This window comes from Poromitra crassiceps, assembly GCF_964638095.1.
Source record: "Poromitra crassiceps genome assembly, chromosome: 23".
NCBI classification, from domain to species: domain Eukaryota; kingdom Metazoa; phylum Chordata; class Actinopteri; order Beryciformes; family Melamphaidae; genus Poromitra; species Poromitra crassiceps.
The window spans coordinates 21,733,613-21,802,794 of NC_139639.1; the positions used below are offsets into that span (position 1 = coordinate 21,733,613).

Here is a 69,182-nt window from a genome sequence, read left to right on the forward strand (position 1 = left end):
CACCGGAGCAAAAGTTCATGCAAATAGATGGAGAAAAAAGTTGACTTAATTTATAGAAGACGAAAACACCAATAATTGCAAAATTAAAATAACCAAATAATAGAAAACATATTTTCTTTTCCCATCAATTTCATGACTATTGGTTGAAATATTTACTATAATTTCCACATCTCTGCTGGCCTCTGTCGATATTTGAGCATTGGAAATGTAAAAAAAGAAAAAAAGATATGTGCAGGTGTATATATTACTGTAGCTACATGAAGGCGCCAGCCTGCACCGTTAACCACTGGGGAGTAATGCAAGAAGAAACTGTATGGATTCAATTTAATCTGTGGTCGAATAATGTTTTTTTTTTTAGGAGTGGCCAAAATAAATTGGGTTAATAAAGAAAATATTAACATTGCACCATCCTCGGATATATGTTTTTACATACAATGCGTCTCCTCTATTTAGTAGACTTGAGAGTTTGGTTGGTCTGTCTTTAAAACGCGTTAGCAGCAACAGGAATGCATTGGACCAGTGCTGAAAGGACAGCTCCCTTGAATGCACCGTCGCTGATTGAATCAACAAAGCAAAGCGTGAAGGGTGGGGGCGGGGAGGTCTGAGTGAGAGCTTAGCCTATCTACTGTACAACTTATTGAAATAGGGCTTGAATTTAGGTTCAGCCTCCAGTTGCAGTATTTTGTTGCTTACAGCGCTTTTGGAAAGAAAGAGATGGTCGTGAAGTAATGACAAGTTCATCCATCATAAAGTCAGCAGAGGTTGAGACACAGAGCAGTGTCCGCCATCTCAACATCTCGCTGCGCAGCAGTAGTTAAAATCGGGATTCGATTGGAGAATTGCCAGCAATCCCATGGTAAATCTCGGTCTTTTCCAGAGTCTCTCTCTCTCTTTCTCGCTCTCTCTCTCTCTTTCTCTTCATTTCGCCTTCTCCGTCTTCCCTTCCTTTTCCTTCATTCCCGTTCTCATCCCGTCCTTGTCTTCGCTTCGTGCCATCGTTTCTCCTGCAATCCTCGAACATGCACAGCCGACAAGTGCTTCAAATCGGTGATCGAAATTAAAAAAGTCTGCAAGGCATCGTCCCTGCTTAGACGCCAGGTGACGACTTGTCTGTCATCCCCTTCAGGACCTCGTCTATTCGGTCGTCCTCGATCACCACTGTGGAGAGAAAAGGGAAGGTCATGTTTACTCACATTGTCATCAGAGTTAGGCTACACGTTTTCAAATACCCCTTTGGAAAGATCATTATAATATTGATATAATATTCCTAGGGGGACTTATGCTGTGCCCTGTGGTAGGCTACTCAGTGAGTTTTTCGCACACGATGTCCTCTATCTCCTATGATATCACTATAATATTCCTATAATAGGATATTCATATTTTGACTGATTTGTAGGCCTGTCCGTACACGTTAGGGGAATACAGCGCACAACAAAGAGCAAAATGTGTGGGGCAAAATGTGATTCTAGTGCAATTCAAATACATAGGCTATAGACTAAATAAATAAACCCCACCATTGCAAAGCCTTGGCATAGACGCACACATTACCGAATGGTGCCGAGCCAGGCGTATCGAGGCTGCGTTTATTAGGCATAAGCATAACCCCATTGTTTTATGGGGGGGGGGGGGGTATCCTTTCAGAAAGATCGTGCATGACTGTAAACAACGTTACTGTCGTCGATGCACAATACAAAATGAGCTCTTTGGAGCTCAAGAAAACCTTGGGATAAACAGCAAACAATAATCCTGTCACTGTGATAGTCAGATTTTAGGAGCATATTACAGCCAAACTACAAGTCCATAGTGATACCACAGGAAACCTATTACTGAGGTGAGCTCCACTAAAACACTAAGTCCCTGAATATTATGGGAATGCTCTGGTGATTTTTCATTGAGGAAATTATTGTATAGCAACACAGTGAAAGGCATTTTCTGTCATACATGGATTAAGTATGGCCATGGTGACAATCATGTTTCACTCTCCTTTCATTTACCTCGCTTGGCTCTGCCGATCTGTCCAAGCTTTGGGGGTCTTTTTGCCTGCGACGCAGCGAAGAAGGCGCTTGTGTCCTGCAGTCCGCAGCTAAAGGACATCTGACTGACCTCGCTGTCCGCCCCGTAGCCGTTCATTTTCCCCTCGCTGTATGGCAACACCTCGGACATTGTGGCACGGCGGAGAAGGATCACCAGCGATTTTTTGGGGGGAAAAAGACAAAAGTGGCTATATGACCGATATAGCCCTAGATCCCTTTATGTGGTGGTTGCAGTGGTCGGGTTTCTCCTGCCCGGGTCCTGTGGTGTCAGTCGGGGAATAGATGTGGATGCGGGGTCAGCCTCGGAGGTCCGGGTGGTGCTGTGGTCGCTCTGTGGTCTCTGGATGTGGTGCAGCTGCAGCGAGCAGGCAGAGTGAGAGAGATGTGATCGCCTGTGTTGCTGGCTGATGTCTGGTGAGGGAAGTGGGAGATCCCGGGATCATAAAGGAAACCCAGGCGGAACGGTGAAGTCATCCATCCGGGTTTGAAGCGTGCGTGTGTACGTGCGCGCGCGCCTGTGTGTGTGTGTGTGTGGGGGGGGGGGGGGGGGGGGGGGGGGACTCCGTGTGCAAGAGGAGTGAGGGTGACATCAACAGGCGAGAGATGTAATTGCTGAGAAATCCGACATATAGCAGATTCGAAGCTTATACTTTACTTTAGTTTAGACCACCATCCCTGACAAAAAGGAGCTCAATCTTCATAATCGGTGCTATTTCTTTTATTCAAAATGAAACCTTTATTTAAATTAATAGAACACATCAAGTTACAGTTTAATCGTGAGAAAGGTGCCCAACAGAACAACAAATCAAAAAGTCAACACAACCAGGAGAAAAGTCACCCTAATACAGCCCGCAATTTACAGGGTAAGTACAATAACAACATCTGAATTTACACGGTAAGTACAGGGTAACATCTCAACTTACAGTAACCTACAGAGTAACAAAATCTCAATTTACAGGGTAACAAAATCTCAATTTACAGGGTAAGTACGTAGGCTATACGTAACAAAATCTGAATTTATGGAATAAGGAACTAATAAATGGGGACTTATAGCCTAAAGAACTTAGAGGTACAGTACTAGCGGGTACATATTCTGTTATTATACCATAGCTGTTTGTACCGGGTAGCTATTCTGTTGTTACAGTATGACTATGAGGAATAATAATTTACATTTCATTTCAATTTAGAATAACTCATACTGTAGTTATTCCGTAACTATCGGGTATTATACAGGGCAACTACAGGGGCACGGGCGGTATTCTAAAGCAATGTTAATTCCCTCCTACTTACATGTAATTAGTCTACAGGGTAACTACAGTACAGGGTTGTATTCTAAAGCAATGTTAATGCCCTCGTACTTACAACAACCCTCCGCCTCCCCCATGGCTGTCCTCCCCTGGAGCCCCAGCATCGCTCCTGCAGCCCGGCTTGCACAACAACAACCTACAAAGTCTGTTTCATTGACCATTAACTTTTTTTGGTCGTAAGTTTTGCGGGCTAGTCCCCAGAGTTAGCCTGGAGGCTTTGTGTTTGTTTGTTAACTCTGTTCAAACACTCCAAACCCTGAGGCTTCCTGGTGGTTCACCTGGTAGAGTGCGTACCACTAAGGCTCAGTCCTTCGCGTGGCCTACCCGGGTTCGAATCCGACCTGTGGTCCTTTGCCACATGTCATAATTCTCCTAAATTCCTCACCTGCGCCCCTGTAATTACATGTCAGTAGGAGGTCATTAACATTGCTTTAGAATACAGCCGGCGCTGTGGCCTCTCCAGGTCATCTATCTTCAGGCGTAGTGTAGCGACTTCAGATTTTAGCCAGCTGATGTCGTTTTCATTATTCACCGTCTTGTCTGAATATGTGTTCAAGTCAGGTCCGTCCAACGGGTCTCTTTGTTTCACCATGTCCCCCCTTACCGAGTCTATTTTGCATTCAAATCACTCGTGCTTGAGTGTATCCATGCCCGGATCTTGCTCTCACTGCTTGCGATGGCAGCCATCACTCCGGAAGTCTTTGTGCTCCTCCTCATCTGAGCCGTCTCAGCACGAGGCTTCCTGGTCTTTGCTGTTTTTGCCGCGCTTACTTTTCCCAATTTCTTTGTCTAAACGGTCGAGATAAGAATGCAAAGTTGGGTTGTTTATTGGTTCGACTAGGCTAGTTCATGGTAGAGCTGGCCAAATACATGGTGTCAGTGGTCAGAATGTGGGTCGGACAGGTGAAGTTGCTATCAGAAAACATTAATATTCCTACAAAGCCACAGCATTTATTGTCGACTGTTGTAACATCATAGGGTATGAAAACATACAGTTGTAGGCCCCTGGGACACCCATACCTAATGCGTTATGTGAGAGCCAGAGAAGAAGTTTAGTCAATTTCAGCACCATGGACAGGGCCGGCAGAACTCATACACTTTTGGGTGGAAATGTCTTATTCCAAAGCTTGTCCTTGCTGTTGGAGGCTACCTTATGTATCTGCATAGTAGATGGACTCTCATAGGCAATATGAGGTAATGATAAACTGAAAATAGGTCGGACTGGTCCAAAACCATTTTGACTCTTATTAGCCGACCGGCTTTTCACCACAACAAACGTGTCATAAACCTATCATTGTGTAAGAAGCAATGTCTCTTTGCTTGCCACTCTGCTGGGCAGCCAGACGGCATAGCTGGCTGGGGAAAGTGAACAGCTGACGGCCGTGGGATCAGTAGTGTTAGATATCTCCTCCGGGATGAGGCGGGCCAAGCCACAGCGAGCCCCTGCCTGTTGGCTGGCTTTGAGCGCTGGCTGCCTGCAGAAATGTGACCCATATAACCCCCTTTAAAACATGTTACTGCGTCCCGAGAGCATTCCTGTTAACGACCAGTTTACGGAGGGACGGCTGCACCAACAAGCACGCAGCCAACATCTTTAGAGGCAGAAAGCAACCCAAAACGACTATTTCCAGACATGGCAAAAAGCCCATCCAACCTCAAGGGGCTGTAGGACAGCTCAGACGAGGATGCTGTTATGCTGTGGGCTACTACTAACAATTTAATCTCCAAACCAAGAGTGGACTTAAATAACTGAAGCTTAACATGGAAAAGTTATTATTTTTGAATTGATGACTCTTGTCATTGCATGTTGCTGGTATTTCGTTTCATTTCCTTTTGTCCATTTCATTTCATGCATGTATTGACTGCATGGGTCCAAACTGACCATATGACTTTCTGCATCATTATATAGGCTACAATGTATTGGAGCTCATAAATATACATTTTTCACAGCAGCAATTTTGTGTCTAAAAGGCAGGATAAACAGGTGCAACCAAAACATTAATGAGGGTTTCTAACTTCCAATCCACTTATGTGTTCCAGTGCTGGGGCCCTCGTTAATGTTGTGGTTGCACCTGTGTTTACCCTTTTAGAGAGAAAATGGCTGCTGTGAAAAAGGCCCATTAGATTGCAGTTTGGCTCAGTGGTAGGCACTGTTGCCTCACAGAATGTAGGTCCCAGGTTCAATCAAACCCCACTCCGTCCCATGTCCTTTCTGTGTGGAGTGCATATTCTCCCCGTGTTCATGTGGGTTTCCTCCAGGTGCTCATAGCTCTGGTTTCCTCCCACCATCAAAGACATGTATGTTAGGGTTAATACTCCTGTCAGTGCCCCTGACCAAGGCACTGGCAATCAAACTGGAGTTGGTCCCTGGGCGCTGCACTGCAGCTGCCCAATGCTCCTAGTTCTAGGAAGGTTCCTAGTAGCGGATGGGTCAAATGCAGAGGAGGACTTTCCCTACGGGCACACTACAAGATAACATAACATAAATCTGCTATATCCTAATTTCCTAGGGATGAATCACAAAGCCTCCTCCTGTCCAATAAACCATGGTGTCAACAAGACAAGCGGTTGATGCATGCAGCATGCAGGGTTCAGGTTGATGCATGCAGCATGCAGGGTTCAGGTTGATGCATGCAGGGTTCAGGTTGATGCATGCAGCATGCAGGGTTCAGGTTGATGCATGCAGCATGCAGGGTTCATGTTGATGCATGCAGGGTTCAGGTTGATGCATGCAGCATGCAGGGTTCAGGTTGATGCATGCAGCATGCAGGGTTCAGGTTGATGCATGCAGCATGCAGGGTTCAGGTTGATGCATGCAGCATGCAGGGTTCAGGTTGATGCATGCAGGGTTCAGGTTGATGCATGCAGCATGCAGGGTTCAGGTTGATGCATGCAGCATGCAGGGTTCATGTTGATGCATGCAGCATGCAGGGTTCATGTTGATGCATGCAGCATGCAGGGTTCAGGTTGATGCATGCAGCATGCAGGGTTCAGGTTGATGCATGCAGGGTTCAGGTTGATGCATGCAGCATGCAGGGTTCAGGTTGATGCATGCAGGGTTCAGGTTGATGCATGCAGGGTTCAGGTTGATGCATGCAGCATGCAGGGTTCAGGTTGATGCATGCAGGGTTCAGGTTGATGCATGCAGCATGCAGGGTTCAGGTTGATGCATGCAGGGTTCAGGTTGATGCATGCAGCATGCAGGGTTCAGGTTGATGCATGCAGGGTTCAGGTTGATGCATGCAGGGTTCAGGTTGATGCATGCAGGGTTCAGGTTGATGCATGCAGGGTTCAGGTTGATGCATGCAGCATGCAGGGTTCATGTTGATGCATGCAGGGTTCAGGTTGATGCATGCAGGGTTCAGGTTGATGCATGCAGCATGCAGGGTTCAGGTTGATGCATGCAGGGTTCAGGTTGATGCATGCAGGGTTCAGGTTGATGCATGCAGGGTTCAGGTTGATGCATGCAGGGTTCAGGTTGATGCATGCAGCATGCAGGGTTCATGTTGATGCATGCAGGGTTCAGGTTGATGCATGCAGGGTTCAGGTTGATGCATGCAGCATGCAGGGTTCAGGTTGATGCATGCAGCATGCAGGGTTCAGGTTGATGCATGCAGGGTTCAGGTTGATGCATGCAGGGTTCAGGTTGATGCATGCAGGGTTCAGGTTGATGCATGCAGGGTTCAGGTTGATGCATGCAGGGTTCAGGTTGATGCATGCAGGGTTCAGGTTGATGCATGCAGCATGCAGGGTTCATGTTGATGCATGCAGGGTTCAGGTTGATGCATGCAGGGTTCAGGTTGATGCATGCAGGGTTCAGGTTGATGCATGCAGCATGCAGGGTTCATGTTGATGCATGCAGGGTTCAGGTTGATGCATGCAGGGTTCAGGTTGATGCATGCAGGGTTCATGTTGATGCATGCAGGGTTCAGGTTGATGCATGCAGGGTTCAGGTTGATGCATGCAGCATGCAGGGTTCATGTTGATGCATGCAGGGTTCATGTTGATGCATGCAGCATGCAGGGTTCATGTTGATGCATGCAGGGTTCAGGTTGATGCATGCAGGGTTCATGTTGATGCATGCAGCATGCAGGGTTCATGTTGATGCATGCAGGGTTCAGGTTGATGCATGCAGGGTTCAGGTTGATGCATGCAGGGTTCATGTTGATGCATGCAGGGTTCAGGTTGATGCATGCAGGGTTCAGGTTGATGCATGCAGGGTTCAGGTTGATGCATGCAGCATGCAGGGTTCAGGTTGATGCATGCAGGGTTCAGGTTGATGCATGCAGGGTTCAGGTTGATGCATGCAGGGTTCAGGTTGATGCATGCAGGGTTCAGGTTGATGCATGCAGGGTTCAGGTTGATGCATGCAGGGTTCAGGTTGATGCATGCAGGGTTCAGGTTGATGCATGCAGCATGCAGGGTTCATGTTGATGCATGCAGCATGCAGGGTTCAGGTTGATGCATGCAGGGTTCAGGTTGATGCATGCAGCATGCAGGGTTCAGGTTGATGCATGCAGCATGCAGGGTTCAGGTTGATGCATGCAGCATGCAGGGTTCAGGTTGATGCATGCAGGGTTCAGGTTGATGCATGCAGCATGCAGGGTTCAGGTTGATGCATGCAGCATGCAGGGTTCAGGTTGATGCATGCAGCATGCAGGGTTCAGGTTGATGCATGCAGGGTTCAGGTTGATGCATGCAGCATGCAGGGTTCAGGTTGATGCATGCAGGGTTCAGGTTGATGCATGCAGCATGCAGGGTTCAGGTTGATGCATGCAGCATGCAGGGTTCAGGTTGATGCATGCAGCATGCAGGGTTCAGGTTGATGCATGCAGCATGCATGGTTCAGGCAAGGCAAGAGTTAGAGGCCACTGGGGAAAAATGTGACCTGCTGCCCCGCACGGTAACAGGTGTGGCTTCATGCTCCTATAGGCTCCCCAGGAAAAGTAATGTCCTGTTGTTGCCAGCCAGCACAACTATTTAAGGCAGAGAGAGACATCCATGTGTTACAAGAACCAATGGGAAACATTTTTTTCCCAGTGATGCATTACCTCACCGTGTGGGTCACAGCAGACGTAAAATCCCATCCGCCCTCATCAATCCTACAGAATATTTAATCCATGCTCAAGTGCAGTGACTCCTAATGTCTGCCTGTGTTTCAATTGATCTCTCTGAGTCCCCTTTCACTCCAAACTCTGTGGGCTCTCTCTCCCTCCCTCTCTCTCTACCTCACTCTCCCTCCCTCTCTCTCTACCTCACTCTCTGCCTCTCTCTCTCCCCATGTCCCCTTCTCTCCCTCCCTCCCTCTCTCTCTACCTCACTCTCTGTCTCTCTCTCTGCCCCTGTCCCCTCCCTCTCTCTACCTCACTCTCTCTCTCTGCCCCTGTCCCCTTCCCCCCTCTCTCTCTCTCTACCCCACTCTCTGTCTCTCTCTCTCCCCCTGTCCCCTTCTCTCCCTCTCTCTACCTCACTCTCTGTCTCTCTCTCTGCCCCTGTCCCCTCCCTCTCTCTACCTCACTCTCTCCCTCTCCCCCTGTCCCCTTCCCCCCTCTCTCTCTCTCTACCTCACTCTCTGTCTCTCTCTGCCCTTGTCCCCTTCTCTCCCTCCTCTCTCTACCTCCCTCTCCCCCTGTCCCCTTCTCTCCCTCCCTCTCTCTACCTCACTCTCTGTCTCTCTCTCTATCTCTCTCTCCCTCTCCCCCGGTCCCCTTCTCTCCCTCCCTCTCTCTACCTCCCTCTCTGTCTCTCTCTCTCCCCATGTCCCCTCTCTACCTCAATCTCTGTCTCTCTCTCTCTCCCTGTCCCCTTCTCTCCCTCTCTCTGCCTCTCTCCTCAGCAGTTCTTAATGACCAGGCTCAATCAATCAGCCCAATCCTCTCTGACAAGGGCACCCATCCTCAAGGAAAAAATGTGTGTGCGTGTGTGTGTGTGTGTGTGTGTGTGTGTGTGTGTGTGTGTGTGTGTGTGTGTGTGTGTGTGTGTGTGTGTGTGTGTGTGTGTGTGTGTGTGTGTGTGTGTGTGTCTGTGTGTGCTCTTGAAGTACTGCCTCCAATTACAAATGAATCACACTGCTGAGTCACTCACCCCTCCCCCATATATCCTGCTGGGCTACCACACACACACACACACACACACACACACACACACACACACACACACACACACACACACACACACACACACACACACACACACACACACACACACACACACACACACACACACACACACACAACTTAAGGAACACTAGCTGTGGAAAAACTCCAATAACAAGCCTGGAGCTAAGAGCCTAGAATCAATTCTTAGTATTTGTTTGTGTGTGTGTGTGTGTGTGTGTGTGTGTGTGTGTGTGTGTGTGTGTGTGTGTGTGTGTTTGCACGCGTGTATGTGCATACACGTGTATGCGTGCACATGTGTGTGTGTGTGTGTGTGTGTGTGTGTGCACGTGTGCATGCGTGCGTGTATATGTTTCAGGGAAACTAAAAGTGTAAGTGAGAGGACAAAGGAGACAGAAATATAATCCAGATACTTTAGAATCATTTGTGTGTAATTAGAGGAGAGACACACACCATCTGCAGACACGGCCCAATGATGAAAGCACTGTGTGTATCTCTGTCCTCATCATGATGATGAATGCTGTTTGTTTGCCTGCATAAACATCCTCCTACAGTATTGGGCTGTGGGAAGGCTGGCAGCCCTCCTGCCCTTGGATCAGCGAGCACACAGCTGAGAGAGAAATGCTCACCGCTGTAGGCTGCTGCAGACTCTGTCTCTCCACAGCTGCCTGGCCTGCCTCGCTAAAGGTGCGATCCAAGCTGGAGGCTATATTTTGTCTCGTCCCATATTGGTGAAATCCACACAGGGTTTTAAATCAAAAATATGTCTCACTTTATGTTCTTTAGGTTCTCCTTTAAAGTCTCTGCGTCTCTTTATTGGCTCTATTCTGAAGACAGATGTGAGGCATATTTCCTGGGGTCTGATTTCACCTGTCAGTTTATTTGTGATGAGTGCAGAAGCAGCCAAGACAAAAACAACAACAATGGAATGGAGTGTACTGCAATACGCTGTCTGATACAATTTGAACGATTCACCAAACCTCCACTAGATTGCTTCCAAAACACTAAGTGGGATTTATGGGTTGATGGAGGTCTATAAATACATTGCAATCTGCTGCAAATTGAAGGTCCTGAGAGAGAGAGAAAAATCCTTATATCCTTATATATATATATATATATATATATATATATATATATATATATATATATAGTCCCCAGTCCCCACGGGGACAATAAAGGATAACTTAACTCCTCCTTGGGGAGGGGGCGCTTGGTTTGTTGATGTGAGGAGAAGCTCTGCAGTCAGCCGCACTACTGTTAGAAAGTAGGTCACAGATCACACATTTCACTGCATGCCCAAGGCAGATGGGCGACAGCGGTAATTGGCATCAGGGACTAGCAGGCTGTGATGGCTCTCCCTCTCTCTCTCTCTCTGTGGAGATACCACACCTCCACCTTTTCCTCCTGCATGTCTGTCTCAGTGTCTGCCCACGCCTGTTAAAAATGCACCACCCACCCCCATCACCAACACACAAGGTCATGTCAGGATTCCAGAGGTTTCGAAACATCGCTGCAGAAGTGAAACTGTGCCAGTTGCACTTCTCAATTCATACAGGCAGCATTGTCGCTCTGTCAAGGCAGACTGTAAGCTAATGTGCAGTAGAAACACAGGTGAAACATTCCCAGCAACTCAATAACAACCAAAACACAAAAACAAGCGCACCAAAAACAACATTAAACAGTTGCCCTATCAGAATTATATAGATGATTTGAACATTATGTAGTACAAAATATCCACTTATTTTTGTGGATTTACAACAATAATGGCCACTGTGAATAAATACTTTTAATAATGAAATTGACAATAATTGCTATAATCAAGCTAACACTGCATAAACTCTCTGTATTTTAAAATGGCACCCCTCCAAAGTGAGGTTTCACCTAAGTTGCTACCAGTATCTGAAACCTCAATAGACTTTAATTTCTACTACAAGCCCTTGAAGTATTCCAGTATTCGTTGTTTGGACATGAGTCACGTGACACATAGGTTCCTCATCCATGAAGCATAGCCAACTAAAGAAGAATCATATGGTCCAAACTGTTTGTCAGCCATCAGAATGGATTAAATAGGATGTCACAGCGGGTGTTAATTGCATGTGACTTGGAATCAGTCCACTGGAGTTGGTGTCTTCCCTTCCTGTGAGACAGATCCATGTATTTTCACAAGCTGAAGTGAAGAGACACCTAGTGGCAGAGAAGCACTAGCCAATTTAATAAAATCTGATATTTTGAAGGAAATGCTTTTAAGCTTTGATCTTAGCTATTTTCTCAATGGAAAATAGTGTTAATGAACAAATCCTACAGACAATGAGGGGGGGGGGGGGGTTAGAACTAGCCTACTCATTTATATTTCAGAGATAATTCTGACATAATTTCCAACATGGTCCCTGATGTTTTACTGTGTTCTCTTGTGTTCTCAACCTCGATGATTTTTTTTAATGTACTGTATGTATTCCTGCTGGGCAGTTGTATACATATCTTTTTATAAATTATCAATTCAACTCAATCAATCAATAACTATATATATATATATATATATATATATATATATATATATATATATATAATTCTGACATGGACCATGCATACATTGTATATTTAATTAGAGATTCATTTTCAGAGCTTTCACTACTCCTTCTCATTGATGAGATGAGAATAACCCCGCCCCTTTTGCTGTGATGTCTTTCTGTACTCTCTTATTCAATTTTATAATGAAATGACCATCGGACAGCGAAATCAAATGCCAGCGTTTTTCCATGCCGAGAGCTTTGTCAGTTGGTACAGTAATAGTCTGTTCCACGAAAGCTCCAGCTGCTGTTCCACTGAGAGTGAGCTCACGAAAGAATTTGTCAAAGTGAACCCTTACAACCGCTGAGGAAGATTTATGGGATCCTATGCCCCCCCCCCCCCCCCCCCCCCTTCCCCACCTGCTCTCCTCCCTCACCCCGTCTCGGGGCCTGCGCCTCACCCCTCACCCCTCACCTCGCCCCCTCCTCCGCCTCCCCCAGTCCCACACACAGGCTCATTAGTTTCTCCCTTTCCACTGCTGAAAAGAATGTGGAGGTGGCTTTTCATCTCGCTGCAGCCCTCCCCGTCTTCTCGCCGCTTGTTAGAGGTGACAGGAATAGTAAGCTTGCTGACTCACTACACAAAAGTCTTCTCAGAGACCAGGTGCAGTCAACGAGCATCTCGCACCCCGTGGAACAACATCGATTCATCTCAGCTCGAGAGTCTTGTGAAACTCGTCGGTGTAGAGCTACTTGCCCACTGTTTGACAGGAGCAGAAGCCATTTGATGAAACAGCTGTTGTTCAGATGTCTGAGGATCGTGCAGAGGCACAGAAAAGAACCAAATCGTGACTCTCAAACAAGATCTTAGCATATACTGTGCATCTGAACATATACTACTGTAGGCTACATAATGCTGGATCTCCATCCTCAGATTGTAATAAAGTTTTCTTATGTCAAGTGACACAGGAATTATTATAGGTATGTTGTGTATCCTCCAATCAAGTGAAGTATGAAGTGAGGTACACTGCACAGAGTTTAGGGAGCAACGCTTTATTGACCTGATTGCTTCAATAAACCAACATTTTTCACATTGTCACCGGTCCTTTATTACAGGCTGGTGCATCTTAATACTCAAATTAATCAATGTAACAGTATTATCTTCTGGCACCAAACGCATCTAATTTCAGTGACTTCCGTGGCTCAAACATTTTCATAGTGCTGTGATTGGGAATGCGTCTCTCCACTAGATTCATTCATGTTGAAGCTGGGTTGGAATAAAAGCTTAGCTCCTTATGACCAGAATCAAGCAGCCAAGTTATATGCAATCACTCCATAGCACCAGCAGTCATACGTTACCGAATTAAGGCACAGAACAAACATGTAGGAAAATAAACATCTATCCACATTCAATATATTTACACACTTTTACCAAGTACTCAATTTTCCCGGTAATTAAACATTTGACAATTTGAGCTAAAACTGAAACATAGGCCTACATGTGTAGTGATCAAAAAGTTATACACAATATCCTAATGTTTCACATTGCATTTACAGATATGTTCATGATAAGAGTGCTAAAAAAAACACACTTATAATAAGTATAGTATTAAATTAGATCACCAAAGAGAGATGGGTTTGTCCTTTCTAAAGTGTAAGTGCAGCAGGTGGGTCAAGTTCCACTGAGGTCATATGGTCACTGTGGTAGCAACAGTTTTACAAAAGCTGTCTCAGGCCTGGTAGAGAGGCACCACTCTCCTGATGGTCTGTCTACACATGGGACAGGAGGGCTGTGGAAGGGCCTGGTAGCAGCTAAAGCAGCAGCACACATGCCCGCAGTCCAGCAGAACACAGCCACGCGGTTGGCTGAGGCATATCACACAGGCACTCTCTATGGGAACCTCAGCGCCTTGTTGAGAGGCCTCAGTGCCGGTGGACCCGGCTCCGGCATCCAGTCTCTCGAACTCCCTCCTCAGCCGCTCCTGCTCCCAGCGCAGCCTCAGTTTGCGGTAGTAGCGTCTACCGACCCAGAGGAGGACCGCGGCCCCCGCCAGAGCAAAGACAGAGGCCAACACCTGCCACACAACCACCTGGTTCTCCTGCTCCATTTGCAGGGTCTCAAAGTCCGATGTACTCAAGAAATACTCGGACCCGTCAGTAGGGGGACGCAGCTTCAGGGTGCGGTCCGTGTCCAGGATCAACTCGCCTACACCTGTGAGCGTCGCACCCACCTGGAGAGAGAGGAGAGTAGGTAGGTAACATATCATTAGGATCAGCTCATCTACATATGTTAATACTAGCAGCTTGCTCTGGTGGTTAGCAAAAAGACATAATTGAAAGATATGTTGTTTCAACTTATTATGAATGGATCACATTATCTGACCAGTTAATCCAACAACTGACCTTGAGCATTTCCTCAGTCTCCAGTTGCCCTTTAGGCTTCTCCCCACTGAGGTACTGTCCTATCATGTCAGTGAAGCCGTAAGTGGCCTGGTGGAACTTCTCATGGATGATCTCCATTTCCAGCCCAGAGGCCTCCAGAGGACACAGGACCCTGACCGTGGCCTCATCTGATCCCACCAGATAGAAGGGCACTGCATTCACTCTCTGGTGCAAGACTCGCTCGCTGTCCGTCCTGCAACAGTTGGGGAGGGAGATTATATGGGTATTTTCTTTCTTTATTTTACCTATATATAATATGTTGCTACCAAAAAATATATATAAAATATCTGATTAGACTATACTGACTATACTGTGCAGTTAAGCTTTTTAATTTATTCCAACTGAACAAATCCATAGTATCTCATTTTGTGATGAACATTTCCGAAACATGTATATTCATCCATATTGTAATTGCACTTTTCAAGGAAAATATGTATTTGATCAATATCGTGCAAAACTATCAACACATCCCCAGGGCTAGATCATGGCTGATGGAAAAGGTGCCTATGTAATTAACCTTGTGTTCCCTTCGCTATAGGGGGTCCTATTTATTTGTACTTGAGCAATTCTCCTAATTTGTATATAGTTCTCTTAATCTTTATGTCTTTTATTGCTTTTTTGTTGCCTTTTATTGCCTAACTTTCATCTAACTCTTACTATTGATTTGTATTGCTCTTTTACGTTGTATGTTTATGTATGTCATGTTTTTATAAGACCAGGGACCATGCTGGAAATAAGTGTCCGCACTTTCACATGTTTTACTCCCTTGGATTCTGTGTCTTTATATCCATAATAAATCTACGGTAATCAAGTAGGCAGGAAGCAGCCAAAGCAGTTTCTCAAGACACGCAGTGACAACAGACAGGAGGTGTCGCTGCATAATCCAACAAGGCATCTGTTGAATGATGTATTATTCCATTGTATAGTATACTATTATTGTAGTATACAGTAGTAGTATACTTGTCCATAGTATACATAGTATGTGTCTTGGTGTAATTGTATTAGTTCTCACCAAGTGCGAGCAAAGCCGTTCCATACCAGCTTGTGTTCTCTCAACATGAGTTTCTGCACCACTCCGACATTTCCGTCCTGGAACTGACTCCTCAGAGGTTCCCCCACCGGCTGCACTGCCCCTATACACACATATAGAGTACATACGAGACAGAGAGAGAGAAGTGAACACATTTTTCAAGGAGAAGACAGAATGAACTGCTGTCTGGATCATAAACAGCAGAAAAACCCATTACCTTCAATGACAACATACTGCAGACACTTCCCTGGAGTAACATTCAAAATGTCTGTGAGTTTTCCATCTAAGGACAAGTGTGGAGCATCCTGATAACACAAGAAACAAGAAACGTATAGTATAATTGGCAGGTGTCTGGTTTGACGAAAGGACTATCATCCAGGGTTGACATGCTCTCTGAACATGGTCCAGAGCAAGAGATATATACATCAGTCATTAGCAGAGTGCAGTCATCTTCAAGAGGATTATGAATGTACAGTACACATAGTCAAGTCAAGTCAAGTCAAGTTTATTTGTATAGCACATTTCATACACATAATATAAAGTTATGTTCTGGATAAATATGTAGATAACCAACTAACATTCAGTTTCTCCACAGTCTTCCGCTGCTTCCTGTAGACATAGTAGAAGATGCCAGAGATGGCAAAGCTGGCACCAAGACACAGCGCCTCAACAGGCCTCACAGGAAATTCATCCATTCCCTCTGGGTCTCCTGTCACTTCCTTCAGAGGAGACCTGCACAGCTAGGAAGCCAAACATGACGAAACTCATCAGTGATGTCACTTGAGCGCCCCACGGCCGCCTTATTAAAGTGTCCTTTATTACATCACTGATGACATCACAATTGCCCGAGTGAGATAACTACTGATCACATCACAATTCACTGATTTATGACATCACTGATGATGTCACAAATCACACACCACCCACCCACTTAGGCAATTTTAATTATGATGATGATGATGATAGGCCCTTTTCACACAAACCGTTTTGAGGTGGTAAAGCAGGAAGTAAAGGAGATGTATGTAAAGCAATAACAAGAGGGCCCTGGCACTGGAACACCTAAATGGAATGGGACCATCATTAATGGTATTGTTTACATCTGCTTTACTTCTTGCTTTACCACCTCAAAACGGTTGCTGTGAATTTGTGAAAAGGGTCTATAGAGAAAACTCTTAATTTGCAGCTGTGCTGTACTATGGCTACTTGGCTAGCTCAATGCTAACTTTCTAGGCCAGCAGGAGAACGTAATATGCCATGACCTACGTTCATATTACACGTTTTGGATCTATACAGCTTATCGCCAGCTACTAGAATTTGCAAATCTCAACTGCTTATCGAAATTGTCCTAAACGATTAGTCATAGATTTGAACTATTTACCTGGCTGGCTACAAAAAGTCTCTCGAGTTGACCCCCGGAACAATGTGTCCAATATTTTGTTCACGTGATGTGGGCGAATGAAGCCAAACAGTGTTTCTGCATCACGTGACAGGGTAGCGCTGTTTGACAGCGTGTTTGCGGCCTCTCGTCCACGTCGCTACACCGAGATGGCAGGAGGTGTAAAGAAGAAGTCTCCTGGTTCACCGTCCCGACTGTGGGGGAGACTGCACACACTATGGCAGGACAAGCATTTAGTCCTGTTCAAGGCGGAGTATACACTGTTGGTCGTTTCTGTTCTGTGGTTCCTGGAAATCGGGATAAATATATGGGCCATCCACAAAGTAGCATGTAAGTAGCTGCATGGCTAGTTAGCATGCTAAGTTGTTATGTGTTTCTGAACGTAGTGTAACGCTAAGTAGCTAGCATTAGCGGATCGTCTTCTGCCACCTGTCAAAGTGAATTTACTGCCCCGCATGTCCATCCGCTGACGTCTCCCATGCGCCTTGCGACAGTGTTAAAACGACATTTGTAATTTGCTAGACTTAAAGCTTTGTGTTGGATATTACGTTTATTGGCAACATTGTTGTAACGTTAGTATAAACTTTCAAAACAGGAAAACATGTGTTGCCTATTTAGCTAAACGCAGTGTTACTATTATAGGGAATAGTGTCAGTCATCTCGTTGTTAATATGCCTCAATGTTTTTGTTTGTTGTTTTACGTTGCATGCCATTTTCATGACGCATCAAATGAAAAGGTGATCAATACTGGCAATATGATCAGTATGATCTGACTTAAAGTTACCCCATCACGCATGATCACAAGTATATCTCCTATCCTGCAGACACAGAGATAGACTGGAAAGCCTACATGGATGAAGTAGAGGGAGTCATCAACGGCACCTACGACTACACCCAGCTCAAAGGAGACACAGGCCCCTTGGTGTGAGTTTCAAAGACCCGCTGTAGTGCTGAACTTTTCTGTCAAGCCACACAGTATCCAACCTGGAGTGCCTGCAGGCTGATCTAACTGGCACCTTGTTGTTTCAGCTACCCGGCTGGCTTCGTGTATGTCTTCACTGCTCTGTACTACATCACCAGCCATGGGGTGAACATCCGCCTGGGTCAGTACATCTTTGCTGTCTTCTACCTCATCACACTGCTGCTGGTCTTCAGGATATACCACCGCACTAAAAAGGTCAGTCCACTGCGGTTGCATGTGACCAAAGCCTCATTCGTCATGCAACATTGTGTATATTATTTATTGTGGTACAACACTGACCTCCAGTGTTGTTTCCACTGCGCTGTGATCTCAAGAGCCAAATTCAGGCCAGTCAGTTAGGGTGAGATAATTAATTATTCTATCTGGATCATGCATCATCACAATATATATAATATATGCTACAGTATGGTTGCCATTGGTTCATTTGCCAACTTAAATTATCAAGCCAAGCCACTATAGAGAATACAGTGATGTTAGCATCAATGTATTCTCTATCAAAGAGAGTATGGCAGCTGATCAACTAGCCAGAGAGTTATCATATTCAAATGAATAATAATCCTAAACTGTAGGTCAGGGCACAAAATTAGCATGAGATTTGCTTCACACACCAGCCAAAAACAAACCAATATCAGAGTGGCTATTGAATGGCTGGTCAAATTTGAACATCCATTAGCCATTTGGCTAGTTAGTTAGTTAGTTACAAGGTTTTTGGCAGGGGGTCTGTGATGTCATATCAACAATTCATAATGTAACCTTTTCAACAGATCCTGAGATATGCCTTTTGGGCAATTTCTCAAATTCTAACCTTACACATAGTCATTCTATCAAGCTTACAGAAATCCTCCTGGTCATTGCCAAAAAAATGTATTGCAATGAAATGGAAGTCAGATCTCCCAGTGCCAATTGGAATGTGGCTTTCAGAAGTGAAAAGTTGCTTACCTTTGGAAAAGATTACCTACTCATTAAGGAATAAGATCAATCTTTTCTATAAGATCTGGCAGCCCTTTCTTAACTATATGGATGACCTTCCATCTCATTTGATTGAATGACTATGATTTGAATGATCTCTCTACTCGCTCCACTCTAGCACTATGAAGATGATACTATACCTCATATCTCTTAATGTATTTATATCTATTTTTGTTTTTGTTTTTTATTTGTTTCTAGTTTGTCTTGTATTGTGAAAATTTGTTATATGGTTGTGTATGTCTTATATTTTGGAAAATAAAAATAAAAAGTATTGTCTAAAAAAAAAAGAGAGTATGGCAGCTGATCAACTAGCCAGAGAGTTATCATATTCAAATGAATAATAATCCTAAACTGTAGGTCAGGGCACAAAATTAGCATGAGATTTGCTTCACACACCAGCCAAAAACAAACCAATATCAGAGTGGCTATTGAATGGCTGGTCAAATTTGAACATCCATTAGCCATTTGGCCAGTGGACAAAAAAGTAGAGATACACTGTGTGAGATAGCTGTAGCCAGAGGGCCTTTGATGAAGTAGGAGGCGGAGTCAGGTTGCAAGTTGCAGGTCCCACAGGTGGACATTTATTTACAGTGCTCACAAAAAATGACCAAAAAATAAAGAAAAATACTTTAAATTTACAGAACAGAGGATAACTCAACTCATAGCAAATCAAAATAACAAGTGCACAGCACAGGCATCTGCACTGTTGGACCTTCCTCCTGAGCTACCTCAGCTCAACTGGTATACAGCCATCAATTACACGGACACATCTCCTGGCACACACCAACCTCACTACAGGGGTGAGACATGATACTAATAGGTTTAGATTGAACCATAATGCTACTAGGATAGAAACCAACTTTCCTACAGTACTTGAAGGCATCTTGATACACAGGCTACAGTAGCTAGCAGCGATCCCTGAAAAGACGACAACGTTACAATATCAACAGAGAACAACCCCCCCTCCATAATGGATTATGCCCCGACACATTGATGACGTCACTGAGCATATATCTATATAGGGCGGCCCCCTCCCATGCAGTAGTTTCCCGCGACAGGTAAGTGAGCGTCTGAACAAAATAAATGTTAACATACAATTCTAATGCACTGTAACCAAACAAACAATAAAGGTAAATGACATTGCAACACTGTTTGACTGTTGTGGTTATTGTGTGAAACGGAGGATATGTGATTGAAGTGTTAACTGAAGATATAAAGGTTGGAAATATCACCAAATGTAATACTGAACACAAACAGAAGATGAACTTAAAAAAATATGTAGATATACTAATGGGCTAAAAATGTGATTACAGAAATAAGGTATGTTTAAAGAAATATGTTTACTAGTGACAAATGCAGTGCAGCCATGCCCACTTTGTCACACACTGATCCACTTTTTTCAGTTCCAATCAGATTCCGATACCTGAATTTGGATATCTGCCGATACTGAATCCGATACCAGAGCTCTTGGCAACTCTCCTAAGGAGGTGTAGCGTCCACCTTTAAACATAGTACCTGGCTCCTACTGTGACAACATTTAGTATTTGGTTTGGTAATCAATTATCTTATATAGCATTAGTTACCTGCTGCTTCATAATATTCCACAATAATAAATCCAGCTATTAATAAAGGTTATTACTAGATATTTCCAAAACAATTGATCCACTCAAACCTATTAAAATAGAATTTCAACAAACCGACAATTAAGACACACCCCTGTCGCTTTCCCACTTTGGTAAAGTGGGAAAACCCCAAAATATTTATATAAGACTAAAATATATCCAAAACTAAGGACATATTGTTGAGTTGGCTAACTGCTAACATTAATAGTTCACTACTACTGCTTACTAGCACTGTTTTGTTACAGTGGGTTTATGGTCCAGCGCAAGCTATGAATGGAATCTGGATCGGTACGTGGATCGGCAACGTCAGTCCGATATCCGATGTGAATTACGTCAGTATCGGCACCCGATACCAATATTCCATCAATACAAAAAAGTTAATTTTGCACCTTGCTGTACTGTATGTCATTGACACACAAATGCTCTGTGGGACTGCGTCAAATCTGTACTCATTTGCTTGTCTGTTTCCAGGTTCCTCCCTATGTGTTCTTCTTTGTGTGCTGTGCCTCCTACCGGATCCACTCCATCTTCGTGCTGCGTCTGTTCAACGATCCAGTGGCCATGATGCTCCTGTTTGGGGCTGTCAATCTCTTCCTGGATCGGCACTGGACCCTGGGCTGTGGCCTTTATAGGCAAGGGTGGACACTTTGATGGCTTATTGTGGGCCTAATATTGGGCAGGCTGCCATGTGTGACATGGTGAAATTACAACTCTGTCTCCCTCTCTTTCTGACAGTTTAGCAGTGTCTGTGAAAATGAATGTGCTTCTTTTCGCCCCCGGCCTCCTCTTCCTCCTCCTGTCTGAGTTTGGTTTGGTCAGGACTATCCCCAAACTTTCTCTGTGTGCAGGCATACAGGTAAACAAACATTCCTCATGACCGTGCGGTTATATTCAATATGAGTCAGATTTTTCTTTTTGTAAAGCAGTTAATATTGTTCATCTTAGCCAAGCCTCATCTCAATCTCTTCCTATCACAGCTATTGCTGGGTCTCCCTTTCCTGATGGAGAATCCCATTGGTTATATGAGCCAGGCCTTTGATCTGGGCCGTCAGTTCATTTTCAAGTGGACGGTGAACTGGCGCTTCCTGCCGGAGTGGCTCTTCCTGAGTCGCTACTTCCACCTGCTCCTGCTGGCCGCCCACCTGCTCACCCTGCTGCTCTTTGCACTTCGCCGTTGGAAGAGGTGAGACAGACACTGGCTGTGCCAAGGTCAGCGTTGGCTTTGTAGGCAGAGATGAGCTGCAGTCAATATTACCATGTTTTGTTTGTTCCAGTACGCCACAGGCATTGGCTCAGTCAGCAGTAGTTGATCCTATGGACTCCAGTGGAGGTTTGCCAGATATGCAAATTTTATCTGGTAAACAATATGTGAGGCTTGTATGAGAAGACATTCTCTCACTAATTGTGAATTTCTTTGGGAGTAAAACAGGAAGTCGGAATGGTGGCAACAGACCAGTGACACCTCAAATCACTGATAGCAATATTTCATAAATATGACTTCCTACCCTCAAGGGAGGTGTTAACAACATACAGTATACTGCCATGCACTCATTGTAGTCATGAAGTTGAAATTCCACACTTTTATAGTTTTGTTTTGTTTTCTGAAAAATAATGGTCTACCTTCTCTCTTATTAGGCCAGGAGAGGGCATTCTTGATCTGCTGAAGGAGCCTAGCAAAAGGAAAGTTCCTGCCCAGAAAATTACTGTTGATCATATCCTTCTATTCCTCTTGACTTACCTGTCTGTAGAATATTGTTCCTTAATATACACTGTATACTACGTATATACACAGAACTGTAGCCTCAAATGACAAAATAGTATACATCACTTTGAACAGTTACAGCCACTTGTATGTTTGTTTGTTTGTTTGTTTTGGGGGGGGGGGGGGGGGGGCTTTTTTGCCTTTATTCAGATAGGCAAGTAGGCAAACAGGAAAGGTGGGGGGAGGGAGAGAGGGAATGACACTCACCAAAGGACCTCAGGTCGGATTCAAACCCACGTAAGCCGCGCAAAGGACCGATCCTCCGTCATACGTGTGCCGTGCTACCAGGTGAGCCACAGGACGCACAGTTACAGCCACTTGTTACGACTGCTGTTGTTTGTTACTAGTTGGAAAAGTTACATTGGCCTAATATGTGGGGAGAAACTTGTATCAATGAGTGAGTGAATGAATGCGATCCTGGTATGCACAGCCTTTTATGCCAGCCCTTAACAGAAAATCACAGATCGTGCTCATCCTGTTTACCTCCAACTTCATTGGCATGTGCTTCAGCCGCTCCTTGCACTACCAGTTCTATGTGTGGTACTTCCACACGCTGCCCTACCTGCTCTGGAGTGGAGGAGTCAAGAAGCTGGCCCACCTGCTCAGGTGAGAGGAACTATGTACCACTTTCCTTTAGTATTATAGGATTCCCACGCATCCTCAAAACCTGGAAAACCGTTGACCAATTTTCCAGTCATGGAAAACACATGGAAAATGAGAGAGATGGTAATGTCCTGGAAAATCTTGTGTTGTCCTGGAAAATTATGTCAACATTCTCCTATCATCCTTTAGCTGAGAATGAACTACTAAGCTGTCTATCAGAGCTCCCCAAAATGCACCTCCTGGAGCGCTTTTTGTGAGGAGAAATAAAAGCGGATGATAACGTCAGGCCGCTAGCTTACTAACCAGCTGGTTATCCGTCATTGCGTTTGGTCGGCTGGAAAAAGCGGACGCCATTTGTGCACCTTGCTTCCGCTTCCTGTTGCTTTCAATGAGGAAAGGGCGCTGGTGCTGAGGGGGGGCAAAAAATGATGTGTGGACACACAGCCTAATGGCCGAAACTCAGAATAATGTAAGTTACGTTATCCTTCAAATGTAAATATTAGGGACTGCTGACGGTAATGTCCCCCCCCCCCCTGAAAATGTCCTGGAAAATGATCTCTAGAAAAGATTGGCAACCCTGTATTAGATTTACAGGTGAGGGAAGTAGGTCACCGAAGCCTAAATCACATGTGTTTGTGTGCAGGGTCCTAATCCTGGGTCTCATCGAGCTTTCATGGAACACCTACCCGTCGACTAACTACAGCTCGGTCGCCCTCCACGTCTGCCACCTCATCATCCTCCTGTGTCTGTGGCTGGCCCCGCCCCCGGCCCCGCCCCCAGCAGAGGCACACGGGGACGCATCCGTCAAGGACAAGCGGCAGTGAGCTCCAGCCAGACCGGACCCAGGCGCAGCGGCGGGGTCTGCTCAGCCGCCCAACGGCCTCCACCCTCCTCTCGGCAACACCGACGGGGAGGGGAGGTTCCCTGGGGGTCGACTGTCTTAACATAAAAGGAGCTGTGTGATGCTTCTCATCTCAGCTCACTGCTTAATGTGAAGAGTGCTAACGTGCGGGTGCAGACAGACACCTCAATGGGGGAATGCTATGCGTTAGTCCCATGCAGTTGAGGAGATGAAAGGAGAAGGAAAATGCGCATTCTCAGGTTCCATTTTCAAAAATATAATTGGCAGAGTGGAATGTAGCGCTGAGGAGGACTTGTGAATGTTTTGCTGTGTTGAAAGATATCTTAAGAATTTGTTACATAGGCTATGAATCGACTTATTTTTATGGTAAAACTACTTTCTGCCCATGATACATCTTATCAGGTAATTTTCATTAGTTTCATAGATTTATCATTTTCTGCTGCACAAAAGGTTATTTTGTACATTGTTTTAAGAGAGCAGTATATTGTACTTAAAGAATGTCATTAATATACCACAGAACTTGAACTTCACACTCTAAGCTTTAAATTCATTGCATATCAGACATAAGCTTGTGGCATTTCCACCGAGCACAATAGTTATTCTAGAGTACAAGGCCAAAAGTAGTAATAGTTATATATTTTGTTGACAATCTTGGCTACAGTAGTTGTCTGTCAGTTCTAGGTGTCAATTTTGTTTTTCTAACTGCTTCATCCTCTGTTGTGAGTGTAGCTCATGGGCTCAGACTCGTCAATCAATACATGAGTAGATTCAATGTGAACGGTATGCAGTCGACTGAAACGGTGTGAAAGTGACTGAGCTGCCAGTTGAACTTGGTAACGTGCAAGTTTTTTCTTGTTTTTTTTCTTTTGCATGCATGTTTTTGTTACATAATGAAGACTGAAGACAAATGAACTAATTCAGAGAATGTGTTTTTATTTTGCAGAACAATAAATTCATTGCCGTAAAGAATCGTTCATGAATTTATCAAAGAATCATCCCAATTATTCAAGTCGTTCACAACTGAAACGTGTTCAGTACCACCCAATAAAGATTATACATTTGGCAAAGTACTAGATTGGAAGAAGTGAAAAGCGAGCACACTCCAAAAAATTATGCAACTTCGGTGCAGGGCACATATAATATCAAGTCACAACAGAAAAGCCAGCGAAGTCCTTTTAGAGGTTTTAATACCTTAGTCTGGGGCAGGAGCACAACAACAAACAAGTTTCGGCTCCTTTTGTGTGCTGGCTTTTCTGTTGTGACTTGAAAGTACTAGATTGCTATGAACTAAAAATATTGGGTAAAAGCCTATTCAGATGTTCAAGGCATTCTTGTGATTGCATAAACCATATTTATAATAAAAGGCCACTTGGTCTATGTCAAGTAAAGGGTATTTTCCGTCACATAAAATATAAATTTTTATATCAATAGAATGTCTCATGTGAAGGATCTTGGCACTGGGTTATGGCATTAGTTTACCCTGCAGATAAAATCATACAGGATATAGTTTTTCATGTAAAGGCTTTACTTCTTTGGAGTCACAATCATAGGTAAAAAGAAAAAGTCACTAATGCTACTTTTAATTAGCCACGGAGATCAGGCTCAATTCTCCCGGTGCTGGTTGTCTCACATGTTATTGGGGTTATAGCACAACATGTTTAACGTGATGTTCTCATCCCAGTGGCGCAGCAACAGGAACAGCTGTCTGGCTGCTCCCTTTAGCCCAGCCAGGTCCACTCCCTCCGGCAGTTCCTGACAGCGCAGCCAGAAGTCTGCCTTCGCCGCCACCAGCTCCCACTCCATGAAGTAGCCGGCGCAGCGGTGCTCGAGCCAGGCCAGAGCCACGGCCGTAGCCCAGCTGGAGCCCTCCAGGTCCTCCTGAGCCAGTCGACTGCCCCCCTGGAGCTCTGCAGCCACCGGCTCCACTGGAGAGCCCTCGCACACGTCCGTCTCTGAGCCACGACCGCTGTCTGCCTGGCCCTGGCTCTGGGGGTGTCCGCCGGGTAGCTCCGGGGAGCCCTCCTCAGAGCTGGGGAGGTCAGGGGGCGAGGTGACGGGGTCTCGGTCGGAGAAGTGCCGCCGGCGGAGCCTGGGCTCCAGCGTCAGAGGGGTGTCGTCCGGCGTGTGGTGGAAAGGAGGTGCGGGGGGTTTGGTGAGGCAGGAGGTGGAAGCAGAAAAGGTAACGTGGTGGTTGGTGGGAGCACCGGGTGGCTTGGCGGAGGAGATGGCTGGAGCACTGGGGGACGTGCAGCGGAAGGGCGGGCTGAGGCTGCGCCGGTGGAGGCTATAGGGTGAGGCCCTCTTCAGGCGGTCCAGGGGGATCTGGACACAGTCGGAGTAGATTTCTGTCAGCAGAAACGCTCCTGATGCCAGCTGGAGACGTACCTGGAGAAACCATGCATATGGATGCAGTCAGAAATCTGTGCATTTGCATCAGTGCATAGTGTGTGTGTGTGTGTGCCAGTGTCAGTGTGTTGTGTGTGCACGTGCACATCACCAGAGGCAGGTAGTCTGGAGCTTCAGTTTCAACTTGTTTCTCACTCTCTGCAGACAGACAGTGGGACTTCAGAGGAACCTGCTTTCCTGATGAAATCGAGGACCTGAGTCTGCCAAGAGGGAACCTGGGACACATACAGAGAGGTGTTTTATGTTGCATTCACAGTTCGTATTCCCCAGCTGCCATTGGTTTGTGTGTGAGTCTCACCTTGAGCCAAAGAAACTCTCCATTGACTTGCTCTCTACAGATCGCTGTGAGCGGTACGAGGTTCCTGATACAGCTGGGGGGCTAGTAGGGTAAGCACCTGCCCCTAGATCTGAGAGAGGGGTGTGGAATGAAACATTACACGGTAACGCTTTACAATAAGGGTACATTATTTAAGGGTTACTTGATGCTTAATAAGCATAACTAACCTTTAGTTCATGTTTGTTACCCTAACCATTAACTAACCCCAAACTATTAAATAATGTATAAATGAATAACTTAGTATATGAACACCATTAGTAAATGGTTACTACAACAAACTTAGTATGAACACCATTAGTAAGTAAATGGTTACTACAACAAAACGGTTAATTAAAGGTTAATTAATGCTTACTAATCATTAACTATCCCTTAATGTACTTACTAGAATCCCAGGATGTAAGGCTACAGGGCGAGGCAGGAGTGTCGTCCTTGTCTGAGAAACACAAAAATAACACCACATATAACCTTGATCATTTTACATTTCACCATTCAATTATTATTATTGTTTATTTATTTTATTTATTTTTTCATTTCAATAATGGTAACCAGCAATGGCACCCCCCACCATTGCTGGTTACCATGATGAATACTAGACTTCAGACATGGATGTAGGAATCGTCATCTACCTGTGGAGGGCCAAGTGTCCTCTATATCTTCACTGTCTCTACTGGAAGGTCGTCGGCCCAGACCGACAGAATAAGCCTTCTGCCTGCGACTACCTAACTGGGAACTCCGCCTGTTTGCCAAACGCACCCCTACACACACACGCGCACACACACACAAACAGCACAAATGGAGAAGAAATGTGACATTCAAAGGGGATCTCGATTCGCACAAACTTATGGAATCAAACATTTTTTAACAAATTATAACTGCTTGGCTTCTGTGTGTATGTGTGTGTATATGTGTATATGTGTCTGCAATGACTATGTAGCATACCTGTGTTTTTGACTTCTGTGTTGTCTGCCGAGCCTTTGCTGGGGTTGCTGTCCGTAGCGGTGAAGGTTGTGTACATGCAGACGATGTTACAGTGCTTACTGGTCTGGATAGCCTTCATACGGTATCTCTTAGCTGGACCTAACAAACCATCACATACAAGATCACCTGAACAGAAGAGATTATATAGCACTTATGGTAACTAGCAGAATACCTGTCTCTGTGTGACTGGCCATTTAGTCAGGCCTCGCTCACAGAGTTGCCATGCAGCCTCGCCTTTCTCTCCTCAGAGGGTTCTCATAGTCCTCCATGGAGCTCTCCACCATGTAAAATGTCATAGCTGTGGCCATACACACACTCACAGCATTCTTATTATAGGATTGTAAATCAACCAATCAGAGAAATTGTATCGAGAGGTTTTTACACTCTAAAACTCACCATGTTCAATAGCATTCTCCTTCTCTGCCATTTTCTCAAAGTCTCTGATGACAGAGCGAGCAGTCAGGTGGTGAATCATCTCCTCCCACGGTCCCCCTCCTTCTCGACCCCCACCTCCGCTACCCCCTGTTGTCCCCTGGCTCTCAGGGGGCCAGAGGTGCGCCACGTCCACCGTGACCTCCCAGGACACGGGCCTGTCACCCAGCAGACCGTGAATAAGGGAGCGACACTGGCCTGGCGGGGGATCTGGAGGAACGGCGGTGAACAGGTACTCCGGGTCCGTGAAGCTGTCCCAGTCCAGCGGAGAGGCCGGGAACAGCAGCCCATCTGAGGGTCAGAGTGGCAAAGAGAGCGATATATGGATGGATGGATGGATGGATGGATGGAAGAATTGGATAGTCTTGCTCTTCTCGATGCTAGCTTACTGGAGTCGGTGAGGCTTCTGCGGGACAGTGCTCCTCTTGGGGTGGGCTGTGTCTCTCCGTCACTTTCGTCCAGCCTGCCTCCCAACGTTTGGTCAAAGGAGACCCTCTCTAGAGCTCTTCTCAGACGGTGCATGTCCAGCTCACCCTGGGGGGAGGAGAAACTGCGTGCAGCCATGGTTGAGCGAGCCAGTGTTTTTTGCCTCCTACGAGAGTCCTCACCTCCACACAGACGCCCGTTCTGGTTGTATAAGAAAGAGGGGGAAAACAAAGAAAAAAAATACACCTCCAAACAACAAGATAAGCCCAGAAATGTACAGTACACCACCAACCATTTTTTTAAGAGTTTATTCCTTTAATTAATTGGTTTTACCTTTTTGGCCCAATTATCAGTGCTGTCAGCTGAGAGGTTTTGTTGCCATGATGACTCTGACCAGCGAGACAGGGATGTCCTCTGTTCTGGAGGGGGCAGTTTCTCGAGGCCCTGAGGCAGGGAGCCCGTATCCAGCAGGGCACCGGGGGGAGGCTCCGGCAGGAAGGGACCAGCTGCAGAGTCCGAGATGGAGGAGGTGTGTATGCGTGAGTGGGACTGTGTCGGCAGACCCCTCTCACTACTGAGGGAGCAGCGAGTGAGGACGTACTGCTCCTGGACATAAGAGCTCTGCTGGATTCTCCTTCTCACATCGCTGGACCAGTCTAGCTCCACACCTAGAGAAGACAACAACTGTTGACCGCTATGGGATATCCAGTAAGTTTCTAACATTTGTCGCCAGATTGTGCTTACAGAGTATACAATCTATGCCCATTTTCAACCAGCTTTGCATCATTACAAAATGAGTAGCTTATGCAAATTAACAATGTTTAACTTCCCTCCATCCTGCCTGAACCGAGAGCCCCCGTTAATTCGCAGAACTTCCTGGACTAAATGACATCATTATGACTTAATTTGGTCCAGGAAGTTCTGCGAATGAAGGTAGCGAGAGCAATAATGATAGTGATAGTAATAGTGGTAGTGACAGTGACGCCATGGCAAAACTGCTCGAAATGACATCATTATGACATCATTTGAATGAGGAAAAATCAGCAAAGTGGCCCTTTAAGCATCATAACATGTTTATGTTCCAGTGATGACTTCCTGACCTGGGCTGGTGCCAGGCTCTGTGTCTCTGGCACAGGAGAACTCCGAGGAGATTTCTCTGGAGATCTCCCGCAGTGCCTCCTCCAAGTCTGTGCCATCCGCAGATGTCATCATGGGCAGGAGCTCCAAGGCAGGAGGAGGCGAGAGCTCCTCATTGGACAGGCCAAACACTGAGCCCGCCGAGTCACGATGTACACCTTTATAGCCCCGCCCTTGAGCCTATGAAATTAGGGAGCTGGTTTGAGTGCGGGATTATGGGATTATGTAATCAGATTACAAAAAGATACTGGAGTCCCCGGACTCCAGTAGTCAATCAAGGGAATTTGTCCAAAGGTACAGTAATCCAAAAGTAATTGAAAGTAATCAGTTACATTACTTTAATATTGTGATAGGCTCCTTGGATTTACGTTACTGATTACAATTTTTAACAGGTAACTAGTAATTGTATCGGATAATTCTTTTTAAATAACCCTCCCAACCCTGTACACAGACAATCCCTGTACACGTGTGCACATACGCGCACGCACACACACACACACACACACACACACACACACACACACACACACACACACACACACACACACACACACACAGATGCTCTTCCAAAGAATAGTGGTACATACCTCTACCTTTTTGGCTTTGAATTTAGACATATCGTACAAAGTGCAATATCCAATCAGGCGATTTCCAGGGTAGAGCGGAGGGATCTCATTGGGTGAGAGAAGAGCCTCCATGTTGTCCGGCAGGTACCAGTCAATCCGCACATCAGTCAGCACAGGCTCAAAGGCCTTTTTCAGGGACTTGATTAACTGAGAAGTTAGATTGGTCTTAGTCATAATACAGTTTATAACCCAGACTGTACATTGTGCAAAGAATTAAACTGATAAGGTAATATTTCTAAAGGAATGGTGGAATTGGTTACGCGTTACAATAAGGGTACATCAATTAAGAGTTAAGCATTAACAGACCCTTAATTAACAGTTAACTAATGTGTCTAGTAATCACTTAGTAATGGTGTTCATGTCAACTAAGTATACATTATTTAATAGTTTAGGGTTGTTGAGGGTTAGTTGATGGTTATGGTTTGAGTTCGGATTAGATAATGAACTAAGGATTAGTTTATGGTTTTTAAGCATTAACTAGCCATTAATTCATGTACCATAATTGTAAAGTGTTACCCCAAAGTTTTGTCCTCTCTCTACCAAACAGAGATTATCCCCATAATATCTCTGCATTTTTCATTTTCTCCAATAGGTGGCACTCCTCTGACCTTGGGCTGGAGTCTCTCCTCATCATCCAAGAACTCTGTAGTCCCTCCTGTCAACTTGGCAACGCCCTGCAGGAGCCTCCTGCATGCTCGGGGACCAAGACCCAAGCCAAAACATCTGCAGAGGTATTACTGACATTCAATTACACTCACATCCCCCTAAACATCTGCAGCGGTATTACTGACATTCAATTACACTCACATCCCACTAAACATCTGCAGCGGTCTTACTGACATTCAATTACACTCACGTGTCCCAAGAAAACTCAGTTATTATGACACCACAAATATCATTTGAGATCTATCTTCACTTTCTACTCTTGACTCTGTCACATCAGTGCTCCTTGGTGCGATGTGCTGCCTGTGATGGATGCGTCTTTCTACTGTCTGGTGGTTTCACCCACTCAGCACTTTAAGTGCCAGCCTTTTTACGCCTAATGAGACACAAATATTCATCTTTTTCTGACGCCTTATTGTGTATGAAGGATACCTTGTGCCTCTGGGAAGGGAGATTTAGAGTAGTCAAACAGACAGAACTGTTATTTGTGACACAAGCCATTTGGCTAATTGAGGGCACAGACTAATTGAAAAGGTTGAGCTCTCGAATGCAGGCTCTAAAACCAGCAGCTTTGACTGGATGGGTAGATACAGTTTGTATTGCACGAGTATCTACATGTATAAGATGACACATTTAAATTAAATAAAAAAGGAAATAAAAACCAGAAGTGTTAGGTGGTGACTTTTGTGAAGATGCATCACAGTAAGCTTTTGGTTTTTAGGGTCTAGAGATAGATGATGAAGAAGCAGCACCCATGTGCACAGTTGGATAGGGACAGCCAAAATACAGAATACGGACAAAGCCGTTCTAACAGGAGAATACTAATGAGGGATAGATGGAGTTATTGAGCAATGCCCAAGGGAGCAGTGAGTGACTGGGTGAAGCCAGAGGGGCGGGGCACTCACTGCAGAGGAGAGCACTTAACAGGATTACAGGGCGGGGCTGAAAAATACCTCAGCCACACAGTGCTTCTATCACAATCACTTCTTCCAGCTCCCTGTTTGCTTCCCTGAGTCTTCCCTTCATTTTTGTTAACCGGTTATTCTAATGAATGTCCATTTGGATATTATGTTTTTGCCAAAAACAGTTAGGTCAGGTGAACTGGAGACACTAATTGTCCATAGTCGTGAATGTGAGTGTGTTTGATGTGGTATATCAGGGGTTCTCAACCTTTTTGAGCTGCGACCCCCAACAAACTTTAGGCTGGGGTTCGTAACCCCCCCTCCCACCACTACCCAACCCAACGACATTCACACACTAATTTCACTCCCTCACTGAAATCACTTTTTATAGTTTATATAGCTTTATAAATCATTTATAGATCTTTATAAATTTAATCATTGAAATGGGAGATTTAATCATCAATGGGGGGGGGAATCTTTTTGACAATCATCTCGCGACCCCCCAAAATAATCTTGCGACCCCCAGGTTGAGAACCACTGTGATATATGACATGTATATGATAATTTATGTCAAGCCCTATGAGACATGGTTGTGATAAGGGGCGATACATATATACAGTACATTTGACTTGACGTTCGCCTTAGACTGGGCATCACACCTCTCTGCGTACATAGTCTCAGACTGGGCATCACACCTCTCTGCGTACATATCTAATTGACAGTTTTGTTTTTTCAGACCCCATACCTGGCAGTGCATGTGTTTCTGCGGACCAGCTCCAGCACTTTGGCCACATTGCTAATGGTTCCATCTGTGATGATGAAGACCTGCCGCGGGCACGAGCGCTGCATGGGCTGCTGGTACACCCAGGACAGCGCCCCCAGCAGGTTGGTGCCGCGCATGTCTGCCCTCATCCTCTGGACGTACTCGCATGCCTGCACTAGAGTGATCTGGTGTGTATATATACAGTATATGTATTTTCAGAGAGAGAAATGGAGAAATGGAATCAGATCTACCGTAGACTATATTACAGTAGAAGAAAACAACTCATAAGGCAGTGAGCATCACATAACACCTGTCCAATTACATGCCCTTGCCTGTATAAATATCATCATCTATTCTTGTTGAGATAAATTTATTATGTTTGATATCAGATGCCCCAATTAGCCTGTAAAGGTTAGAGAAGAATTGAATCAATCCCTGTCCAATAAAGAGAGAGTAAACATACACATGGGTAAGCAGCTGCCGTAAAGCTAGCTCAAATCACGCCATGGACAAACATGGCTGACAGGAGAGGGGGTGGAAAGATATCTCCTACCATGCTTAAAATGCATGAAAGGTCACCATATGGTGCGGAGTCTGTGTAAAGACTGTTTGTCCTTGCTCACCCTGGTCTGGCTAAAACCTGATACTCTGCTGCTAAGGCAACCCAAGGAACTGACCTATTGCCTGATTACGGTACTGAGGAACAGAGAGCGGACAAAACGGAACAGAAGGTCCTGCATGGATCAAGAACATCAGATTTAAAAAAACATGGTTCAAAATATGTGCATGCTGTACAGCCCATGCAGTAGTATGCTTTTCCATGGTGAACATGCACTATGTTTGGTCTTTTGTGCGAAAGGCAGAGTCATAGAGCATCCTCTATCTATCTCTGAGATATCAGTTATCAAAAGCGTCTGCTAAATGACATAATGTAAGGTACTGTATAAAACCAACATCGGTGCAGAGCTTGCTGGAGGTGAACAGGGCCTTGATGGTGGTGCCGAAGCCCACAATGTTGAGCATGGTGCCAGAGGGGAGACTCTTCAGTGCTACCGTCATGCCTTCCTGTGGAAACAGGGCAGGGTAGACAGGACATTTAAATGTGTAGTATTGCTGATTGTATCCTCTTGTTTAGTCGGTGTGTTTTTTTGCGCTGACTGGAGCTCACCTTTATGCGATGGATGTTGGTGCCACTCATGCTGCCGCTACGGTCGATGAGGAACAGCAGCTCTCTGGTGGCTTTGTGCAGCTCTGGAGGCTCGCGCAGCAAGTCAGGGCAGAAGTTGAGCATCAACACGGGGCAACTCAGGATATCCTTGTGGTGCCGTTTCCTCACAAACTCCAACTGCAGGCAACGTTAAGGTCAACTACGACAACCATTTCATGCACTAACATAGTCACAGCAAAGGCTGACACTTTTGCATCTACGTACATAGTGTAACAGAGTGAATGTGAGTCCTGGTGAGGCCAGAGTGCCGTGGTAGCGAGTAAGTTGGTTAAACTCACTCCCCAGTAGCTCCGCCAAGGGAGCTAGCTCTCTTGGGGTTGCGGTTAGCATGTGCGCTTTGTAAGCAGGAGATCAGTGGATCGAATCCCGCCTCCACCCCTGGGCAAGCCACTAACATGGGTGGGTTGCTGTCAGGACTGTCAACACAACGCAGGCTACACATGGCTATAGTGTGTCTGTATAGTCCTTCACAGCTTTATATGTGTGCTTTTTGAAATACTGGGACTTCAAGCGTGCAAGGTACATTAATAGATGCTATTATTTTGTGTTAGCCACGTATCAAGGGCATGAGATATGAAGAACAAATAAAGAGAAGAGGAAAAGTAGTGAGGATCCACTAAACCTTCTTCTCGGGTTCTGGGTCTTTGCGTGTAGAGCGAATGAAATCACGGCGGGAGGAGATCAGCTGCTCGTATTGGCTGAAGGAGAGCCTGCCTCTCTCCAAAATGACCAATGGGCTGTGAGGCTCTGTGGAGGAAGAGTTTGTGATTGGAAGCATGTTCAAAAAGGGGCAAATAAAAACGGTTGCAATAAAGACTATTTTGCGTGGCTCACCACTGAGGTGCAGAATGACCTCTATGTTGCGGTCGTACGGATGCTCCTGTGCCAGCGTGATGTAGGTGGCAGAGGCACTTTGTGCGCTGGGGTCTGCATCGGCCCTCAGAGCGTGAGTGGGGCTCTCCAGGCCTGAGGATGGGTTCAGGAAGAGATATGAGCAATACTTAAAATGTAGAGTTAATTATAAAAGCGCTATTTTTGTCTGAGCTCTATACTTATTTCCATTTACCTCCCTCCCTTGCCCCCCCCCCCCTCTGTCTCTTGCCCAACAACTTTGCTTTCTGGCTTGATTCCCCATATTTCGCTCCAATACTAGAACCCTTGCGTCTAAATCACTGGAGAAGACGGGCATTCACCAGCCAGCAGGCACGCCCCTCTGACCAGCAGCTGGAAGTTGAGCTCATATGGTGCCAGGTTGGCAGCTGGGCTCGTGAAGATGGAATGGGCGCACTGCTGCTCAGAGCCCAGTGCCCGTTCTTGCTTGCCCGAGGTGGCACCAAAACAGCTGGTTGAGTGGCTGAGGAGATTATTCGAGAAGATAAGAAGACTGTAGTGCTGAGTCATGGCAATCATTTGTCTAGATTACAATAATTTAATAAAAAGTTACATTAAAAAAAAAAGTCAACCTATTTTCAAAGTCAGTTGTAATATTGTTGCATACCCTGTTTCGTCAGATTTCCCCCCATTTTCGCTTTTGCTTGCAGTCATCTGGCCTTTGACAACTGGGGTAAGCAATGTGGGGTAGATGATGCGGATTGCTCCATTTTCTAATGTGGGGAGCTCTAATGTGGTGCTTATGATAATAGACACTATATCCATGGAGCCGATGACTCCTGTACCCATGATGAAGGTGGTTCTCTCCAGGTCCTCATCGAGGATCAGATGCCCTGGGGGCAAAATACAGCAGTTATTCATACCAGAAAATTAATGCATCATTTTATCTTGAAATCAAAATAGCCAAAGGTTAGAAAATAATTACTTGAATCGGTCTTGTGTTGCTTGTGTGACATTTTACCATCCATGATGCCACAGTGTCCAATGGAATAGGCTACTAATATGCACGTCCAGTTTATATATGTCACGATATATGTTTATTACTAAGGGAAAGCCATTTCAGGCAGGCAGCCAAATCCATTTTCCTCTGTTGTTTGTCCTTAAAGACTCCCTCTACCCTCAGTGAGGCTAAGACGACTAAGAAGGGACACAGCTGCATTTGTATTCAGGTAGAGATCAAATCAGTAGAACGTTGTCCTTAGGTTCCTCGGTGGTTGAAATCATCAGATTTGTATTTCGATTATAAATTTATAATTTATATATAATATTTATTTTAGACAGGCAAAATACAGTAGGTTTGAAACATTTGTGTTCTTAGAGGAAAGCAATATTATTTGCATGATGCATTATAGGAATTTCAAAACAAGGACATAATACAGTACATCCCTTGGCATTCAGACATTCATCATGACGTCTGCATTTTGTAAAGGCTTGATTGTCTTTGTATTAAACAGAGGAGGACCAATGACCAGTGTCTTCTATCTAGCGGGAATCCATAAATAGATTAGACCGATTACTGTTCAATAATTGTGGGGTGATTTATTTGAAGGTTGTCTTGGATAGTGGGCGAAACAGTAGCCTTGTCAGCATGGGGAAAGCTGAATATTAAACATACTGCATATTTCATTTCTGGGATGCAGACGCAATATGAAATCATATCAGAAATATATGGGTACATCAGCTCCCTAGTGTAACGTGGATTTGTTCCTCCATTGCCCCCTCCCTCCCTCACCGTTGGTGCACTGCATGTCTAGGTTGGAGCTCCCGCAGCAGCCCCACTCCCGGCCGTTCCCACACTGGCCGTCCAGAGCCGAGCCAGAGCAGCAATCCAGGCAGCAGTCCTTCAGCTTCCCTCGGCTCTCAATCTGCACCCCCACCAGCCGCCCCGCGATCACAGCCTCAAAGCCCACCACAACCTCCTTTTCCCCAAGAGGGTAGACGAACACACCTAGAGAGGGGTTACACCACCAGAGACACAAAACAGGGAGTCCAAATCAAGTCAAGTTTATTTGTATAGCACATTTCATACACAGAGGCAATTCAAAGTGCTTCACATAATGGTTGACAGGAAAATAAAAGAATAAAAGAAGATAATAAAATGGACATTTAAAAGCATCACAACAAAACTTAAAAAAAAGAGTATAAAAAGTGCATTAAGCAACAGGCGCAGCAGTTGTAAAAAGAGCTAAAAACTTAAAGAGGACTCATTGGGTTTGCATAATAGAATAAATCAATTTATCTATATTTAGTCCCCCGACATAATAGGTCTGTGTTGCAGACCTCTGCTGCAACACAGCAAACAATCAAGCCATACACAACATGATAAAGGTCTGAAGCACATCTCACCTTCAACTAGGGATGCTCGATATATCGGCAATCATATCAGTATCGGCCGATGTTAGTCATTTTTTTATGTATCGTATCGGTCCGATGAGCAAAATAACAGCAATGTTAATATCGGTTATTGTATCTGCCAAAATGTTCATATTGAGAGGAAACAATGCGGTAAATCTATGATTAATTGGCTTTTCCAAATCTTTTGGACATAAAGAAAGACATTACTTGTTCAAATTCATATTACAGTACATATGTTTTTCATAAATTTGATTGTCATAGAAACTTCTTTTTATAGAGATCATATTGACATCGGTAAATATTGGTTATCGGCCATAACAGCCATGGTAATATTGGTTATCAGCATGGGCCAAAGTTCTCATATCGGTGGGTCCCTACCTTCAACAGACTCTGTGTCGGCGTTGGCGTAGGTAAGCTGTGTTGTGATGCCCAGCGAGCAGCCGTTCGCACAGGACTTGATGCAGGAGGCCTTGAGTAGCAGCGGTTCCCATGTGGAGCGGTTTCTCAGTCCCACCATTTTCTCAGAGCTTCGGGGCTCACAGGTGCGGGCCGGTGAATTGGTCTGAGCCAAGTGGAAGAGGTTAAGTTAAGTTAAGTTAAGTTAAGTTAGGTATATGTGAGTGTGCATTTAAATGCCCTCATTTTCCATTCGGTGTTTAATCACACTGATCTTGAGAACACCAAGCCACCAAACAGCAAAATTGATTAATCAGCGCTGATTTTCACCGCCTTGATTAATCTTAAATGACATAACTTTCACAATTTTAACCTAATACTGTAACTGCCAGATATCTCTATTTAAAGATATCAGCTCTTAGACATGTAACCAAGCTATCTCCTCTCTCCAGCTCCTTAGCAACCAGCTCTGAGTGTTTGAGAGTAAGAGGCATGGTCAATCATTAACATTGCAGGTCAACACTTACTACTCGATATGTCATGCGTGGCATATGCCATCGATGGCCAACCTCTATGCAAATCTCACATGGACTCAGAACTACAGCCTACTCTCGCCTGGCCACAGGGAGCAGGATGGTAAGAAATGGCTGATTATACTCTGCTGGGTTTCTGGAGCAAAAGGTGGAAATTCTCTTCACCCCAAAGATGACAATACATACATAATAATCATAATAACACAATGAAATAACTGAAGAAAAAACGTAATCAAAAATAACTTCTCACGCCAATCCCAACTTTCTTCAGTCTCCATTTGTATAACTCAAGCTGCAGGGAATGACAGTATATAACCTTTGACTGACCACTTAATAACTAAGTGCAGCAGGTGCAGAGACCAGAGTTAGATCACAGCTCACTGAATGATATATTGCATGCTGTGTGTGTGTGTGTGTGTGTGTGTGTGTGTGTGTGTGTGTGTGTGTGTGTGTGTGTGTGTGTGTGTGTGTGTGTGTGTGTGTGTGTGTGTGTGTGTGTGTGCGTGCGCGTGTGTGCGCGCGCGTGCACGTGTGTTTGCTCGGGTCGGTCCAGGTAATGGTCTTTTCACATCTACCTTTTTAACAAGATCAACAGCCTCCATCTGGCTACTGTGCTCTCAGCTCATAACAGGCAAATAAATGCCTGGTTTGTTAAAGTAGGGCAAACTACTGCAGCCAGTAAACATAGAGGGAAAATACAACGCAGCATCACCCGTGTTCAGAATGCTGAAATGTGGCAAGCTGGTGAAGCCTGCCACAAGCAGCTATAGCTTTATCACCAAGAGAGAAGACATACTGGATAGATAACGATTTAATATATAATGAGGACTGTGTGTGACACACATACACACACATGCGCACACACACACACACACACACACACACACACACACACTTCCCTTAAAGTTCTGTCTGAAACTCAACTGCAGATCAGTTGCCTTTGTAAGGAAACCACATTAGTTATTCACAAATTGGTCAATCAAAATACAAAAATATTGACAACACATTCTGGTGAATGGCAAGACTGTTTTGTTATTTAAACAAATATTTATATTAACAGTAAATCAAAAGCTTGCCAAGTTAAAATTCTACATGTGGTCTGTGTGGTTTGATATTCGTGTCGGGGTGTTTGTTGCAGTAGCACAGCTGACCAAGAGTTATAGCTGTAGGCAGTGCTGCTGCAGTCCCCTTTGGCAGTTAAAAGGCGCAGATAAAATGCAAAATCACCCAGGAGCACTTACGGTGTTTCTGTCAGAGAGGTGCTCAGTGCAGTATCTGTTCATCCCCCTCTGTGTCCAGCCTCTGCATCAGTCCACCATCACATCTGCATCAGTCCACCAGCACATCTGCAGGCGGGTTTCCCCATGATAAAACTGTGGGAGTTTTCCCCGCGACAGAAACCATGTTCTCTTTCTCTCCCTCTGCCTCCCTCCCTCTCTCTCTCTTTCTCTCTCTCTCCCTCCCTCCTTCCTTCTCTCTCTCTTTAGTCTCTAGTTATGTTGTCAACAGTGCCTTGAAAGAAAATAATGCAAAGATATCCTAAATAAATACTTGTGTATACAAATACTTTTGTATATTATGAAACCTATCTCTAGTTCTTAAAAAAAGACAAACTCAATAAAAACTTAAATGACAAAAAAAACATATCTTTAAACATACTCTTAAATAAATGTGAAATATTTTTTTTGCAGCATGAGGCAAAGGTTCTATCAAATAAAAATGTCCCTGTCAATGGATCTTCCTGCTCTGATCAATCATCAAAGTGCTTACCTGCTCTGACCTGAGACACAGAGCTGATCAGAAACATGGATCTTACCTGCTCTGACCTGAGACACAGAGCTGATCAGAAACATGGATCTTACCTGCTCTGACCTGAGACACAGCTGATCAGAAACATTGATCTTACCTGCTCTGACCTGAGACACAGAGCTGATCAGAAACTGATCTTACCTGCTCTCACCTGAGACACAGCTGATCAGAAACATTGATCTTACCTGAGACACAGAGCTGATCAGAAACATTGATCTTACCTGCTCTGACCTGATCAGAAACGTTGATCTTACCTGAGACACAGAGCTGATCAGAAACATTGATCTTACCTGCTCTCACCTGATCAGAAACGTTGATCTTACCTGAGACACAGAGCTGATCAGAAACATTGATCTTATCTGCTCTCACCTGATCAGACCTGATCAGAAACATTGATCTTACCTGAGACACAGAGCTGATCAGAAACATTGATCTTACCTGCTCAGAGCTGATCAGAAACGTTGATCTGACCTGAGACACAGAGCTGATCAGAAACATTGATCTTACCTGCTCAGAGCTGATCAGAAACGTTGATCTGACCTGAGACACAGAGCTGATCAGAAACATTGATCTTACCTGCTCTGACCTGATCAGAGCTGATCAGAAACATTGATCTGACCTGCTCTGACCTGATCAGAAAGCTTGATGTTGAACCCGCTGTTCAGGCACAGTACACAGCATGAGTGAGATAGAGTCTGCGTTTTATCCAGACAATTGGCTGTGATGGCAGCAGCACCATAATTCATGGTTAATGGCTGAGCCAGGGAGAGGAGGGGGGTGATGTGTGTATCTGCCTCTGCCACCAGGCCAGCCAGACCAGAGCAGACAAACCCTGCACAGCTGTAGACATGGGGTAGGGGAGACCAAATCGGTTAGACCCTCTACAATGTTTTACTAAGTCTTAAGCTACAAACCCGGAAGAATAAAATCAGATATAAAGGGAAACATAAGAACATAAAGTGGTAGGTCATAGCTCGTTTTGCCATCTGTTTTGTTGGATATGTTTATTTTACTTGGTGTAAAATATTATATAACAAAATAGTATTGGTAACAATATCTCTCCTTTTGATTCAATTCCAGACTTTCTAATGCCATCAAATCCCAAATGATCCAACCGCAGGAGGGACAAGGAGGAGGTTGAGGTCATCCCTTGCGTAACATCCACTGCAGTTCGATCACCAGTGAAGTACATTTTACTGCCTGACAGAAACAGATCACCACCTCTGTTCTCTCTCTTCCAGACATTTTGAGACACACAGGGTGTTGCAGTTGGACATGATGGCGGTGTTGAATTCATACTTTTCCGAGGTTGAGTCAGAAGATTGTGACCCAATGTATGCCACCTTGACAGTACAGTCCAGTTCCATGTCTCAGTTGGTGTTTCCAGGGGTGGCAAGACCATGTAAATGTCTTAACTCCTGTTGTATCTTCTAGCCTACAGACTTTAATGCATGTTGCTCTTCCCTGAGAGACAGTCACGTAATTCAGGTTCATCAGTATCAGACACAATAGAGATATTTGATAAATGTCTGTAAATATCCAGCTTATCCTAAATTCTACCATGATGGTGGTGATTCAAATTTGCTTCATCATCAGTTTTCTCAAAGAAAGAAAAATGAAAAAGGGCAGTCTAAAGAGGTCACTGTTGTGCTTCATTTACTGTATTGTGACGATCCTGCATGATAGTGAAAGTTAATTTCCAAGATGCAATACACCATTTGCATTGGATCCTTTTCAAGTCACAGAATAGATAAAACAGGACATAGGCTATTCAACCTTTATTGCTATGTGGTACTGTAGTAAGGGAAGACTTCACAGTCCAAGCCAGACTAGTAAAGGCAAGTGATACAAAGTGCATATGATCATCTGTTACAGTAATCCTCAAATGGAACGACAATCCATGATTATCTTAAAAGGCCTCTGGCTGCGTAATCCCACGTCTTTAAATAACCATCTAACCATATGCGCTTAATCATACTACTGAGCATTAAATAAACTCAAGGGACAAGCTGATGAAACAGCAGCTACACGTTCAATTCATGTGAGTTAGTTGTGTGGAGCAAATAGTGCTGAACAGTCACGTAACATTTCTTGCCCCGGAAGAGAGATCCTCATTCATTTCTCCATAGACATTTCGCAGAATCCTTATATGACGAGTCTCCCAGGTGTCCACTTGAATATGCCACCAAGTTGGCCTCACTAACAAGGTGATGGAGATGATGGAGAGATTGCTTTACTTTACTGCTATGTTGGTCAATTGACATCCAATAGTCATAGGATTGTGTTTTGAAGTTTTTAATTCATGTTTTCCCTCAGTAATAATATTACAATTACCAATAATAAAAGCGAGAATTTATTCACGATCTCCTCTAAAAATGAAAACGTCTTCCCTGATGCAATTACCTACGTTTCCTTAGATGAGAAATGGCACAAAAGTTAACTTTTTTCCTCAGTAGATCGGGTGCACTTCTTACTACTTTGATTTAATTGAGCAATGGGATGAAAGGAACATTCAACATCAGTGTTGAGAAAGACAGGGTGGAGGTGAGTTGGCAGAATAGTGAAATAAGCCCCTTTTGATGTTTGAAATAGGAGGCACTCTACACTCACTGTGTTTTGATGTTTTGTAGGCTATAGATCTTGAGCTTGCACTCGCTTGCAACAGTTCATGTAATGGCTTGCAATGCACACACACAGGTTCATGTCAGTTTTGGTCAGTGAGTTTCTACCTAGTCTGTATCCCATGCTGCCTCCATGTGGCCAATCTTTTCCAACTGCCCTATATGAGATTGTAGTTAAGAATTAATAAATGCTATTCCTTAATTGTGAACAGCTCACCCTAAATCAAGTGCTTAAAATAGGCCTGTTAGTAGTAGTTGTTGGTGGTGTTGTTGAAACGTAATAATAATAATAATAATTGATTGGATTTATATAGCGCCTTTCTAGACACTCAAAGCACTTCACATATCAGGGGGTAGCTAACCTCCACTGAAAATCTCTGTTGCTCTCACAAAACAATAGACTCTAAAACATTAGACTTACATTGTTAAATATTAACATCATTAGGCCACTCCACCTGGTGTCATTGGAGGGGAAATCTTGGTCTCAGATGGCTGGGGAGCAGAAGCAAAGCAGCCAGCTTGAGTAGATCATGCTACTTGATCTGATCAGCCTCATCAACAGGGTGTTGGAGGCTCCTGGAGTGTATCGCTTTGAGGAATATTTCAAATGTACCTGCGTTCAACAGGTACATACATTAGTATGCTTTTTACATGCCACTCCTGTCCTGAGTACATTCACAGCATAAGACACTTATTCCCAACAATACATGAGTGCAGTGTTAATAAATGTAATTTTAGGATTGTGACACCAGATGTCAGCATTTTCTAGTCAGCTGTAGCAGCTTCTCAATGATAGTGGACTGGGGATCATTGGCTGTGTTGTTCATCTTGTTTCTCCTTTTCTCCTCGCTTCAGCTGTCTGGTGGTCCAAACAGGGGCTATTTTCAACTGCTACACATCTTTGCCTATGGGACATACCATGACTACGAAGGTGCAGTGACTGATTTGCTTCCTGCTCAGAGTCTGCAGTTTCCTCTCTAATGGAGGATAAGTGTTACATATATCATAGTTGCTTTTCTTTGCAGCTTCGAAAGACTTTGAATGACATCCAGAAAAACAAGCTGAGACACCTGTCTATTGTCACCTTGGCTGCAAATTTGCAGGTAGAATTACAATCATGTAATTATCAGAGTACTAATCAACACAAATTATAATAATTGTAGAATTTTTAACTTTGTTCATTATTAGCACACTTTATTATTCTACATATTCTTGTGTTGATTCTGTCTGACCTACCCATCCATCATCATTCCACAGGTTATCCCGTACTCTGTGCTGATGAAGGACTTGGGACTTGTCAGTATTCAGCACCTGGAGGACCTGTTGATTGAGGCTGGAGGACCTGTTGATTGAGGCGTTGAATGCAGGCGTGATTCGAGAGAAGCTGGACCATTGCAAGCAATGCCTGGAAGTGGACTTCAGTATTAGCAGGGACATCCCATCGGAGGGAATCCGTAGGATCACTAACATACTCACACACTGGTGAGCAGATTTTCCTCTATTTTTTTATTTATTTTATTAATACTAAAATGATCATCCTCTGGTTATTTTGCTCAATATTCTATTCCTAATCACTCACAACTTACTTCAATACTTCAACTTACTTCAATACTTCTTAGTATTGATGATTTTGGCATCATCATTTATGTAAACATCTTGACTATATCCAACCACAGCAGACACTCTAAATTAAAATTAAAATTTAGTGGTGTCAATGTAGCAGTATTCTATGATTAATCAATTCCTTGTAATGAACCAGTTGTAACTAAAAGAGCAATATGGTGGACAGAGACTGTTCGAAGCCTACAGCAAAGCGAGACTGTTAGACACCCTACAGCAGACAGACTGTTAGAAGTCCTACAGCAGACAGACTGTTAGAAGCCCTACAGCAGACAGAGACTGTTAGAAGCCCTACAGCAGACAGACTGTTAGACACCCTACAGCAGACAGACTGTTAGAAGTCCTACAGCAGACAGACTGTTAGAAGCCCTACAGCAGACAGACTGTTAGAAGCCCTACAGCAGACAGACTGTTAGACGCCCTACAGCAGACAGACTGTTAGAAGCCCTACAGCAGACAGAGACTGTTAGAAGCTCTACAGCAGACAGAGACTGTTAGAAGCCCTACAGCAGACAGACAGACTGTTAGACGTCCTACAGCAGACAGACTGTTAGAAGTCCTACAGCAGACAGACTGTTAGAAGCCCTACAGCAGACAGACTGTTAGAAGCCCTACAGCAGACAGACTGTTAGAAGCCCTACAGCAGACAGAGACTGTTAGAAGCCCTACAGCAGACAGACTGTTAGAAGCCCTACAGCAGACAGACTGTTAGAAGCCCTACAGCAGACAGACTGTTAGAAGCCCTACAGCAGACAGAGACTGTTAGAAGCCCTACAGCAGACAGACTGTTAGAAGCCCTACAGCAGACAGACTGTTAGAAGCCCTACAGCAGACAGACTGTTAGAAGCCCTACAGCAGACAGACTGTTAGAAGCCCTACAGCAGACAGAGACTGTTAGAAGCCCTACAGCAGACAGACTGTTAGACGCCCTACAGCAGACAGACTGTTAGAAGCCCTACAGCAGACAGACTGTTAGAAGCCCTACAGCAGACAGACTGTTAGACGCCCTACAGCAGACAGACTGTTAGAAGCCCTACAGCAGACAGAGACTGTTAGAAGCCCTACAGCAGACAGACTGTTAGAAGTCCTACAGCAGACAGAGACTGTTAGAAGTCCTACAGCAGACAGACTGTTAGACGCCCTACAGCAGACAGACTGTTAGAAGTCCTACAGCAGACGACTGTTAGAAGCCCTACAGCAGACAGACTGTTAGAAGTCCTACAGCAGACAGAGACTGTTAGAAGCCCTACAGCAGACAGACTGTTAGAAGTCCTACAGCAGACAGACTGTTAGACGCCCTACAGCAGACAGACTGTTAGAAGCCCTACAGCAGACAGACTGTTAGAAGCCCTACAGCAGACAGACTGTTAGAAGCCCTACAGCAGACAGACTGTTAGAAGCCCTACAGCAGACAGACTGTTAGAAGCCCTACAGCAGACAGACTGTTAGAAGCCCTACAGCAGACGGAGGGACACAAAGAAGGCTTTGTCGAGTGGGTATTCACTCAGGTACGGAACATCCGCCAGCAGGTCAGCGCTACATCTGCCAAGGGGATGGGCTCCCAGGGAGTGAGAGGAGGAAGGAGCTGTTACCAACCCTAACCAGCACGTTAAGCACAGGTATGTGTCATGCAAATGCAATACTATGCGGAATCCGCTCAAAATGCACCATTTGTTGAAGAGCCCAGCCTCTTAGAATGAGAGTGAGAGTGAGAATGAGTGAATGAGAACATGGGCTAATGCTCCGCCCCCTATGCCCCGCCCCATGTTGAGACTGGGCCTGCCACACAGGGGGCCCTTACTATTTTGCATAATTCCTCCCAAGTTCATCTCAAAATGGTCTGTGAATTTAAAAAAAACATTAGATTTTTCTAATTTCAAAAGGGTCTATGAATTTTAATTTTAAAGGATTTATATCTCAGCGATCTTTTTTTTACTCATAAAATCATCATCCAACCCATCATTATTATGACATTTAGGCAAATCTTATATTGCATTATTGAACATTTGATGGCTGTGCATTTAATGGTAGTTAATGTGATTGTTGAGGTCCTAATAGATCTAATTAACAACATGTCTAACAATGACCCAATACAGGCCTGTGCAGACGAGCTGTTTCAGCTTGACTATTGTCAGTGGGTTCAAGTGTCTGTCTGTGCTGAAATGTCGGGACCCCCTTCTCCCTTTGCGTACCCCACTGACCTAGATTTCAATTGTTTTCTGGCTGAGACAATGGGAGAAGTGCTTTCATAATTGAACACAATACCTGGGTGTTATTCAACACGATTGTTGCTAAGGTTCTCATTGTGGTGTGATTTTGTGTTGAGCATTGTGCAGTTACTTTATGTAACCAACTCATGCAGCCCCCCAGTGAGGACTCTGTTCACTCTGGGGTAAAGCCCCCCAGTGAGGACTCTGTTCACTCTGGGGTAAAGCCCCCCAGTGAGGACTCTGTTCACTCTGGGGTAAAGCCCCCCAGTGAGGACTCTGTTTACTCTGGGGTAAAGCCCCCCAGTGAGGACTCTGTTCACTCTGGGGTAAAGCCCCCCAGTGAGGACTCCGTTCACTCTGGGGTAAAGCCCCCCAGTGAGGACTCCGTTCACTCTGGGGTAAAGCCCCCCAGTGAGGACTCCGTTCACTCTGGGGTAAAGCCCCCCAGTGAGGACTCCGTTCACTCTGGGGTAAAGCCCCCCAGTGAGGACTCTGTTCACTCTGGGGTAAAGCCCCCCCCAGTGAGGACTCTGTTCACTCTGGGGTAAAGCCCCCCAGTGAGGACTCTGTTCACTCTGGGGTAAAGCCCCCCAGTGAGGACTCTGTTCACTCTGGGGTAAAGACATACCACTTGTAGACAGACCAACAGCAGCAACCACTGCCGTGTCAAACCCACACATACAAAGTAATTTACATTCAGGGGAGTCTAGGGTATGACCCATGTGTTGCTGGCCTTCATGCCATGTCAGCTCTCCACAGCCAGTCTCATAGTTGAAGCCGTCCTAGATACAAAGGGGAAATTGCCCGTTTATTCTTGATTTGAGGATCAAATTCTCATTTAGCCACTATGCTTTGACATCACAGACATCCGTCACATATACGATTGTTTGCATCCATGGTTGGAAAAAGTAGATGAGGTAGAACATCCCCAGTGGAGTTGTAGAGACAGAGACAGGCCGGCGGAGGAATAAAGAGGGGGAGGGTACAGTGGAGAGATGGAGAGCGAGCAGAAGGCAGATTAATCAAAGGACATCAAAGGCGGATGGATGAAGGGAGGGAAGGAATGAAAGAGTGCCGCCCGTTTGTGCCATGCCGTCCCCGCTCCGCTCTGCCTGAGCCTGCTCTCACATCTCTGGGCCATTGTGCCGCACGGGTGCATGGAGGGGGCTGGGGCGCAACACACACAACAAACACTCATACACCAGAGATCGGGGACTTGGACTCGCACACAGTGACTTGAGACGTGACTTGAGACTTGTTTTCAAAAGACTTGAGACTCAACTCAGACTTGAGATTTGGGACTCGTGAACAATCTTTTTTTTTTTTGCTGCATTAACATGAAGGACATGTCTACTAATCACAATGTCAACTAATCAATTCCTGATAGTGTATGATAATAGTTAAAGTAGGGAGGATAATGCTTTGACATGCTTTGAATTCCTTCGTTTTAGCTATGCAGTGTTCTTATCAGACTGGATGGCATCCAGCAGATGATAGAACACTCATCCATAAGAGACTTGAGACTTGACTTGGACTTGTGACCAAAGACTTGAGACTTGACTTGGACTCTAGCTCAAAGACTTGAGACTGACTCCTGGTTGGTCTCCTATGGCCCTCTTGCATGTGATCCCATGTATAATATTTCTTACAAGCACATAAACGCCTTATGTGGCTAGTAGCACCACAGTGTAATCCGAATAATACAGTATATGTATTTATTGTTGTTTTTTATTTGCTTTCGTTTTTCTTTTATTTTCCTGTGTCTGAGCCTGTTCGTCTGTTCTGTTTGTATATTGTAAAAAAAAGAAAAAAAGACTTGAGACTTGACTTGGACTTGCCCCCCTCAAAGACTTGAGACCTGAGGAGACGTGCTCTCTGAAGCATATTTTTGCTCCTCGTCCTCACACGCATAGGGTCACTTCACTTGTCATTTTCCAACATCAAAGCTGGGTCATTTGAATTTAACTTAACTTAACTTAACTTAACTTAACTTAACTTAACTTAGCAGAGTTGGCTGCACAAACTTTCACTGAGACATAAACACGTGCACAGTCTCACACTCTCTCACACGTACGTATGTTGTTGGCAGTGTGAACTCTGCCGTCAGCATTGGCTTGTGGCAGCGATGGCCGGCTCTCTTTGATAACGCTCCGCTACATCGGGCCGCTGCTCTTTTTATCCTTCAGCCAGTTAGTTGGCTCAGAGATGACTCCAATTTGTGTTCCTCTTTTTGGTTACCGGGCGGCACAGACTTTTTTCTGTGTGCATCTAGAGTGTGACCACGACCCTGTCCACTGCCTGCACATGTACACAGCACTGTGTTTCTATCAAGTCTATATCTGAATCATTTTTCACGTCCGCTGCAGACATTTCTACCACATAATGCTTGTAATATTAATATCCACTGAATCATATTAGTGCATTGCATAGAGAATTTGAATTTGATTCATACCTTTAGCTTTCTTTGTTACTGATAGACATTGTTAGACATTCAAATAGAAGTGGGATACAAATGGTTACCACTCTTTGCTTTTGTTTAACACACTGAATGTCGTTTATATTAGAACAACCTTCAGTATCAAATGACACCACCAATTGTACAGCCATGGTTCAGATGACTCAAGGCTTAAAATCCTTTATTCAATCTCATGTAGGGCTGGGCGATATTGACAACATCAAATATCACAAGACCAAATATTGACTATTAATGCTTTCACAAAATATTTACACAATGAGATTTTTGATCAATAATAATCAGTAATGTGGATATACTGTAATGACTAAGTGGGTAAAGGCAAATAATAGAACAGTCTGGTAAGTTCAGAAACTACTACTACTGTAATCCATGAAAATACAACATTTATGCCATTATTATGATATTACGATATCAAAAATCTAAGATGATATCCAGTCTCATATCACAATAATATTGTTTTTTATATTATAAAAAAAGAAAATGAGCAACTCTTCTTCATCTCTGCTTCATGAATGAAGTGGATTTAATAACATTCACCTGGTCCGTCATGAAAAGAGCAAGGGGTCATTATGTTTTGCATATTCATTAGATGTTTTTATTAGATGTTTTATTTGCAGCTTACAGAACGTTAGCCTGGGAGCTTTAAATGTCTTGATGTTGACAAACTATAAAAGCAGATAGAGAATGAAATCCTTACATTTTCCAGCTTTAAGGCCTCAGACACACATCAATCTTTGTGATCATCTGCATCGTATATATCAGCAGGAGATTTGGCCTGTGGCTTTTTCAATTTAGGCTCTATAAAAACCATAGAAGTATGAGCCCCAGAGGAAGTCAAAACAATATGTCCTAGGAAAAAAAGGACTAGTAGGCTATGCATTTCTTGTGCTTGAGCAGGTGCAGTGACCAGACATATCTGAAAAGTTACTACATGCAAGCGTGAAAACATGACAACGTTAAATCTGTCGAACGAATTCTTCTGGACCTATAAAAACACATTGTGATCGTAAACACTCTTTTACTGTATCTTTATGGAACAAAAGCGGGAGTTCAGCTGAGAAAGACAAAAGTGATGTGAACTGACAATATTTTAATGGGCGGGATAAAGGACTGTAAGTGATCAAGGGAGGCGGCGGCCAAGTGATGCCCGGGGGACGGCTTTGATGTGGGTATCCTCAGAGAGACGCCGGGGACAATGTCCTCTTTGAGGGGCACGGAGAATGGCAGACGCTTCTCTCTCCCTCTCCCTTGCTCTCTCACACGCCGTCCATCCCCCCATCACTCCCTGTCATCGTCCCTCCCCCATCACTCTCTCTCTCTCACACACACTCAACCTCTCTCTCTCCATCTCTCATACCCTTAACTGCACAACTTTCTCCCTCTTCCGCTCATATTAATTAATTCAAACAACACCCCCTTCCTTGCCGCCCAGCCAATCACTCCACCTTCCCCATCCCCCCTCCCTCTCTCTATCTCTACCCCCCCACCCCACCCGTCTCCTTTCATAGAACCATACCTCTTTGTAATATCCAGCCTTGGCAAGTTGCGCCCGATTTGCTGTCACAGTCTTAATTAATTCATCTGTTTGTGTATTGGCCATGGGAGCATCTCTCCCTCCCTCCCTCCCTCTCTCTCTCTCTCCCTCTCTCTCTTCCCTGTCCTCTCCCCCTCCCCTCTCACTGGTGGTGTTCCCCTGGGGACTCTATATATACCAGGGGAGCACTCCAGGCACTATTGTTCCTCTAAGTAAACGTACAGACAGATGCCCTGCACCACAGTGTGGGAGAGAGTCAGGAGGAGGGAGACAGTTAGCGAGCGACAGACAATAGGACCCGGACACAGTGAGCGCCCCGCCGGCTAGCCTCAGCTCAGCTTGTCGCCTCGGAGGAGTGGAGGTCTGATGCTTTGACACCATGCTGCTGGTATCACTGCTGCTGATGGGGCTGGACTGCCTCCTGGGAGCCCCCACTGGGAGAGAGGTGTACAGGATGCCACAGAGCGCACTCAAAGGTAACAGAGCTGCTATAAGATTTGTGTGTGTGTTTTGTTTTTCTTACTTTTTGCAGTTTCTATTGAGACTGTTGACCACAGTACTGATCACTTAAGCATGAACTTTGTAGGCACCTTCAGGGAGTGTAATTGAAAACAGTTTGCGGAAACTCATAGTAATTGCATTGGAACTATGTTTAATATTTCCTGAAAGTCAAATAACCCCGTAAACCAAGTAGGGATGTTGGGATGGTTCAGGTTTTGACTTTTGAATGAATATTTGTCAAGGTGTTGAGGAGAGAAAAACATCTGGTCGTAACAAAGCAGTGGTCCAGATCAGGGCACCCACACTACCAACTTATCTGAGTAGCATACTATACATTTAACTGCAGTTATGAAAAAGTTAATCTGACACATTCACAAATGTACATACGACATATTTTCCGTTGGATTAAATGTTATTCAAGTAGGATGACTTGTGGCAGGCGCGGATCCGTATTTCCTCTCTACTGAAGAGCAACAGGTGTCCCCATGTAGCCAATGATGCAATACACAGTGTACGATGTGTTACCAAACATCATCCCATGACCAATGCACTTCACCATTACTCTTCATAAACTGTTCAAGAGCAAAGAGCAGAAATGCTATCCTACTAGTCACATCTTTGCTAGGAAAGCTGATCAGAGAGCAGCTGTAGAGCAACGAGTCTATCCTGCGCTAGCAACGCCGTGAGCGACCTCTGGCCTTCTCTGGTTGACGTGCTGAGCACAGCACAGCGGGGCCTTCATACTGCCGGGGGTGATGGCGGTGTGTGTTTGGAGTGTTCAGAACAAGGGACTCGGGGTCCCAGCCGCCCCCGGGGGCTGCCAGCCTGTGTCCCTAGGGCCTGTCCCTGCCCGCCAGCCTCTGCCCACTCAGCCCTGGCCTTCTAATTAAGACTTCAATCAGCGATTGTGGTTGTTAGCGGCCTATCCTGTGATGTGGCGCGGCACAGAGGGGGGGCTGCAGGGTCGCCGGTCCCATTGAAGTGCGTCTGTGGAAGCCTCAGCAGCGCGCTGAGCGTGAGCTAGCTCCGCTAACCCGCGGCCAATGAGCTCAAAGAGCAGCATGAGAGAAAGGGGGCTACTCGCACACATACCAGGAAGCTGTACCAGCTCATAAAAATGCTCACATACACAAATAGACTGTTCCCACAGACCATGACTATCTTCTGTGTAGATGTTCTACGCAGTGACCTGTTGCCAATTTTACCTTCAGAACCTCTGAACGTGTATGGCTCGTTATGTCCGTTTGAATAGTCATCATTGATGCTTTGCAGGTCACAGTACTCACAGGACATTCTCTTTTTCTCTCTCCTTTATGTTTCTCTCCCCTCTTTATCCATTTCTGACATCTCTTTGTCAACTTATGTCTCTTGTCCCTGGTCCTGCCCCGCCCTCTCCTCACCTGCAGCTCTGTCTGATCGTGGCACCGTGGTTCTGGAGGCGGCTCTGACCAGCGCTCTGTCCACTCTGGAGCGCGCCTCGTCTGAGAGGAGTCGCGCCGAGGCCGGCTGCAAGGGCTGCGCTCCCTGTCTGTTTCAGGACTGTGGACAGCAGTCCACTTCCTGCTGTAAGTGAAGTCTTCCTCTCTCCGCTCTCTCTCTCTCCGTTCTCTCCGTTCTCTCTCTCTCTCTCTCGCTCTCTCTCTCTCTCGCTTCGCCATGTCCAATGTTACCAGTGAAGCTTTTAGGGATGCACAATGATATTGGCATGTCATTGGTATCGGCCGAAGAAGGCTTTAAAATGTAATATCAGCATCGGCCCGAAACGAACGTTTCTGCATCACCAGAAGCTTTCTTAGCCTGTATGTATATCTATAACTCCCGGATCTCTCCCTCTCGCCCAGCAGCCTCTCCTGCCAGTGCCTTGTCAGAGCCCAGGTGTGATGTCATCACGAAGGCCCAGAAGCTGGAGGACGAGGCAGAGCGGAGCTGGGCTCTGAGTCAGGCCTGTGCCTTCTACCAGCGCCGCTGCCCGCCAGGCGAGCTGGACAAGGAGAGCTGCATCAGGATCATGGGCGAGAGCTGCAGCGCCCGCGTCCTCCAGTGCAGCCTTCTCAACACCATGCAGAACCTGGAGCCCGCTACGCTGACGCGTGCACAGGGTGAGGGGATACGCCTTCTCACAGACAAGCTTTCATGCATATCACAAGAATGAAGAATCAGCACTCGGACGAATCGGTAGCCGGGCAAGAAGCTAAAATTCTCATGGCTTTGTAGTCAATCTGTGTAAGAAAAGTGGAATTTCCTGCATTTCCTGACCACCCATATCCCTCTGCCCCAGCAGCAGTGTGTGGTCAGAGACTGCCCAGTGTGCAGAACATCACGCAGCCTCGCTTCAGGATTGTGGGGGGCTCCCCCGCTCCTCTAGGCAGCTGGCCCTGGCTGGTCAACCTGCAGCTGGATGGAGGCCTGATGTGTGGGGGGGTGCTGGTGGACAGCTCCTGGGTGGTCACCGCTGCTCATTGCTTTGCTGGGTGAGTGTACGTGTGTGTAGCAGTGTTTTGTGTAACTGTAATAAGGTCATCGATTTGTATAATTTGTCACTGCGTGATTAGAGATACCGTAACTGTATCTCTCCCACTTGGTGACCTTTGACCTCTGCAGAAGCCGCAGTGAGAGCTACTGGACGGCCGTGGTGGGCGAGTTTGACATCACCAAGACCGACCCTGACGAGCAGGTTCTCAAAGTCAACCGCGTCATCCCTCATCCTAAGGTAACGTAACGTGCCATGTGTGCATATATTGTTATTATTACCTACGAATCAATCAATCAATCAATCAATCCATCAATCACCTTCTCATTTAAACCCTCTCCTCTCTCTGCAGTTCAACCCAAAGACATTTAATAACGATATAGCCCTGGTGGAGTTGACTTCCCCAGTGGTCCTGTCTGACCACGTCACCCCTGTGTGTCTCCCCTCCGAGATGGACCTTCCCACTGGCAGCCCATGTCTGGTGGCAGGCTGGGGCTCCCTCTTTGAAGGTGAAGGGAATAGCACATTTATATGACATGTACTTTCTTTCATATTCGTGGCTTATCTGCTAGCAAGCTTGAATGCTTCTATGAGTGTTTGTTTGTTTGTTTGTTTGTTCCCTTCTTGAGAGAAATATACGCTCCTGCACAGGACTGTAAGTTTGTAAATCTGTAAACTGCAAATATGTACATTTTAAAATCTGTTGATTTAATTGTCAACATATTCATATTCAAGAATACTTTGAAGACAGTAGGAATCTTGTATTGGCAGGGTGAAGACAAATTATATATACTATAAATAATTGATTCAATTTTAACTGTATGTTCTTTGCTACTGCAATGACCCATTCCCGGGGCTCAATCTTATTTCAGTTAATCCAATTGTATCTGAGAAATCACCATTTGTCCAAGTATGCTCCTCACGGTTCACTGCAAATGACTTTAACCATAGTGTATTCCCCTGTGTATGTTTTCTACAGACGGCCCATCTGCTGACGTGGTGATGGAGGCCAAGGTGCCCCTTCTGCCGCAGAGCACTTGTAAGAGCGCCCTCGGCAAAGAGCTGGTCACCAACACCATGCTGTGTGCCGGCTATCTCTCTGGAGGCATAGACTCCTGTCAGGTGGGGAAACCAACTGAAGTCTGTCTTGAATTGACTGGTGTTTCATTAGCCATTTTAGATAAAGTAATTACCCGACACAGATCATTCAATATCTCTTACATATACTTAAATTACCTACTATCCTTGAGGAGGTACCATACATTGTTTTGAATTAGTTGCTATCCATCATTTAGTGAGACTAAGTGTCACTGTTTTCAAATGTTTGATATCTAATTTTAGAACAGAATTATTAATAATATCAATATTAAATATTGACCTGACATACCCTTAACTCATGGTAGAAGATTTGACGCTTTGCATTTTTTCAGGGAAATTTGTGTTTGAATACTCTCTATTTAGCATCACTTTAGCATCTCATAGTAGGGCTGGGCAATATGGACCAAAAATCATATCTCTGTATTTTTAGGCTGAATGGCGATAGACGATATATATCTCTATATTTTCTATGGGCTAAATGTTCAGTTGTAAGTCAAAACCATGTGTGAGATGTTTTAAAACAAAACTGTGATCAAAATAAAATGCACAATGCTACCGTAGTTCAATACCTGTTTTTAATTTGGGGGGATTCTGTGTCTTCTGTAGGGCGATTCTGGAGGCCCACTGATCTACCAGGACCGGATATCAGGTCGGTTCCAACTCCATGGCATTACTTCCTGGGGAGATGGCTGTGGTGAGAAGGGCAAGCCAGGAGTCTACACACGGGTCTCTGCTTTCTCTGACTGGATTCAGGCTGAGATACAGAGTGAGTTAAAATGTCTTTACAGAGTTTTGTGCAGAGGATGATCATTTGTGAATATTACATACATTACTGACTGGTTATGTACATTTATTTTTAGGCCAAAAAAAGAGAAAGAATTCCAGCATTTGAATCTAAAATCATTAATGCCATCGGTGGCTGTCCTTCATAGAGTCATTTGGGAGCCGGGAGCCGACGTGTCCGGAGCTCCTGAAGACGACAGAGCTGTCTGAGGAGGAGCAGAGGGCAGAGTTCAGCTCTCTCTGTCGCTTCTACTCCCTGACCTGCCCCCCCGGGCAGAGCGCCAGCGCATGCAGCCGCATGGCCGAAGACAAGTGCCTCACCCGCTTCAAGAAATGCCGTGAGTACCATTATGTGATATTTTTGACCCATATGTAGTAAAAATCTGCTTTAAAGATATATAAATATTCATATTTTTTATGCTTTGAAATGATGCTGTGATCATGTGTAAGGCAGCGTTGGGTGACTAACCTGTCACTCGCTCTGCCATCTAGAGTTGCGTTCGTTCCTGCAGACCCTGTTGGACTTGCTGCAGAGGGCAGAGGACTACATCAGGGACAAGGTGGATTTGACCTTCTTCACCCAGACTCTCCCTCAGCTGGTGGAGCACATCTACAGCACAGCTTTCACTCACACCAGAGAGAGGAGGGACCTGGGCCTGGGACAGAGTCTTACACAAATCGCAGGTACACTATTGACATAATACAATCTCCTGTCCAAGCTTGAAAATATCGACATATAAATCCTAAGGAAACAAAATACACCTACTGAAATGTGATGCAGTCCAACATTATTTGCCAGATTCATTGATATATGATTGCATTGATTGTATTGTAAGATATAATTTGTAACGGGTGTGTTATTCCTTGCAGAACAGCTAGGCAGTGCTTTGCTGCCAGAAGAGCAGGGTCCTCCTCCGGTTCCCCCTGCCTTGTTCGGAGAGGTCGGCCCCTCGGTGGATGACTGGGAGAACTACCTGAGAAGCCTGGCTGAGGAGCTGGATGGACAACACACGGACACATCAGCAGCCATCTCCTCCAAACCACTGAGACAGGAGGACAACCTGTTCCTGCAGGTGGGTCAAGGGCAGGCTGAAAGAAAACAACACTTCCATAGGAACACCTGCATCTCATACAGTAGTAATTAGTCAACTTAAAAAAAGAAGAAGAAGAAGACAATCACACACACAAAGTTTTTTCCCCCAACAATAGTATGATTTCAGACCAATCAGCACACAGTTATTGGTTAAACCCATACAATTAAATGTCAATGTTGTTATTAGCTGCAAGCTGTCTAATAGCTGATGGTCCATGGTTTTGCGACTTGAAGATAACTCACATAAGTTGGAGATGACACATTTCTCACTTGCCAGTTCCCACCTCTGACCATAAATGAATGCAGCATATGTAATGGTGATTATGGTGGAACTTTTTTAGTTCCTTTAAACCTGCAGGTCTTGGTGTCTTTGTTCAACATTTTTCTTCTTGATTTGTTCTCTCATTTAGACAGAGAGAGCTTCTCTCTTGATGTAAATTTATTGGACTCCATTCTTGATATCTGACTGTATTTTTTACATCATCTGCAGACAGAGGAATCCTCATTAAAGCGGCTGGAGGGAGAGTACCAATCTGTTATTTCAGCTCTGCGCTCCAAACTGGGTTCCAAAACGGCTCCTCCCATCCTGCACCTGGACACAGCCTACCTCCAAGAGGAGTCTCCCAGCGTTCCCACTTTTCCTACTGCATCCGCTGGAACACTAACGCACACCAACCCTGCCTCCTCCCAGGAACCCCAGGGCTCTGGGTCACTTCTGACAGTCCTGATGGGGGAAATTCAGAAACCCCGGACACAAGATGGAATTCTGACAGGAGACACGACACAAAAGAGTGAAACATTCTCTGATACACGTGGTGTCAGATCGGAGGATCCTAACTTTCTTGAGAATGGAGTTGTAACAGAATCAACATCTCCACCGTCCCCGCTCCCAGTCCGGTCCACAGCTGTCACCCGGCCAGTCATCGAGGGCGACCACATAGCAACAACCGCCGACCCCAGACCCGCTGCACTTCCTGTCCAGCCCTTAAACCTCCGCAGGAAACACAGGAGCCTTCTTCGCAAGAGGCAGCTCCCTGGCGCCAGTGGGAAAAGTATGTGTTACACTTAGTTTTGTCAGTAAATAGTTTTTGAAAAATGATCCATGTAATGTTTGATCATGGGGAAAATGGTATTTCTTAATGAAACACATCTGTTCCTCTAGTTTGTCCCGGAGTGAGAGAGTCCTCGCAGCATGTCAGCCAAGTCAGAGACTCTTACCGCTGGGTCCTGGGCATCCCAACCAAGAACCTCCGCATGAACTTCCAAGAGGTAAATAATCCTTGAAGAGGTTGAGAGAGGAATATGTGCATTTACAGACAGGAAGGCGACAGTTGAATCATTTTGTAACGTTTGCATTATTCCTCTCTCTCTCTCTCTCTCTCTCTCTCTCTCTCTCTTTCTCTCTCTCTCTCTCTTCTCTCTCCCTGTCTCTTTGGTTCAGGTTTTAGTTGATCTGAGCTCCAAGAACGATCGAGGTCTTTACGAGGCGCGGGTCAGAGCGGTAGTGGGAGGGCGACCTTTGACCTTCTACAGTCTGGTGGGCCTGGAGAATGAGTCTTTCTACCGCAGTATGCCGAGGGTCATCGCTTTGGCACTGGACGCACTCAAGACGTAGCTTTCTCCCAACGCCAAGAGAAAACACCTAAAGGACATGATGAGTCAAATGGGTGATGATGGAGCAAAGACTGTCTAATGAAAGAGATGATTGAAAGCACCAGAATAGCCTACTCTTCTCTTGGGACTGTTTTCCAGCCGGGGAGACGCACATCAAACGCACAATCACACAAACTTTGTTACCTCCGCCCTCGCCTGTGAAAAGCATTATTTAGAAACGTTTCACCCCGTCCGAGAGCCTGACTTTGGCTCTAAATGAACACACAACAAATGAATGTATCAAGCCAACTATTGACCCCCCCCCATCGAGCCATGGCTTGTTTTATGTGGCTGGACTTAGACACAGCCTTTTCTAACTTATGACTCTGTACAAAAATGCTAAGTTATTATTCCTAATGTCTTTTGCAAAGGTTGAGCCTTGTGAAGCACACAGACTGTATATTATCCATGTTATCTTTATTCTTACAATATTTATTTGTATAGAAAAAACGCTTTGTATTTTTGTAAAATAAATCAATACAAAAATTAATTGTAATTGTGGCATTGAATGTCGTAGCAAAAAAAATCTACGTTTAATGTATTCCAAGTTTTGATATGCGATACTCAAATTAGCTGACAGTAATGCTGCTAATCCTGTGGTATTTAGCTGCTTATCTACAGCAGAGGAGGGGTCAGCAGCGACTTGCTCTCTAGACAAGTTTGGATGCTGATTGGTCGCCCGCATGACCCCAGATTGACCTCACCCCTGCAGGGTGTAAGCTTTCCCATCAACACAGCAGCTGTACTGTCGATCCCCCCCCCACCTCACCATCCTCTCTCCTTATTCCCGGATCGGGAATTGTAATTGGACCTCGGACTGGGGTGACCTTTCCAGCCTCTTGTTGCGTGAACGTCCGTCTGTCATGAGTCGGAGCGTTGCGTATGCAGACAGCTGTTAGGAAGTATTGCTTTAGAGTCGTAAGCAGTCGTCGTCTCTCGACTGGCAAGCTTTCATCCAGCTCCTTGTCACCATTTAAATGGTGGGGACGAGCCGCTTGAAGGAGCTGTCAAACGTTCAGCACCAGAATCTGCCCACTAACCTCTGGAGAAAATGTGTTTTTTTATAATTGCCCAACCCATGGCCTAATATCCAGGGATATGACTGTGACAGCTGAATAAACACGTACACATGCTTTTGTTGCAACACATCAACTACATTTCCTGGCTTGGTTGTGTGTGTGGGATGTGAGCCGAGCACTGGCAGGAACATGAAGTATTTGTGACAAGTGTTGTGGCCCCCCACCGGGCCCCCCCACTACTTTAACCAGCCATAAACGACAGAACAATACAAACCCCAATCTCCACAGAGCCCGCTCACTCATCAGAGTGTGCTGCTGTAAAAACTGTGCCACCTGTCCCCTCCATTTACTGTACTGCAGCTCTGTCTCTCTCTCTCTCTCTCTCTCTCTTTCTCTCTCTCTCTCTCTCTCTCTCTCCCAGACACGCACTCTGTTGTGGCTGTGTTCCCCCCTCATCCTCATCTAATATTTCTGTCTGTGATCCATCATCCTATCTATAACAGAGAACACAATTAGCTCTGGAACAAGGCCCCTCTTATGGAAAAAGCTGCTAACTGCCTGTTAATATGTGTACAGTCGCGCTAAGTTTGCCCTGTTAAGATCCACCAGGGATTTTGTTTTGTTCATGACATACGCAGGATGCTTGAATAAGAATAGCCTACTGACGCGGATAGGACTACTATTAGTATGTCTTCTGCTGCTGTGCCCGGACACTGGAGGGCAGCCATGAGTTGAGTACAATGCCCAAACAGTGCCTCTCATGTTCTTCTGCTGTGTGTGTGTGTGTGTGTGTGTGTGTGTGTGTGTGTGTGTGAGAGAGAGAGAGAGTGCACGTGTGTGTGTGTGTGTGTGTGTGTGTGTGTGTGTGTGTGTGTGTGTGTGTGTGTGTGTGTGAGAGAGAGAGAGTGCACGTGTGTGTGTGTGTGTGTGTGTGTGTGTGTGTGTGAGAGAGAGAGTGTGTGTGTGTGTGTGTGAGAGAGAGAGTGCACGTGTGTGTGTGTGTGTGTGTGTGTGTGTGTGTGTGTGTGTGTGTGTGAGAGTGCACGTGTGTGTGTGTGTGTGTGTGTGTGTGTGTGTGTGTGAGAGTGCACGTGTGTGTGTGTGTGTGTGTTGTGTTGTGTTTTATTGTGTTGTGTTGTAACAGCTGACTATGCAGTACTAGAAATACACTCTCGGACTCTAACAATCATCACTAACCCCCTCCTTCCCACCCAGCCGTTGCTCTAAATCTCAACCCTCCCTAGAGCTACTTGTGCGTGGAAACTCGCATACTGTACGTGCTCACAGGCCAAGTGCCAGCAACCCCAAACAAGTTGTGTCCATGTGAATCAGAGTAGTTGTCATAGCTTTGTCTCGGGCAGCGCAGCGCAAACACACTCTCAGATATGGATGTGGGATCCCCGCTCTCTCTGACACTCTGGATGTTTATTATGATATCCAGCACAGGTAGGAATGCTTTCTTTTCCATCAGGAATGTTGCAGTATCTTGATATTTAGGTGATTTTCAGTATGAATTCAACATGGCTCACCAAACCAGCATGTTCAGTGAATAGTGAGTATCTGACCGGTGAAAGAACAAAGATAATGTCCTCATTGTTCTGTTTTGTAATTAGACTAGATTCATTGGCACGATTTGAAAAGAGTCGTCTAATTAGACTTCATGTGCTGTGCTGTACTAAGTGTGAGATTTGTTGAACAATGAGTTTCACAATCCCTTGTTGTTTGTGAATGACGTGTACATCTGCCAGACCAACTGTAATACCATAGTCGTCCTGAAATGAACCATGTGTTTGCTGTGACGTCCGGTACATGGGCTTGAAATTAATATAATACTAGTCACCACCAGTCAAATGCTGGCAAGTTGCGTTAGTGGCCGGTACGTTTGCCAAGACTACAGGGCACTTACCGTAGACAAGTAGCCAGCTTGACTTTAATTAGTCTTTTGTTTCCTCTTTCATGCTTGCTTCACCAAAAGGAAAATATTGACATTAGAAGAATAGGGAAATGTCTCCTCTATTTATTGTATGTCCTGATTTGTAAATATTTCAACAGGGTTTCTATTGGAAATGGAACTGGGATGAGGTATATTTGAGGGAATATTTGATGCTTGATTTGTCCCCATCAGTCCTGTTTGTCTTTCATATTTCTCCCTCACTCTGTCCTGTGTTGCTTGCCTGCAGCATTAGCCGTCAACCTTGAAGGGGACCTTTACAAGGACCTAATGAAGGGCTACGACAAGAACGTTCGGCCCATGGAGCGCAGCGGAGACATCACTCGTGTCACCATCAAGATGACCCTCACCAACCTCATCTCCCTGGTGGGTGAAGTTTGCTGTCTGCTGTCTGTCTGCCTGCTGTCTGCCTGCCTGTCTGTCCTGTCTGTCTGCCTGTCTGTCTGCCTGCTGTCTGTATGTCTGCTGTCTGTATGTCTGCTGTCTGTCTGGTCTGTCTGTCTGCCTGCTGTCTGTATGTCTGCTGTCTGTCTGGTCTGTCTGCCTGATGTCTGTCTGGTCTGCTCTGTCTGCCTGCTGTCTATCTGTCTGCCTGCTGTAGGTCTGTCTGTCTGTCTGGCTGTCTGTCTGTCTGTCTGTCTGTCTGTCTGTCTGTCTGTCTGTCTGTCTGTCTGTCTGTCTGCTTGCTGTCTGTCTGCCTGCCGTCTGGCTGGTGTTTTTGGGTAGTGCCTATGAGAGATGAGAAAACATAACAGATACACATCTGTCCTCAGAGTGAAAAGGAGGAGGCCCTGACAACCAGCGTCTGGATAGAGATGGTAACGCAACACACAATGCTTGATCTACTGCCTTGGCCCCAATGTTTTCTCACTGAACCTTCTGCTTTTGGCTGCTGGGCAATGCTGTTGACAGATGATTTGAAACATAATGTTGTGTATTTATTGTAAGTCACTCTGGATAAAAGTGTCTACTAAATGCCTAAAATGGCAGTGTAAATGCATGTACTGAAGCAGAAATGGTGACTGTTGATATGCCACAGCACAGTAGGCTATATTATTAAGACACAAACCCAGAGTATTCCTGTATGTAGAAATGGTGTGACTACAGGCTCAGATGGGACCAACCCCCCAGGTCAGCTCTGTATGGGAACATCACCAAACAGCTGCGCATGCCCTCCAAGAACATCTGGCTGCCCGACGTCATCCTGGAGAACAAGTACGTTTTTCCCCACGGCGCTAGCAGCAGGCCCGGCCGGGGGGCATAAGATGCTAAAGTCAGGACATTCACTCACTCGCTCGCTCACTCACTCACTCACTCACTCACTCACTCACTCACTCACTCACTCACTCTCTCTCTCTCATGGCTGTTTAGTGAAGGGGGTGGGGCTAGGGAATAGCTGTGGATATGCAGGTTGTCGAGAGTTTGGGGTTCGAGGGGTGGCTAAGGGGAATGGCTGGGGGGATATGGGTGGGTTAGGGTTAGGATCATTATATCATATCATATGGTATCATTAATACTGCCATTACTGTACACCTCTCTGTCTCTCAACCCAACCGCTCATGGCAGATGCCCATGAGCGCCCAACAAGAGCCAGGTCTGCTCAAGGTTTTCTTCCCCGTTAAAGGGGTCTTTTCCTTGTTAAGGGGTCTTTTCCTTGTTAAAGGGGTCTTTTCCTTGTTAAGGGGTCTTTTCCTTGCCGTTGCCAAGTGCTGCTCTTGTTGGGAAATTGTTTCAATTGCCACATGACCTCGCAGTATAATCGCCACTACAGTGCATGTGAGAATTGTTTCAATTGTTGGCTCTAAAATAAAGAGCCTGGTCTTCTACCTGCTCTATTTGCAAAGCACCTTGAGATAACTCTTGTTATTATTATTTGGCGCTATATAAATATAAAATTGATTGATTGAATTGATTGATAATTTTCCATGTTGAAAACAATTAGCTGTGCTGTGGAGGTATCCCCAAAACATTGGCTAAACCCTAAAGTGCCATAAGGCTGATGGCCACACCACTGTGCCGTGGGCTTCAAGGTATTTGCGCTCGTTTTTCTGTCATCAAGCAAGCCATTAAAGCTGCACAAAGAAACAATACAGAAAATAACAGAGAGATTATTATTGTTATTATTATTATTATTGTTATTATTATTATCATCATCATCGTCGTCATTATTACTATTACTATTGTTGTTGTTGTTGTTGGTGGTATTATTATTATTATTTATTTATTTACTTGTATGGGCCAACAACTTTCCACTGCTGTTCTGTCCTGTGTGCAGTGTGGATGGACAATTTGAGGTAGCACTTTACTGCAATGCCCTGGTGTCTTCGGACGGCTGTGTGTACTGGCTGCCTCCCGCCATCTTCCGCAGCGCCTGCGCCATGACTGTCAACTACTTCCCCTTCGACTGGCAGAACTGCACCATGGTGTTCCGGTGAGTAGAGGCACAAATCATGACACTTTGATATGACTTGACAATGGTCAGTGAACACTTCCTATTCAAACCAGATCAAATTTACTCTCAAGATTAAAATCATCACTTTCAATTACATGGATACCCCAAAATCTTTTCTTTTAGTAGATATACATTTGTTCATATGTACCCATGTTAAAAACCAGATTCTTTTTTAATGCATGCCACAGTCTTTCTACTCTCTCCTGTTCGGTAAACCCAGGGACAATACTCACAGGCCAGCACACATCTCTTCGCAATCACGCTCTCTTGTAAAAGGTAATCGATGTATTTGTCATGGTGACAGTTTTGTGGATAATTGTCTTCTCCCCGTTTACAGCTCCCAGACTTACAGTGCCAATGAAATTGAACTGCTTCTCACAGAGGAGGAAAACCAGACATTGGAGTGGGTGGATATTGACCCCGAGGCTTTCACAGGTACAGCACTCGACTGCCACCAGGCCTAAGTATAATGAGTAATAATCAATATCGTCGGTCACACAATGGATAAACAGCATGAATCATTTTAGTAAATATAATCATTATTAGAATTAACTCTAACCCTTTAAATAACATCAATTAATTACACAGTAATTACTGGAAATAATATCCAAGTAAAATAGATAACCTGTTATCGCATTAGAATGACAGCTAATTACAGAGTAATATACAAGTTAAAAAGTCTCTTTTAACTTAGAAAGGTGTCTTTCTCATACTGTATGAAACCATTATTATTATTATTACTATTATTATCTATTGTATTTGGATATTACTCAGTTCCAGTCAGTCATTGCTGTGCAGTTAACAAATTATCTTCTAAAAAGTGCAGTAAAATGTTTTTATGCAATGACTAAATTTTTTTGTCAGAGAATGGCGAGTGGGCCATCAAACACAGGCCGGCTAAGAAGGTGATCAACAATCAGTACACTAGAGATGAGCTGGATTACCAGGAGGTGGTCTTCTTCCTCATCATCCAGAGAAAGCCCCTCTTCTACATCATCAACATCATCGCTCCCTGTGTGCTCTTCTCCTCCCTTGGCCTGCTGGTCTATTTCCTACCTGCCAAAGGTGAAGGTCTTCGTCCTCTCTGTGTTTGCATGAGCCATTGAACTGTACACCGGCTCTATCTTCAATGGATATAGATTTTCATCGAGGCAAAAGTTCACATCCCCCGACTGAATGTTTTCTTTTGTTGTGGTTTGGGTTTGGCAGCTGGTGGACAGAAGTGCACAATGTCCATTGCCACTCTCTTGGGCCAAACTATTTTCCTCTTGCTTACCTCCAAGAAGGTTCCTGAGACATCGATGGCAGTGCCTCTTATTGGAAAGTAAGTAAGATCACTGAGGTCTAACATTTCACTTGTTCAAACTCTCTCAATATCATTTACCTTGTATAATGTATGTCAGGGGAGGCTCAGTGAATGGAAGTGTGTGTGTGGGGGGGTTCCATATAGAAAAAACATCACATGGATGCAACTGGGACGTATCATCAGTGATGTACCCTGGGGTCATAGGATGTTTCAGGTATTGCAACATCATACACCCTTGCCCAGGTGACCCAGCCGGGGTTGATCAAGCCCCGACTTACATCCCAGTAGCTACCCACGGTCAGCCCTCTTAGAGAAAGACAGGGCCACTCAATCCGCTGCTCCGGAACTACTCTGCCGGGACCGGGAGGCCCTGGCACGTGGAGGGACTGGGCTCTGTGGGTTGACTCCTGTCCGGGCTCCTCCTACGTCTCACCAGGTCCAGGACCTGTGCGTTGCACCAGACTCCCCCGCTCCCAACATTTCATTCCGGTATGATGTTTCTTGGGCCGTGGTGGTACTGCAGGCTCCACTTGCGGCTTGAATGGCCCTCCTAAAAGGCCTCTCGTGGATTTGTTGGGCTTCTTCCTCACGGAAGACGCAGGCTGGGGCGCTAACCCATACTGCTCCCGGGTTCCGTCTACATTCCGGCTGTCAACTGTCTCTCCAGTGGTCACCAATCTATTCCTGGTTGTCACGTTGTCTATTCCTAGGAGTCACTGGCTAGGCCAGGCTAACTATATAGAAAAAACATCACATGGATGCAACTGGGACGTATCATCAGTGATGTACCCTGGGGTCATAGGATGTTTCGGGTTCCAAGTTTTGTGTGAGAGGAGGCCCACGGTCTCAGACTTTAAAAACCCCTGATTGTATATCATCTAACGCAGTGCATTATGTCTCTCTTTGTCTGCAGGTATTTGATGTTTGTGATATCAGTAACCACCATGGTGGTGATGAACTGTGTGATAGTTCTCAATGTGTCCCTGAGAACCCCCAACACTCACAAGATGACAGACCAAATACGGAAGGTGAGTGTGTGGCCTGACCAAATCCTCCTTCTGAATGGAATTCCTTTTGAGCAGCTCTTGAGAAGTCCAAACAGATCTGTTTGGCATTGGGATTACCCTCTGACCCTGTTGTCACCATCAGATCCTCCTAAACACCCTGCCTCGGCTGCTGAGGATGCAGATGCGGCCGTGGAGGCCGGACAATGATAACACCTCAGAAACAGTCAGCGGTGAAAGTCGCACCCCCGAGAGGAACGACGTCTTCCTGGTCCCCTGCAGACGCCGCAGCTCCATGAGCCTCATCGCCAAGGCGGAGGAATACATGATGAAGAAGGCTCGCTCAGAACTCATGTTCGCCCGACTCAAAGAGAGAAACGGATTGATGAAATCCGTATTAGAGAAGCTACGTAAGCATTTTAATTAAATTGAATTTGTGGGCGTCTGGGTAGTGCAGCGGTAGATTCCCTGCATACCAACATGGGGGTTGCAGGTTCGAGCCCCCGGCTTGGTCAGGGGTCCATACAGGCACAATTGGCCGTGTCTGCCAGTGGGGAGCCGGATTATGGGTGTCCTGGTCGCTGCACACCACCTCCTCTGGTAATTTGGGGCACCTGTTCGGGGCAGAGGAGGACTGGGGGGGAATAGCGTGATCCTCCCACACGCTACGTGAAACTCCTTGCTGTCAGGTGAAAAGAAGCAGATGGTGACTGCACATGTATCGGAGGAAGCGCTAGTTGACAACTTTCCACTCCCCAGATTGCCAGAGGGGTTGGAGCAACAACCATTTGTTGTTGCTCCAATTTTCCAAATACAATTGATTGATTTGTTATTGAGTTTGTGGTTTCCCCTTACAAATATGTGAATATGGGGTTGACGTTTGCACCTAGATGACGGGCTAGAGGCGGGAACAGCAGATCAGCTTGGAACCAGTCTGGCAAAGGCTTCTCCAGAGGTGAAACAGTGTGTGGCCGCCTGCAAACACATTGCGGAGAGCGCAAGACAGCAGAGCAACTTCCAGAGTGTACGTTCCACATTCATACTTTTGCTCATCTACTCATCTACATTCAGTGTTTCATTCAACATAATTATGTGCGTAGATAAACTCTAGGGAGATAAAAAAAATATATATAGAATACAATTATAGGCCCTCACACTGATGATTTCCAACTTTTTCCTCAACCCCAGGAGAATGAAGAGTGGTTCCTGGTGGCCCGGGTGATTGACAGAGTGTGCTTTATTGCCATGGCGTTGGTGTTTTTCATCGGCACTATTGGGATCTTCCTGATGGGCCATTTCAACCAGCCTCCCTCCACACCTTTCCTCGGCGATCCCAGGAAGTACCTGCCTCTTAATGTCACAGGTCCAGCTGAGAGTGGGATAGGAGCAGATCTCCTGTGAACCTGGAGGAAATCTCCAGTTTTCATCCCTTCAGCCAGAGTGGAAATCTGACGATTTCCCCCGATGAACCCCAGTGATGACTGGGACTGGATCTGGCACGGAACGGAGAAGATGCGACTGTATGGCAGAAAGACTGTACAATATTTGCCTATCGTACATTTCCGCAGTGGTGTGATTTGCTCCTGTGGGTCGACAGGACTGACTTACGTCAAATTCATTTGTTCACTGTGGTGAAGACTGATCCATAATGCTGCACACTGATATCAGCTGTATCTGATTGTTGAGGTGGTAAAATGTGAAAAAGAGCAACATTTTCAATATAAGCAGCTTCTTGTTATCACTCAGCTCAGTCTTTGTTTTAAGTATACAGTTTTGATTTGATTTGATTCATTGTTCACTACAATGAGACCTTTCGTTGTATTGATAGCACATGTAAACAGTGAACAACAGTTCACAATCTAATGTTCCAAGTGTTCAGCTTTTTATCCATAAAAGTAACATTTTCCACATTCCTGCGTTGGTTATATTGCTGATTATGCCGTACATCTGTCAGTACTGCGTGTGTCACATCTTCTTAGTGACACATGGAGAACTTCACCCAACCAACTATCCCCTGAACACACACCCACTCTGCATCCCCCATCTCTGAACACACACACACACACACACACACACACACACACACACACACACACACACACACACACACACACACACACACACACACACACACACACACACACACACACACACACACACACACACACACACACACACACACACACACCCACTCGGCATCCCCTCTGAACACACACCCACTCTGCAGCCCCCATCTCTGAACACACACCCACACACACACACACACACACACACACACACACACACACACACACACACACACACACACACACACACACACACACTCTGCAGCCCCCATCTCTGAACACACCCACTCTGCATCCCCTCTGAACACACACCCACTCTGCAGCCCCCATCTCTGAACACACACACACACACACACACACACACACACACACACACACACACACACACACACACACACACACACACACACTCTGCATCCCCCATCTCTGAACACACACCCACTCTGCATCCCCCATCTCTGAACACACACCCACTCTGCATCCCCCATCTCTGAACACACCCACTCTGCATCCCCCATCTCTGAACGCACCCACTCTGCATCCCCCATCTCTGAACGCACACCCACTCTGCATCCCCCATCTCTGAACACACCCACTCTGCATCCCCCATCTCTGAACGCACACCCACTCTGCATCCCCCATCTCTGGAAGCAGGATTTCAATTACATGGCTGAGCGGTGCCTTTCTACCCCAACAAAAGGCAGATCCGGCTGGTTGGGATGGAAACAGAGTCAGGGGTTGAGACAGAGCCAGTGAGTGGAGTGGGAGTGAGATCTCCAGACACACACACACACACACACACACACACACACACACACACACACACACACACACACACACCAAGCCAAACATTACTACGTGAATACTCACAAACATATAAGAGGGCTTAAACCCTCCTGATCATGACAGCGCAGACATTCGCCTGAATCCTTTTCTTCTCTCAGTACTTTGCTCCTTCAGATGATCTTTCTACAGTGGGTAGATGCCTGGAAGCCGACCACAGATGGTAAGAAATACACATTTCATTGTCTATTGGGGGGGGGATTGTCTTTGTGCTGCTTTATATTCAATTTTAAGCAGAATGAAATACTTTAGGACAGGGGTTTTCAAAGTCTGAGACTGTGGGCCTCCCCCCAGACAAAGCTTGGAAAAAGGAGCCCCCCTTTGCTCAATTCCTAGATGTCTATTGGATCATGATTATGTTATTTGATCCTATAAAACACTCAACAACTGAGCCAATTGAGCCTGATATTGCTGTTTGACATACGTCAGACTGTACCATTATGTAAAAAGCTGTGTCTGAAGGCATTTATTTGTTTCGCACTCTGGGAAAGTGGGAAGAACTGTCAAATTCCCCCAAACTACTGAATCTCTGAACTGTCTCTTTAACCACATCACACACATTGGCTATTCTATGAGATCTCCTTTTAATGACTATTAATAATTTCTTTTCACTTCCATTCATTGAGCCTCCCCTGAAACTGCTTTGAGCCCCCGTGGGGGCTGAAAACCTCTGCTTTAGGAGGATGGAAGTCACATGGGCACCTGTGGTAGTCGCTCTTTTAGCGCATCACCTCTCTGTATTAATCACACTGCTCAGCTACACTGTGATATGATTCTATGATCATCTCTGTTGTCTCAATCAGACTTCTGCAATGGTGGAATACACACTACTGTGTAATGAAGGTAATCACTGTGGGCCGGTACTGTGAGTGGCTGTGAGGTGAATAAAGAGATGTCGCAGGCTGGCAGCTGTGCTGGGACCACGCTGGGGGGGTGTTTGTATTGGTGCCAGGGAACCGTCTGAGCCTG

General features: G+C 45.3%; 4 protein-coding genes across 4 annotated transcripts; 1 reads left to right on the top strand and 3 right to left on the bottom strand.

Moving 5' to 3' along the window:
* Positions 1-1,087: 1,087 nt before the first annotated feature.
* Positions 1,088-2,163, bottom strand: camk2n2a (calcium/calmodulin-dependent protein kinase II inhibitor 2a; the record flags this gene model as incomplete). The annotated part of the gene is made up of 2 exons (XM_083659135.1): positions 1,088-1,158; positions 1,995-2,163. The coding sequence occupies 2 exons, from the start codon at positions 2,161-2,163 to the stop codon at positions 1,088-1,090; spliced, it is 240 nt and encodes a 79-aa protein (XP_083515261.1).
* Positions 2,164-13,024: 10,861 nt separating this feature from the next.
* Positions 13,025-16,851, bottom strand: mul2 (mitochondrial E3 ubiquitin protein ligase 2). Its single transcript, XM_083659258.1, has 6 exons — positions 16,814-16,851; positions 16,014-16,175; positions 15,653-15,740; positions 15,418-15,538; positions 14,367-14,598; positions 13,025-14,194 (listed from the first exon to the last, which is right to left on the bottom strand). Exons 2-6 carry the CDS (start codon positions 16,128-16,130, stop codon positions 13,694-13,696), a joined length of 1,059 nt encoding a protein of 352 aa, XP_083515384.1. The 5' UTR covers positions 16,131-16,175; positions 16,814-16,851; the 3' UTR covers positions 13,025-13,693.
* A 129-nt stretch (positions 16,852-16,980) lies between these two features.
* On the top strand, positions 16,981-24,588 carry alg3 (ALG3 alpha-1,3- mannosyltransferase; the record flags this gene model as incomplete). Its single annotated transcript, XM_083658769.1, has 9 exons — positions 16,981-17,161; positions 17,656-17,755; positions 17,861-18,008; positions 20,876-21,036; positions 21,140-21,260; positions 21,382-21,587; positions 22,040-22,109; positions 22,597-22,772; positions 23,413-24,588. The coding sequence occupies 9 exons, from the start codon at positions 16,981-16,983 to the stop codon at positions 23,591-23,593; spliced, it is 1,344 nt and encodes a 447-aa protein (XP_083514895.1). The 3' UTR covers positions 23,594-24,588.
* Positions 24,589-25,257: 669 nt separating this feature from the next.
* vwa5b2 (von Willebrand factor A domain containing 5B2) lies at positions 25,258-37,292 on the bottom strand (the record flags this gene model as incomplete). Its single annotated transcript, XM_083658766.1, has 21 exons — positions 25,258-26,016; positions 26,129-26,252; positions 26,336-26,444; positions 26,757-26,807; positions 27,001-27,129; positions 27,314-27,451; positions 27,749-28,075; positions 28,174-28,411; positions 28,544-28,878; positions 29,311-29,527; positions 29,941-30,120; positions 30,582-30,696; positions 32,284-32,486; positions 33,256-33,366; positions 33,470-33,646; positions 34,152-34,276; positions 34,364-34,495; positions 34,723-34,883; positions 35,028-35,253; positions 36,153-36,368; positions 37,154-37,292. 21 exons carry the CDS (start codon positions 37,290-37,292, stop codon positions 25,258-25,260), a joined length of 4,212 nt encoding a protein of 1,403 aa, XP_083514892.1.
* Between the last annotated feature and the right edge of the window lie 31,890 nt (positions 37,293-69,182).

What these genes read in the sequence shown, in the direction of transcription:
- mul2 (XM_083659258.1), bottom strand. Translation starts at nt 16,130, where the DNA reads ATGGATGAATTTCCTGTGAGGCCTGTTGAGGCGCTGTGTCTTGGTGCC. An exon ending in GCAGTATGTTGTCATTGAAG is followed by an intron (nt 15,539 to 15,652) that starts GTAATGGGTTTT and finishes ATGTGTGTATAG; the next exon opens with GGGCAGTGCAGCCGGTGGGG. An exon ending in AACGGCTTTGCTCGCACTTG is followed by an intron (nt 14,599 to 15,417) that starts GTGAGAACTAAT and finishes CAACTGTTGCAG; the next exon opens with GACGGACAGCGAGCGAGTCT.